The sequence below is a fragment of the Tachyglossus aculeatus genome, unplaced genomic scaffold, assembly GCF_015852505.1.
Source record: "Tachyglossus aculeatus isolate mTacAcu1 unplaced genomic scaffold, mTacAcu1.pri SUPER_6_unloc_5, whole genome shotgun sequence".
In the NCBI taxonomy this organism is placed as follows: Eukaryota; Metazoa; Chordata; class Mammalia; order Monotremata; family Tachyglossidae; genus Tachyglossus; species Tachyglossus aculeatus.
This window is the reverse complement of record NW_024044840.1, coordinates 1,073,229-1,145,317: the sequence shown is the minus strand read 5'-3', so window position 1 is coordinate 1,145,317 and position 72,089 is coordinate 1,073,229. Positions and strand designations below refer to the sequence as shown.

General features: G+C 42.2%; 1 protein-coding gene and 2 pseudogenes across 1 annotated transcript; all 3 read right to left on the bottom strand.

Annotated features, from left to right (window-relative positions):
• The window catches only part of LOC119922133, a 15,997-nt pseudogene extending 9,991 nt beyond the window's left edge, over nt 1–6,006 (bottom strand).
• Nucleotides 6,007–13,613: 7,607 nt separating this feature from the next.
• Nucleotides 13,614–14,429, bottom strand: LOC119922114 (annotated as a pseudogene).
• Nucleotides 14,430–37,725: 23,296 nt separating this feature from the next.
• Nucleotides 37,726–38,664, bottom strand: LOC119922132 (olfactory receptor 143-like). The gene is made up of 2 exons (XM_038742145.1): nt 38,141–38,664; nt 37,726–37,882 (listed from the first exon to the last, which is right to left on the bottom strand). The coding sequence occupies exons 1-2, from the start codon at nt 38,662–38,664 to the stop codon at nt 37,726–37,728; spliced, it is 681 nt and encodes a 226-aa protein (XP_038598073.1).
• Nucleotides 38,665–72,089: the final 33,425 nt, after the last annotated feature.

Genomic DNA, 72,089 nt, shown 5'->3' with positions numbered 1-72,089 from the left:
GTGCTTTGCACATGGTAAGTTCTTAACAAATTCCATTATTATTACAATTATTATTTCTAAAAGACATCATCATTGATTATCATCAGTGATATTTTTTAAGTGCTTACTATGTACAGAGCACTGTACTAAGAGCAGGGAAGAGTACAATACAAAATTTCCCAGAAAACACAGGCATAGAATTAGCTGGGAGACAAAGCTTCTGTTCAAGGGAGCATGTCACTGATTTTGAAAGATCCAGGGCTGAGTTGCAGGGCATCTTAGTGAAGTCTCTCAGGTTCTCAAATACTTCCTCATTTCTTTTTCCAAGTCCCTTCCTACCTCTAAATTCGTTGTTCCTTATTAATCAATAGCATTTATTGATGGCTTTCTGTGGGTACTCTGTGCTTAGGATAGAACAATAGAGTTATTATCTTACAACTTCCACCCTCATGCATCTAGCCTAGATTTTCCCTTCATTCCTCCCCAACTAAATTCACCAGTCTTCTCCACCTCCTGACCTTGGAATCAGACATGATATTTTCCTCTGTACTCTGATCTCTTCCTTTTCCCCTGATCGAAAACCAGGATAGGGTGGGTAGTGTAGCTCCTCAAGAAAAGGAATCACCTCTTTTACTTCTGTATTTTCTCTCTATGGGCAGGGAAGATGTCTGCTAATTCTGTGGTATTTATCCCTCCCAAATGTATAGGACAGTGGGCTGAATATAGTAAATGCTCAGTAAATACCAACGATTGATTTCTCAAGCATCTAATATTGAACATTGCACACAGTAGATGCTCACAAAATGCTGTTGATGCTGATAATGCAAAGAGCCAAGAAAGTACCTGAGCTGAGCAGGGAGGTATAATCAAAGAACTGTCAAGACTATCACAGTAAGGTGAAGAATACCAGAGGCCCTGGAAACAAGAAAGCAAGTCACTGCCATGGGGTAATATGCAAGTGATGAAGTAGACCATAGTGAAGAGAGGTGACTGTGCAACAGAGTTCAGTAGAACACAGAATCCAGACATCCAAAATGACTTTTGGCAGTTTAATAATATGAAATGACAAGTTAACTAACGTCAAGCCTAGTTGGAGTCTAGTTGGAGGGGATTGTTGTGATATCTAAACTTGAACATGACTGTGATGTTTGTATTTTTTAAAATATCATATTTGTTCAGCACTTACTATGTGCCAGACACTGTACTAATGGGGTTAATCAGGTTGGTTACCATCTCTGTCCCACATCAGACTTACAGTCTTAACTCCCATTTTACAGATAAGGTAACTGAGGCCCAGAGACATAAAGTGATTTGCCCGAGATCACACAGCAGACAAGCGGCAGAAACAGGATTAGAAACAAAGTGCTTCTGATTCCCAGTCTGGTGCTCTACCCACTAGGCCAGGCTGCTACTTATTTTCAAGATCTGCATCCAGCTCCTACAGTCAGTATAATCTATGAACCACACACAATATCAAATGGCAGGAAGAAATTACCAACGATGGGAAACTGAAACTCAGTCAGCACAACAGAATGGTGGTGGTCACAGCAACACAGCTCCCTTGGGTAGGAAATCTATGGCAAATAGTTGAAAAATGATGGTTTGGTGACCTGAAAGGGGACAAACACCCAAGCCAGAAGGGCAGAATGAGCCTTGAAAAGACCTGGGGAAGCACAATCTCTACCAATGGGATATAGTAGTGGAATGTTGGAAGACCACTGTAGTAGTGGCCCATCAGTAAGAAGGGTAGGGTTTGCTCTTCTTTGAGCAAAGTCTTCACAAAGATTAAGATATTAAGAGGCAGGCTTGCAGCATGGCCTGGTGGAAAGAGTACCATCTTGGAAGTCAGAGGTTGTGAGTTCTAATCCTGGCTCCTTGTCAGCTGTGTGACTTTGGGCAAATCAATTAAATTCTCTGTGGCTCAGTTACCTGATCTGTAAAAATGGAGATTAAGACTGTGAGCCCCATCTGATATAACTTGATAACACTGTATCTCCCCCAGCAATTAGAACAGTGCATGGCACATAGTAAGCACTTAACAAATACCATCATTATCATTATTATTGTTAAAACAGGCCTGGATAAGACAGTTAACAAAGTATACATCATACTTTCCGCTGCTGGTGAAAGTCTAAACACCATGCCAACCTCGTTCACTTCAAGTTTATCCTTCCCTGCCTTAACTCACCCCTCTCTTCTTCCAGACAAACCTATTTCTCCTCCCTTATTGACACCCATGCCCATCACCCCCGCCAGCTCTTCCGTACATTCAACTCACTTCTCAGGCCCCCGGTTCCTTCCCCTCCTCCTTCCCTCACCCCCAACGATCTGGCCTCCTACTTCATTAATAAAATTAAATCCATCAGGTCCGACCTCCCCAAAGTCTCTTCCCCCACTTCCCCAACCCCCCGGCTCTCACCACTCTCTGCTACTCTCCCATCCTTCCCAGCAGTATCCTCAGAGGAGCTCTCCTCCCTCCTTTCAAGTGCTACTCCGGCCACCTGTGCTTCTGACCCCATTCCCTCTCATCTCATGAAATCTCTCGCTCCATCCCTTCTCCCCTCCTTAACTTCCATCTTCAACCGCTCACTCTCCACTGGTTCCTTCCCCTCTGCCTTCAAACATGGCCATATCTCTCCCATCCTAAAAAAAACCCTCTCTTGACCCCATCTCACCTTCTAGTTATCGCCCCATATCCCTCCTACCATTCCTTTCCAAACTCCTTGAACGAGTTGTCTACACGTGCTGCCTAGAATTCCTCAAAAACAACTCTCTCCTCGACCCCCTCCAGTCTGGCTTCCGTCCCCTACATTCCACAGAAACTGCCCTCTCAAAGGTCACCAATGACCTCCTGCTTGCCAAATCCAACGGCTCATACTCTGTCCTAATCCTCCTCGACCTCTCAGCTGCCTTTGACACTGTGGACCACCGCCTTCTCCTCAACACGCTATCTGACCTTGGCTTCACAGACTCCGTCCTCTCCTGGTTCTCCTCTTATCTCTCCGGTCGTTCTTTCTCAGTCTCTTTTGCAGGCTCCTCCTCCCCCTCCCATTCTCTCACTGTGGGGGCTCCCCAAGGTTCAGTGCTTGGTCCCCTTCTGTTCTCGATCTACACGCACTCCCTTGGTGACCTCATTCGCTCCCACGGCTTCAACTATCATCTCTACGCTGATGACACCCAGATCTACATCTCTGCCCCTGCTCTCTCCCCCTCTATCCAGGCTCGCATCTCCTCCTGCCTTGAGGACATCTCCATCTGGATGTCTGCCCGCCACCTAAACCTCAACATGTCGAAGACCGAACTCCTTGTCTTCCCTCCCAAACCTTGCCCTCTCCCTGACTTTCCCATCTCTGTTGACGGCACTACCATCCTTCCCGTCTCACAAGCCCGCAACCTTGGTGTCATCCTCGACTGTGCTCTCTCATTCACCCCTCACATCCAAGCCATCACCAAAACCTGCCGGTCTCACCTCCACAACATTGCCAATATCCGCCCTTTCCTCTCCATCCATACCGCTACCCTGCTCATTCAAGCTCTCATCCTATCCCGTCTGGATTACTGCATCAGCCTTCTCTCTGACCCCCATCCTCGTGTCTCTCTCCACTTCAATCCATACTTCATGCTGCTGCCCGGATTATCTTTGTCCAGAAATGCTCTGGGCATATTACTCCCCTCCTCAAAAATCTCCAGTGGCTACTAATCAATCTGCGCATCAGGCAGAAACTCCTCACCCTGGGCTTCAAGGCTCTCCATCACCTCGCCCCCTCCTTCCTCCCTTCTCTCCTTCTACAGCCCAGCCCGCACCCTCCACTCCTCCACCGCTAATCTCCTCACCGTACCTCGTTCTCGCCTCTCCCACCATCAACCCCCGGCCCACGTCATCCCCAAGCTGGCTCTCTTCCTCCCTTCAAGGCCCTACTGAGAGCTCACCTCCTCCAGGAGGCCTTCCCAGACTGAGCCCCTTCCTTTCTCTCCCCCTCGTCCCCCTCTCCATCCCCCCATCTTACCTCCTTCCCTTCCCCACAGTACCTGGATATATGTATATATGTTTGTACGTATTTATTACTCTATTTATTTATTTATTTATTTTACTTGTACATATCTATTCTATTTATTTTATTTTGTTAGTATGTTTGGTTTTGCTCTCTGTCTCCCCGTTTTAGACTGTGAGCCCACTGTTGGGTAGGGACCGTCTCTATATGTTGCCAATTTGTACTTCCCAAGGGCTTAGTACAGTGCTCTGCACATAGTAAGCGCTCAATAAATACGATTGATGATGATGATACTTTTCAACTATTCTTGAATGTCAGAAAAGGAAATCATGAGGTACATCTGTTCATATAAATGCACAGGAAATATTTGGATTTTTCCATTTGATTTTTATATTAAATTTCAGAATTTGGTTAACATTTGTAAACATCCTCATTTTAAAGATTAACTAAGTAGACTAAGCTCTAACTAAGTTCCCTTTTCCTTTTCTTCAACTTCCTTCTGAATCGACCTGACCTGCTCCCTTTTTTCATCCTCCCCTTCCAGCCCCACAGCTTTTATGTACATATCTGTAATTTATTCATTTAGATTAATGTCTATCTCCTCCTCTAGACTGTGAACACCTTGTGGACGGGGAATGTGTTTATGATATTGTTATACTGTACTCTCCTAAGTGTTTGTACCATGCTCTGCAAACAACAAGTGTTCAATAACTATGGTTGACTAACTAGAAAGCAAACACTCCATTTCCAATGCTATTATTCTGCTGCATTTAAATTCAGCATGAATAAGCCTTTTTTATACTAGTGATTCCTCTCAGAGCCCTCTTGACCTCCTGGTTCCTCAGGCTGTAGATCATGGGGCTCAGCATGGGGATCACCACTGTATAAAACACCGAAATCACTTTATCCCACCCCAGAGAGTAATCAGATGCTGACCGCATGTAAATAAATGTTGATGTCCCGTAGAAAAGTACCACCGAACACAGGTGGATGGCACAGGTGGAGAAAGCTTTCTGCTTCCCCTCTGCAGATTGGATTCTCAGGATGGCACCTAATATGCATATATAAGAAAGCAAGATTTCTGAGGAGGTTAATACTCCAAGAAAGATGGCAAAGACAAATAGCACAAACTCATTGATGTAGGTAGCCGAACAAAACAGAGATAACAGTGGGGGAACATCACAGACAAAATGATTAATGGCATTGGAGCCACAGAAGGGTAATCTGAAGGTGAGATAGGTCTGCATGGTGGCAGTTATAAAGCCAACCAGATAGGAGCCGGCCACTAAGAGGTAACAGACGCTCTGGGACATAATGCATGAATAAAGCGGGGGGTTACAGATTGCCATGTAACGATCATAAACCATTGCAGCCAGGAGATAACACTCTCTGCTGGCTGGAACAATTAAAAAATACATTTGGGCAGCACATCCGTTAAAGGAAATGGTTTCATTCTGCGCTGAGGTTGTCTAAGATCTTGAGAAGAACGGTGGAGGAATAGCAGACATCTAAGAAAGCCAAACGACTGATAAAATAATACATGGGGGTGTGCAGTTGAGTGTCAGCTTTAATAACTGTGACCAACCCTGGATTTCCAATCAAGGTGACCAAATAAATCATGAAGAATGTCAGGAAGCCAATGAACTTCATATCTGGATTGTCAACCAGACCCACAAGAATAAATTCGGTCACTGTGGTGTTTGCTGCAGCCAGATCTCCGAAATGTGTGTTTTTCCTCTGCTGGGGTGTGACAGAATCTGGTCAAAGAAATGAAAGCAAAAAGTCTGAGGCTCTCTGATAATTTGCCCCCTGAAAATCACTGAAGTGAATAACTGGTGTAGACAATGAGCGGATTCCTTTTTACCTTCCTGGAGGAAGATCTATCCTTCACTCTGTGAGTCTCTCTCAGGCCCTCAAAACTTGATCCATTGGTGTTATCAACTGTGTAAAACATGGCCTATATTTGTCTCCTCTCTTGGAAATATCTCTAGGTTAACTCAATATTAAACCTACCAGCACTGAAGGTTTTCTCCATCAGTATCAGATGAGGAAACATAAAGCCTGTGTCTCCCATAATCCCACAGTAGAAGAAGAATTATGGACTGATTTAGAGCATCAAGAAGCATACTAGTAATGGATAGTTTTTGTTCAGAATTTTAAAAATTTTATTAAGGAAGAGAAAAACACTAAAATCAAAAGGCAATGTTGCCTCTCCTGAGTGTGTAGAGTGATACCAGGGATCCAGTTTCTTTGGTCCAAATCTGGTTTGTAGGGTGCTCACTCAGCCCTTGTGGGCACCGCAACAAATGTGACACTGTGTGCTGTGGACAATCTACTAGACTGCAAACTGTTTGAGGGCAGGAACCAGGTTACCAGCTCTACTGTACTGTACTTCTCCAAGCACCTATTACAGTGCTATGCAAACAGGAAGAGCTCCATAAAAGCATAATTGATTTCTGAGCTGCACTTTGCCTTTTCACCCTACCACTTATCCAAATCCTGACTCAACTTCGGGGTGGAGGGGTTGGGAATGCCAGTTTTCTGAATTTCCAATTTATCTACGTGCCTGACAGGAGAAGGGAATTCTGGCACGTGCCCCTCTGCTCCTAGGCCAGTGTTTAGAGCAAGATTTAGAGGAGATGGTGCCAGTATCCATCTTCCTTAGGCTCCCTGCAGAAAGGAAATTGGAGTTTCTGGAATCTGGTTAGAGGTTCATTCCTGGGGGTCTGCTGGAGTCAGAGTGGTCACATAATCATGCCCTCCCTGCCCCTTCCATATTCTCTGCCTCTATTCTTGAGGCTAAGCTATCCCTCCATTTTTTAAAAAAATGGTATTTCTTTAATTCTTACTATATACTTAGTACTACTCCAAGCACTAGGGTAGATACAAGTTAATCAGGTCAGGCACAGTTCTTGCCCCATATGAATCTCATAGTCAAAGTAAGATGAATAACAGCTATTAAATCTGCATTTGGAGTTGAGAAAACTGAGGCAGAGAGGCCCAAGGTCACACAGCTGACACGTGACATCCCTCCCATCCCCTTGTAGGGGTTCCTCAAGGGTCAGTTCTTGGTCTCCTACTGTTCTCTATCTATCCTCAGTCCCTTGGGGAACTCATTCGTTCCCACGGCCTCAACTATCATCTCTACATTGATGACACCCAAATCTACATCTCCACCCCTGCTCTCTCTCCCTCCCTCCAGGCTCACATCTCCTCCTGCCTTCAGGACATCTCCATCTAGATGTCTGCCCATAATCTAAAACTCAACATGTCTAAGACTGAGCTCCTAATCTTCCCTCCCAAACCCTGTCCTCTCCCTGACTTTCCCATCACTGTAGGTGGCACTACCATCCTTCCCGTCTCACAAGCCCACAACCTTGATGTCATCCTCGATTCCACTCTCTGATTCACCCCATACACCCAATCCAACACCAAAACCTGCCACTCTCACCTCCAAAACATAGCGAAGATCCACCCTTTTCTCTCCATCCAAACCTCCACCTTGCTGGTTCAATCTCTTATCCTATCCTGACTGGATTACTGCATCAGGCTCCTTTCTGACCTCCCATCCTCTGGTCTCTCCCTACTTCAGTCTATACTTCACTCTGCTGCCCGGATTATCTCTGTATAGAAACGTTCTGGGCATGTCACTCCCCTCCTCAAAAATCTCCAGTGGTTGCCTGTCAACCTACAAATCAAGGAAAAACTCCTCACTCACCGCTACAAGACTTTCCATCACCTTGCTCCCTCCTACCTCACCTGCCTTCTGTCCTTCTACAGCACAGCCCGTACCCTGCGCTCTTCTGCTGCTAATCTCTTCACTGTGCCTCATCCTCGCGTTTCCCACCTTCAACCCCTGGCCCACGTCCTTACCCTGGCCTGGAATACCCTCCCTCCATGCATCCATCAAACTAGCTCTCTTCCTCCCTTCAAAGCCCTACTGAGAGCTCATCTCCTCCAGGAGGCCTTCCCAGACTGGGCCCCCTTTTTTCTCTCCTTCTCCCCTCCCCATCACCACCCTCCTTCTGCCCTACCCGATTCTCCTCCCTACAGCTCTTGTATATATTTGTACATATTTATTAATTTATTTTACTTGTACATATTTACTGCTCTATTTATTTTATTAATGATGTGCATAAAGCTATAATTATATTCATTCTGACAGTTTTGACACCTGTCTACTTGTTTAGTTTTGTTGTCTGTCTCCCCTTTCTAGACTGTGAGCCCACTGTTGGGTAGGGACTGTCTCTATATGTTGCCAACTTGTACTTCCCAAGCTCTAAGTACAGTGCTCTGCACACAGTAAGTGCTCAATAAATACGATTGATTGATTGATTGATTGCCGGCTTGTACTTTCCAAGCACTTAGTACCGTGCTCTGAACACAGTAAGCACTCAATAAATACAGTTGAATGAATGAATGAATGAATGAACGGCAGAATCAGGATAAGAACCCCAATCCTCTGTACTTCCCAAGCAGTACAGTGCTCTGAACACAGTAAGTGCTCAATAAATATGAATTTATTGAATGAATATTGAATATTGCATGAACGGCAGGATCAGGATTAGAACCCCAATCCTCTGACTTCCAGGTCTAGTCTCTTTCCACTAGGCCATGCTGCTTCCCACGTCAACATATCCTCATCATGTAAGCCCTGAAGTACTCTCAACCTCCCATAAAATTGATGTGCTTGTCTTACTTACCCCATCGCTTGCTTGGAATGATGCCATTGTGGGCCAACATTTTGAGGACAGAAATGAGTAGATCGTTTTTCTACTCATCTTCCGTTTTCTTCAACTATCTTTTAGTTTAAAGAGAGCAGTTGTGTGATTTACCCACTACACTTCAGTGCTTCCCATGTTGCCCTTGTTTCAGCCCCAGGATCATTTCACTATCTCAGAGGAGAACAGAGAGGTTCTCTGCTGTTCTCCAGAGTTTCTTAAGATCCAGGGAGTCAATGTACATGCCGTTCCCCCAGCTGGAGGAAACTTCACTTCAGGAGCAGTAACAGTAACATCATGAACCCATGGCAGGAAGCATCGTGACAGACAGAGGTGGGACATTCTCAGATGATCTCTGCTACTCCTGTGTCCTGTAGGCTTCCCAAGAAGAAGGCATTCTGGAATATTCTTCTGGATTTATTTATTTTTTTTTTGTGTGTGTGTGTGTGTGTGTGTGTGTGTGTGCGCATGCGTGCACGCATGTGTGTGTGTGTGTAGAGCTAGAGAGGGAGTTGAAAGTTTGTGTGTAGTTATGAAAGTATGTGTTTCTTCTCTTCACCTTTGCTCTCTATTTTCTCTTCCTTTTTTTCTCTGTGTATCTCACTCCTTCCTGCCATGCTGACTGTATCCCTGTCTTTCTCTGCTTTCTCTGTCCTTTTTCCCAAATCTTAATCTACTGTCTCAGCCCTCATAGAAATTCATTCTGCTACCATTGTAGCTAATGTATTAATTATAATTGTTTTCCCTGAATAAACCTTAAGAAAAGTCTCTGCAAAAGCTATGGTTTCTTTTGATTGTTTTACCTCAATTATTTATGTTTTATCAGTACTGATCCCAAATGGCTCAGGGACAACATTCTATAGTCAGTCAATCAGTCAACACTTATTAAGAGTTTGCTGTGTGCAAAGCACTCTACTAAACTCTTGGGAGAGTACAACAATATAACAGAAATATTTCCTACTCACAAGAAACATACCATTTCTGGGTCCTGGGTCTCTCCATGATGGTCTAAAATTCATATTCTTTATTAAATTATCTACAACCTTACGACTATAAATCAAGTTTAGTTCTTTCAAATGACTGAACAAAGATTTATATAATTTACTCTCTGATTATTAGTAACTCCAACTTCCCTCTGGTGGCGGTGTTCATAGTTACTCTGAGGTGCCTTGGGATTCAAATTCTCCTCATAATCCCACAGTTGCCCATGTACAAAGAAGAAACAAGCACTCCCTTTGGGAAAGAATGATAAATTTTGCTCTTCTTAAACCCTTCCCTTCAACAATTGAAATTTTTATGAAATTCCAATTTATTTTCAGTTTGGTTTCTGCACGACTTTCTCTGCTTTTCAAATACTTAGGGAATTTCTATAGTTGAGTAAGACTTCATTTTCCGGAGCAAAAAACATGTGAATGTGTTTTCTGGGATACTAATTAACAACAAAACTGGAATATTCCCTCTATCTCTTTTTTAATGCTATTTCTTAAATGTTTACTCTATGTCAAGCATTATAGTTCCTGTCCCACATGGGGCTCACAGTTTAAATTGGAGAGAGGAGGATTCAATACCCATTGTACAGAGAAGGTAACTGAGGTGCAGAGAAGAACAGCATGGCCAAATGGAAAGAGCATGGGCCTAAGTCAGAGGACCTGGGTTCTTACCTTGGCTCCACCATGTGCCTGGTATGTGACTTGGAGCAAGTCACTTGACTTCTCTTCGCCTGTTACCTCGTCTGTAAAATCAATAATTCAACTTGTATTAATTGAAAGCTTAATGGCTTTCAAACATAGCAAGTGTTTGGGAGAGTTCAATAAAACAGAGGAGGTAGACACATTTCTTGGTCACGAAAAGCTTACAGTCTAGAGGGCATTCAATACCTGTTCTCCCTCCTTCTTAAACTGTGGAGCCCCTTGTTGGATAGGGATTGTGTACAATCTGATTAACTAGTATCTACCCTAGTGCTTATAACAGTGTTTTACACAAACGAAGCACTTCACAAATACCACAATTACCATTGAGTTTCTTGTCCAAGGTCATACAACGGGGAAGTGGCAGAGTCTAGATTAGAATCCAGGTCCTCTGACTCCCAGGCCTGGGCTCTTTCCATTAGACCTCACCACTTCCCACTCGAACACTTCCTCACCATATAAGCCCTGAAGTACTCTCAACCACCCATAGAGTTTCTGTCCCTATCTTGTTTACCCCATCAGTTGGCTGGAATGATACCACTGTGCACCAGCACTATGAGGACAGAGATGAGTGGCTTAACTTTCCACTCATGCACCTTTCCTTCAACTGTCTTTCTACCTTATGGTTTAGAATGAGACATTGCCAACCCGAATGATCTTATTCCTTACCATTAGCTTTAAAGCAATCAATCACCTTGCTCCTATCTTACCTCACCGATTTTCTGTTACAACTTTGCAAACTCACTTCACTCCTTTAGCCTCTTTGCTACTTATTGTACCTCGTTCTCATTTATCTCACTGCCAACACTTCACCCACATCCTGCCTCTGGCCTGGAATTCTCTCCCCCTTCATAATCGATAGATTATTACTTTCCTCACCCTCATAGCCTTATTCAAATCACATCTCCGCCGAGAGGCCTTTCCAGACTAAGCTCTCCTTTCCTCCCTTCTGTGAGGCCACTGCACCTGGATTTGTAAACTTTATTCACCCCATGTCACTAATGTAAATATCTGTAATTTATTTATTTACTTATTTATATAATTGACTCTTTCGCCTCCGCTAGACTATAAGCTCCATGTGTGCAGAGAACATGAGCCCCTTCCTTCCTCTCCCCCTCGTTCCCCTCTCCATCCCCCTCATCTTACCTCCTTCCCTTCCCCACAGCACCTGTATATATGTATATATGTTTGTACATATTTATTACCCTATTTATTTATTTATTTTACTTTTACATATCTGTTCTATTTATTTTATTTTGTTAGTATGTTTGGTTTTGTTCTCTGTCTCCCCCTTTTAGACTGTGAGCCCACTATTGGGTAGGGCCTGTCTCTATATGTTGCCAACTTGTACTTCCCAAGCGCTTAGTACAGTGCTCTGCACACAGTAAGCGCTCAATAAATACGATTGATGATGATGGTGATGTCTACCAACTCTGTTGTACTGTATTTTCCCAAGCACTTAGTACGTTTCTCTACACACAGTAAGTATTCAATAAATACTATTGATTCATTGACTTACTGAATGCTCATTTTGAAACATGCAATTAGATTGTTTTGTTAAATTCATGATTTGTGAGGCTTTGGGAAAATAATTACTCTGAATTAGGAGACTGATAGAGGAAATTGATGACAGTTATATTTAACACAGTGAAGTGCATTTTGGATTCTAAATTCTTCCTTAAGGAACATATTTCTCAATCTTTCTCTACAGATATCATCAGTTCACCTTTGATTTACTAGTAGATGGACTGGTGTCATCAGTATTATTCACTAAGCACCTACTCTGTTTTCTAAGTGCTTGGGAAGATGCAGAAGTAAATGGCACAGCTCTTGCCATGAGGAAATTTCAATCCATGAACCATTCTTCCTCGGAAAGACATGGTTATTCATCCAATCCCCACTTAATCAATCAATGGTATTTATTGAGCACACATCCTGTGCAAAAAAATGTGCCTGCACATGAGAATTTTAAGAAAACTGAACACAAAACATAGATACTCCTATGCTTCTCTGGAAGAGAACAAAAATGATAATATATATTATTCCTTTTAGTAGTGGTAATATCATTTATTGACAGTCCACTGGGTGCCAAACAATTATCTAAGTCCTTGGAAAGTACAAAATAAAGAATTGACATGTTTCCCACCTATAAAGGGATTACAAGCTAGAGCAATAGTTGATACTTAGAACTGTGAGCATCCAGGTCTGAATCTGCTCATGAGACCAAGGAGAGGGGAAATCTGGGATTCCCAAAGATAACATATCCAGCTTCTCAAGCAGTTTCATCCCAAGCACATATAAGTCACTTTTCATATCAAGTAGTTCTACTTCATAACAAATAGCCATCTAAGATTACAAAAGGCATGTTTCTGGAATACAGTCGGTGTTTCAGTGTTGAAGACATATTTACTGAATTACAACTTTCCTGGATAGACTATGAAGAAGAACAATTACCAGGAAGATACCTAAGTGGCTATTTTCTTGGGTGCTTAATATAGGGCAACTGCGAGAAGGGGAGACAGAATAACTGTTTTAAACCATAGTGAAGAACAACCTCAAAGGAGTTACTGTGACACTGGACTGTAGGGAGATGCCAGTGGTAGCCAGCCCAGGATGGTGTGTAAATCCTTAAAAATTTCATCTTTGAACCCAAAGGACCACTAAGTAACATTTCACCAGGTGGCATCTCTCAACAGCACATCCTTCTAAATACATCAGGAGGTAGATAAGTGAAGAGAGAGAAAAAATACTCTATCTAGGTTCCCTCAACCTTTTGCTTTTTAGGTGAACTTCTAAGTAGAACTATATTACCAAGAACTAGCAACATATCCCCCTGTTGATAAATGGTTAGTGAAATAGGTTTCATTAAGGACACTCAGAGATTTAGGTTCTGCTAAAAATAGTTTTAAAATCACACTAGGTATGTCACATACGGACTCAGGCAATAAGAATTCTTTTCTCTTCCCTCAAGAAGGGAGGCATAGTCCCTCAGGAAGAGAAAGAAAGAGATCAAGAGGGAGAGATAGTGAGAGAGAGTGAGAGAGAGACAGAGAGAGAGAGCATAAGAGAGGTATAGAGGGAGGAAGAAACTGATCATACAATTTTAACCATCATGCATTTTGGAGGAGTAAGATATCATTCCCAAGACATAAATTATCTCTGGGTTAATAGAAAAAGTGTCAATACCTATGACACATTCTAAGAGGAAAAGGGATTTATTCTGAGTATCACTTTTAATCATCAAAAAACAGAGAAAGCACCTTTGTCTCCATTACTTTCCTAAAGACACTCTTCAATTCTTTGTTTCTCAAGCTGTTGATCAGAGGATTCAGCATGGGGATAAACACGTTATAAAACACTGAGACTAATCCATTCTGATTCAGAGAAAAGTTTGAATGTGGTTGGAGATACATGATGATCAGGGTCCCATAGAAAATGAAAACAGCAGTCAGGTTGGAAGTACAAGTGGAGAAAAATTTCCATTTCCCCTCTCTAGAGTGGGTCCTCAGGATGGCAGCAAGAATGTAAATATAAGAGATCAGGATAGTACAGAGTGTGCTCAAGATATTAAAGGTAACACAGATAAACATCACTAGGAAATTGATGCTCGTATCTGAAGAGGATTGTAACAGTAGTGAAATTTCACAGAGGAAATGTTTGATCACATTGGATTGGCAGAATGACAATCTAAATGTAAGATATGTATGAATAAGAGAATTTGCAAAGCCACCAAAGTAAGTAATTGATGGCAGGATAACACAGACTCTGGGGGATACAATGACTGTATAAAGCAGAGGGTGGCAGATAGCCACATATCGATCATATGCCATCACTGCCAGAAGGAATATCTCAGTTGTTCCAAATGCACCAAAGAAATAAACTTGGGACACACACCCAATGAAAGAAATGGCTTCGGTTTCTGACAAGAAGGTCATTAGCATCCTGGGAGTGATGCATGATGAGTAACAGAAATCTACAAAAGATCAATTGTTGAGGAAAAAGTACATGGGGCTGTAAAGTTGGGGCTCAATCTTGATCAGCATCATCATCCCAAAGTTGCCTACCAGAGTGACAAAATAGGCCATGAGAACAAACAGAAAGAGGGCCACCTGAAGATCCACTCAGTCGGTCAGTCCTGAAAGGATAAACTCATTCCACATGGTGAGATTTCCTTCTGCCATGGAGATGGAAGGAACAATGCAATATTAGTTGGATACTTGCTAAGTGAGTGTGCTTGAGAAGAGCAGAGTCTTGATACAATAGATTCTTAATCCAGTTGTTCTCCAAGGATTCACATCTTATGGCACATTTAAACTCCAAACAAAAATTGAGAATGAGTGGATTTCTCTCCCATTTTCATGCTTATTTTTAAGGAAGTACTTTTCTCCCACTGTTCTCCGTGCCTAATTCCCAGGTGTGTACTCTGTGCCAGAGCTTAATACAGTATTTTAAAAAGAGTAAGCACTTAATAAATGCTATTACTGCTCTCATTACTACTACTATTACTACTACCACTACTACTTCTACAACTAGTAGTACAAGTAAAGTCTTAATGTATGGGGGAGAGAAATATTTAAAAAGTGTTATAATGTCTTCTAATTCTTCTTTTGTACTCTGTCATCCTCCTCTGCCCATAGGAAGTTCTCAATACTGCTACTTAATGAAGTAATAAATTTCACTTCTGAGATGCTGATGGCCTTGGTCAGGGAGCTGAATTTGGACACCATGTCCTTACTCTCCTTGGGGCAAAAACCTTCTGCCTATGTCCAGGCCAGACTGAACCTGCTCTTCAAAATCTGTAGGAAAATTGAGCCCTATATTTAGGATTTAATGTTAGATTTAGACCCTAGCCATAACCCTAAACGTGGTTCAGTACTCCAGATGCTAAGTAATCACTGTTTAAATAAGGACAGAATTATTTCCTGAATACAACCATGGTGAGATGAAAAGAGTTACACGCAATCCCCTACTGGTCTAGAATGAGGTAATATTTCCCTCTAAGCCCGTGATTGAAAAACTAAGGCCAGTCAGGGACATTACATTGGAGGTTTCTTATTCCTGGTGCTGGGGATAAAATAAAAGGTAATACCTATTATTAGCAAGGCTGTTTGTTAAACCGGAGGAGGTGGAATTAACAGACTGAGAGGAAACAGGAAAAGGAACTGGGATACTCCTTGCTCAGGAAACTACATTTTCCAGGAAGCAAAAAAGTCCTGCCATCCCAGAAATCTTGGGGTGGAGACCTTTAAATGTTAAGAGGAGAAGCCATTTGCTCTTTTTACTCCTGCCACTGGACCTGGGACCTGGCTACTTCCACTGGGTCTTGGGGAAGACTATGAGCTGGGAGTAAACATCTTCAGAAACCTGTTGATTGGAATTCTCTTGTTTGTTTGCCAAAGGAATTTATAAAAACAAGAGGCACTTGAGTATTTGGACCATTATACCTGGAATTTGGTTTTGGTTTAGCTTTAGCCCCATTATTCCCTTCTTTCACTTCAAAATCAATAATAATAATAATAATAGCCATAATAGTAATAATAATACAACAATAATAATAATAGTTTTTGTTAAGCTCTGATTAGGTGCCAAGTACTGCACTAACTGTTGGGGTAGAAACAAGGTATTTATATCAAACACAACCCCAGCCCAAATCAGGGTTTATAGTCTAAGTATGAGGGAGAACAGATACCGAATTCCAATTTTACAGATGAGGAAACTGAATGCCCCCCTGGGCTGCTTTCATTCTCACTATTTTGGCAGTTAAACACATTTCTCACGGGATTTCTTCCCAATAAAGGTGGTAGGTCACTTAATCCTTTGACTTCTCCCTGTGGATAGTGACCATATTTGACCCCGTGACCCATGGCATCCTTTTAATATTATTTGTAAAGCCTTGATAAGTCATACCTTTTCACATTCACGGATAAACAGGACTTCTTGGTCAGATGCCGATACTTAAACCAGTAAAAGAAAGGATAATAATCCAAGAAAATCTTAAATCAAAACCTCTTTCATCTAATTGTGGCAACTCCTGACATTTTACACCCACCATAGCATATGATATATGTGAATCTATATTTATATCAGTGAATCTACATCTGCTTAAGCATATTCAGTCCTTTTTAGTATACTAAAGGGACTAAGCATATTTAGTCCCTTCAATGAATACATTCAGTTCCCTAGTTGGCCAGTCTCATCACTCTCTGGGGATTTGTTCATTCATCTGAGGGAAGTAAAAACCTCCTATAGCAAGATTTGTACACTGATTTCTCTAGAGAGGGGAAAAGCAATTTGGTAAACTTTGCTCATGTGAAGCCTGAGACTTCCTTCATGTTTTCCATTTTTCCAGCATACATGACTGAAGAAAAATAGATCAGAGATGTAAATTCTGTATTTTTGAAGTCAACTGTCCCATTGTTGGGTAGCGACCATCTCTATATGTTGTCAACTTGTACTTCCCAAGCGCTTAGTACAGTGCTTTGCACACAGTAAGCGCTCAATAAATATGATTGAATGAATGAATGAATGAACTGTCCTTTTTCCTTACTCACTGTTTTTCACGTTGTTTTGATTTAACAGGAAAGAACAACAACTTGATGCCTTTAATCCTCTCTCTTGCCACTCATCCCTTACATACAACATCCATCTGGCCTAGAAACCCCTCTTCTGGCACAACAGTGAGACTACCCCTGTCAGAATCTCCAAAGTCCTCTTGCAATCATATATCGTCCAAGAATGTAGTAATAATAATAATAATAATGGTATTTGTTGAGCGTTTACTGTGGGCCAGGCACTGTAGTAAGTGCTGGGGTGGATACAAGCAAACTGGGTTGGACACAGTCCCTTTCCCACTGAGGGCTCACAGTCTCAATCCCCATTTCACAGATGAGTTTACTGAAGCACCGAGAAATAAGTGACTTGCCCAAAGTCACACAGCAGACAAGTGGCAGAGCTGGGATTAGAACTCATGACCTTCTGACTCCCATTCCCTTGCTCTAACCACTACACCATGCTGCTTCTAAACTCCTCTAGACTGTAATCTCCTTTGGGCAGAGAACATATATATCAACTCTCCCCAGCACTTATTATAGTACTCTGCAAATGGTAAGTGCTCAAATAATACAACTGATTGATTGATTGATTTAATCTTCCCTGACTAGTCTCTCATTTCCCCGCCATATTCACCTCTCTTCTGCATCATCTATGCACTTGGGTCTGTACCCTTTAGGCACTTCTGATACTCACCTCATCGCCATCTTAATAGCACTTAGAAGCAGCGTGGCTCAGTTAAAAGAGCAAGGGCTTTGAAGTCAGTGGTCAGGGGTTCAAATCCCAGCTCTGCCAACTGTCAGCTGTGTGACTTCGGGCAAGTCACTTAACTTCTCTGGGCCTCAGTTACCTTATCTGTAAAATGGGGATTAAGACTGTGAGCCCCCCGTGGGACAACCTGATCACCTTGTAACCTCCCCAGCGCTTAGAACAGTGCTTTGCACATAGTAAGTGCTTAATAAATGCCATTATTATTATTATTACTATTATTATATCCTTGTTCCCTGATGTTTTCCCCATCTGTAATTGATTTAATGTCTACCGCTCCTATTAGATTGTAAGAGCCTTGTGGGCAGGTTTCATTCTACCAATTCCAATTGTATTATACTATCCCAAGTGCTTAGTACACTGCACTGCACACAGAAAGCAAAGGACAAATTCAGTTGATTGACTGACTGATTGAGTTAGTTATGTTGTGTAAAGAATGGGTCTGTACCCCTTAGGCACTCCTGATACTCACCTCATCACCATCTTCACAGCACTTATGTGCATATCCTTATACCCTGATGCTTTTCCCATCTGTAATTGATTTTAATTACAGGGGGGACATGAATCTAGATACCCCACAGTGGGGTATCACTCCCCAAATAATACAAGGGTTCCTGTTTTGAAGGCCCCTTCATAGTTCTTATTTCCCCAGTTTCAGGAACTTCTCTGGGCACAGTCCATGGGGCAATTATCCCCGACTTTGATTTCTGGGGGTTTCCAATGAGAGTTAAGAAGTGTGTAGAAGCAGCATGGCCTAGTGGCAAAAGCATGGGTTTGGGAGTCAGAGGACATGGGTTCTAATCCCAGCTCTGCCACTTGTCTGCTGTGTGACCTTGGGCAAATTGCTTAACTTCTCTGTGTCTCAGTTATCTCATTGGTAAAAAGGGGATTAAGACTGTGAGTTCCATGTGGGACAGGGACTGTGTCCATCTTGATTACCTTATATCTACCTCAGTGTTTAGAACAGTGCTTGGACATAGCAAGTGCTTACCAAATACCATAGTTACTGTTATTATTAAAGGTAATTTTACAAGTCAAGTATGAGTAGGTCTCTTTAGTTGCATTTGGGTAGACTGATGAAAGGCTCTAATAAACCTTTCTTGATTAATTCCCTAGCTCCTTATGCCATATAAACTATGATCTTAATTACACCAATTTTAGGACCCTACATTATACATTCAATTACTTTGATTACTCTTGTACATATGTTTATGTTTTTCACCCCTATCAGACTGCATTTTCCTTGTGGGAAGAGAATATGCCACTTTTAAACTTTGAACTTTCCAATCACTTAGCACTGCACCAAATGGGCACTCGATAAACATTAATGTTACCTCTACTGTAAAATGAGAATCCAATATTTGTTCCCCTTTCCTCTTAGGCTGTGAGACCCGTGTGGGACAAGGGCTGTGTCTGACTCGATTACATTGTACCTTCCCCAGTGCTTGGCACAATATTTGGAACGTAGTACTCAACAAACATTAATTATTATTATTATTATTATTAGTAGTAGTAGTACTAGTACTTAGCTCTCACAAGACTGTAAACTCCATCAGAGCAGGAATTGTATTGACCCACTGTATTGTTCTCTTCCAAGCACTTAGTAATAGTAATGATAATATTTTGCCATGAGTTTTCTACGTGCCAAGCACTGCACTAAGCACTGGGATATATACATGAAAATCAGGTTGGACACAGTACTTGTCTCTCAATGACCTACATGCAATAAGTGCTCAGTAAATACAATTGATTGATTTCTAACTACTCTTTTTCCATGGATTTCTCTGAATATAGGATGGTCCCTATTTTTTGTTTTTATTTTATCCCTAGTTCAGGGTTAAAGAGTTCAGTTCAGTTCATCTAGACTGTAAACTCGTTATGGGCAGCGAACATGTCTGGTAATTCTGTTGTTCTGTAGTTCAGTTTTCTGCACATGGCAAGTGCTCAGTAAATTCCATTGCTGGATGAATTGATTGAGTTAAACAATACCAATCTCCAAAAGCCTAAAATTCAAGTCTAATAATCTCGTATCCGTGGGTGAGTGAGCTTGCAATAAACCAGGAGAAAAGGTATAGGAACTGGAGAGTTTAAATAAATCTCTGGGGATTCTGTTTAATAACATGGAAAAAGATCTATCAGAATCTTCTTCATTTGCAAAATTATCACTAAACTGTACCAGCCCTGGTGATAATGAGGTGCTAAGTGTTACGACTTGGAAAGAAGACTCAAATTCAAAAGGACAGGTTACCTATAGTAGATTCAGGGGAGAATAATGAGGGAAGCATTTCCGCTTAACTCTGCCCTAAGGGGACAGCAATGTTCGAGCATGACCTCTTGCAAGAAAAACTACTCCTTGCTCAGTGAAAAGAGCTTGGGAGTCAGAGGTCATGGATTCTTACCCCGACTCTGCCACATGTCTGCTGTGTGACCTTGGGCAAGTCACAACTTCTCTGCACCTCAGTTACCTCATCTGTAAAATGGGGATTAAGACTGTGAGCCCCACGTGGGACAACCTGATTTCCTTGTAATCCCCCAACCCTTAGAACAGTGTTTCACACATAGTAAGCACTTAACAAATGCCATTATTATTACCATTATTATTATTATTATTATTATTATTACAATCTTTAAATGCATATAAGGTGGAAGGGATCACTATTATTATTACTGTTATTGTTTGCTAATAATAATAAAACTGTAATATAATTGTTAGGAATTTACTCTGTGCCAATACTGTGCTAAATCCTGTGGTGGTTATATGATAGGATAGGATAATCACAGATTTTCCATCATATTTCTCTTACCAGACACACTAGGGTACTTGGTCAAAAAAATAATTGAAGTCAGTAAAATCATCCTTTATTCCAAAAGAGTGTGTGTGTGTGTGCGTGTGTGTGTGTGTGTGCGTGCACGCGTGCGTGCGCATGTGTGTATGCGTATGTGTTTGGGAGTGTGTGTTTTTGCTCTCAGTAGAGTGTTTTGCAGATAGTAAGCACTCAATAAATACCATGATTGATTGATTGTGTTCACGTGCATGTATATACATATACCAACCTGTCATGATTCAGGTCTCTTCCCTTTGATTTCCATGCTAGGAAAACATGGAGCAATTTTCTTGAAAGCTGAGGGATTTCTCATTCCCAGACCTAGCTCTAATTGTTCATAATCAGGAACATGCTTAGTGTAAAATCAAAACTTGACAAATCACTAGAGATTCAAACCCCAGTTGTCCCTAAACCATGTATAAATGCAGAGCCAAAATAATAATAATGGTATTTGTTAAATGCTATTATTTGTTAAATAATAATGTGCTAAATTCAAGCTCTCATCCTATCCCGTCTGGATTACTGTATCAGCCTCCTCTCCGATCTCCCATCCTCTTGTCTCTCCCCTCTTCAATCTATACTTCATGCCGCTGCCCGGATTGTCTTTGTCCAGAAACGCCCTGGGCATGTTACTCTCCTCCTCAAAAATCTCCAGTGACTACGAATCAACCTACGCATCAGGCAGAAACTCCTCACCCTCGGCTTCAAGGCTCTCCATCACCTCGCCCCCTCCTACCTCACCACCCTTCTCTCCTTCTACAGCCCAGCCCACACCCTCCGCTCTTTTTCCGCCAATCTCCTCACCGTACCTCGTTCTCACTTGTCCCGCCGTCGACCCCCGGCCCATGTCATCCCCCTGGCCTGGAATGCCCTCCCTCTGCCCATCCGCCAAGCTAGCTCTCTTCCTCCCTTAAAGGCCCTTCTGAGAGCTCACCTCATCCAGTAGGCCTTCCCAGACTGAGCCACCTCCTTTCTCCCCCCTCCTCCCCGTCTCCACCCCCCAACCTTACCTCCTTCCCTTCCCCACAACACCTGTATATATGTATATGTTTGAATTTATTACTCTATTTATTTATTTAACTTATACATATCAATTCTATTTATTTTATTTTTTTAATATGTTTTGTTTTGTTCTCTGTCTCCCCCTTCTAGATTGTGAGCCCATTGTTGGGTAGGGACCGTCTCTATATGTTGCCAACTTGTACTTCCCAAGTGCTTAGTACAGTGCTCTGAACACAGTAAGTGCTCAATAAATATGATTGATTGTTCTAAATGCTGGGGTAGTTACAAAGTAATCAGGTTGGCCCACTTGGAGCTCACAGTCTTAATCCCCATTTCACAAATGAGGTAACTGAGGTACAGAGAAGTGAAGTGACTTGCCCAAAGTCACACAGCTCACAAGTGGAGAACCCAGGATTAGAACCCACGACCTCTGACTCCCAAGCCCAAACTATTTCCACTAATCCACGCTGCTTCTCTATACATAAGGAAGCAAGAAGGAAATCTTAGTCAGTATCAGGCACTGTTCATTTGAGGCACATAAAACCTCAAACGAAGTTCATCTGGGTCTGAACTGCAGAAATATATCAAATTTATTTCACAATCCCTTGCAGGTGATCTTTCTAGCAGAATTAGGTAGGATCAGGTAGGAAAAAGTGCATTTCTTTGAAACTAAATTACAAGATAAAGCAAATGCTTATTCTCCAAAGAGATGCTTATCGTTATTGCTGAGTTAATAGCTTATAAAAGTTAATGAACCAAGTGAGTGGATTGTTGACATTAATAACGGTGTTTTAGTGCAGCAAGAATAGAGCTCTGTCAAATGTGAGTCTGATTTTATGTGAGGTCCAGTGATTACGGCTTAGTAGGAGACTTTTAGTAGAAATGGGAGTGGTGAAATAAAAAAAGAGACAGCCCTTTCTTGGCTTAGAAAATGCCTCGGTACATCTGAAAGGAGAACTTCTAGCAAACATATGGAGAACTATTTAAAAAAAGTTAGGAGATTGCCAGGGTTTCAAACATATGCATTATTATATCTAAAGTGAATGTTCTGAAATCTGGGACACTGGGGTGAAGGAACTTTGTTATTAATGTTATGGGAAGGAAATAATATTTAAATGTTAGCCAATTTGATTCAATTAACATAAAAATAAAGTTTCCTGAGCTTTCCTGAATCCTCAGTCCTCACAAAACGTTGTCCATCTAGCTATAAAAGGAATAAAACTTATTTCCTTCTCTGAACAGTTAGCTTGGGAAATCAAATCACTGCCCACATTTCTTCTCTGAGGATGTCCTGGAAATATTTTCCCTCAATCCAAGGACCTGGGTGTACTTTTCTTTTTCTGATTGCCCATTCCACTCTGACTTCCCTTTCTTCACTCTGACACCCTTTATCCACATCTGTCATTGTCAAACATGTATGGAGGGTTGGAGGAAGAGGAAGAAAAATGTCCTAGTCAATTAATTTGCCTCATTAAGAGAGAAGGGGTGTTGATAATAATAATAATAATAATAATAATAATAATAATAATGATAATGGTATTAGGTGCTTACTATGTGCAAAGCACTGTTCTAAGCGCTGGAGAGGTTACAAGGTGATCAGGTTGTCCCACGGGGGACTTACACTTTTAATCCCCATTTTACAGATGAGGTAATTTAGGCACAGAGAAGTTAAGTGACTTGCCCAAAGTCCCACAGCTGACAGTTGGCAGAGCCGGAATTTGAACCCATGACCTCTGACTCCAAAGCCCGTGCTCTTTCCACTGAACAACGCTGCTTCTCTAATTGATATTTAAATCTTCTCTGTTGATATTTAATTTAATCCATCAACTGTATTTACTGAGTGGTTACTGTTTGCAAAACATTGTACTAAACACTAGGGAGAGTAGGGTATGTCACATTTGGTATATATGTTCCCTGCTACAATAAGTTTACAGTCTAGATGGGGAGACAGACATTCATATAAGTAAATAAATTACTGATGATAATAATAATAATAAAATAATAATAATAATAATAATAATAATAATAATGGTATTTGTTAAGTGCTTACTATGTGCCAGGCACTGTACTAAGTGCCGGGATAGTTACAAGCAAATAGACAATCCCTGTCCCACGTGGGTCTCACAGTCTCAATACCCATTTTTCAGATGATGTAACTGAGGCACAAAGAAGTGAAGTGACTTGCCCAAGATCACACAGCAGGCAAGTTGCAGAGCCACGATTAGAATCCATTACCTTCTGACTCCCAGTCCTGTGTCTAGCCACTATGCCATATTACTTCTCATATGTACAAAAGTGCTGTGGTGCTAACAGATGGGTGGATAATGTGTGCAAATACAAATGCAAGAGCTATAAGGAAGGTAGTGGGATAAATTGAAATGAGGGCTCAGTCGGGAAAGACCTCTTGGAGGAGATGTGCTTTGAAGGTGGGTAAACATTTGAAAAGTGTTCCAATTATAGAGATGCAGTCAAACTTCAGACTTGCCCTGGATTTTCTCCCTTTTCTCCTCCTACCAGATTTCCCATTCTTATTATGCATTTAATCTGTGTCCCTCTCCACCCTTTCTGAAAAGAAAGAAAAACAACATTTTTTTAACATGGCAAAAATGCACAAATGTGCATTTAATTTTCACTGTGAGAAAAATAGGATAATCTCCTTTCAGCAAGTTACCTAATCAGATGAGGGGGTCAAGAAAAGTTCCCTTTTCATTTTGGCATTTAGGGGGACTCTGTTTCTCTGGAGGACAGGTGGAGCAGTGGGGAAGCAAATACAGAAACCACACCTAGTCATTCGAGAAAACTATCTTTATCCGACTGAGATCAACAGTTAAAATCTCGAAGCATCTCTGGAGCTTCCTATCTTTTTAAGAATGCCTCTTCTTCATCTCTGGAACAGAAGACTTCACTTGCTAGGGTGACAGTCACCATCTCGGCTCCACTTCTTTACCCCTGCCATCTTCAAGAGGTTGAGCAGGATAACCATGGCTAGCTACTCTAGACCAATAGCCATGGTGATGTGTGTTTCCAATTCCTCTATGAAGCTGCTGGTCTTGATCAGGGGATTCCAGGATCTGAGCATTCTGAGGCAAGTGCATTTGCCTATTAACATGACTGGTTTTTTTTAAAATCAATCAATCAGTGGTACTTTGAATGCTTACAGTGTGCAGAGCATAAGACCGAGCACTTGGGAGAATACCTTAGAGTTGGTATGTCTGCAATAATAGTAATGATATTTGTTAAGCACTTACTATGTACCAAGTACTATTCTAAGCACTGGTAGATACAAGGTAATAAGGTTGTCCCACTTGGGGCTTACAGTCTTAATCCCCATTTTACATATGAGCTAACTGAGGCACAGAAAAGTTAAATGACACCCAAGCTCACACAGCAGACAAGTGGCAGAGCCAGGATTAGAACCCATGTCCTCTGACTCCCAAGGCCGTACTCTTGCCACTGGGACATACTGCATATTTGGTAAGTTCTTACTATGTCTCAGGCAATCTTCTAAGTGCTGGGGTAGATGTAACATAAACAGGTGAGATTTAATATTTAATCCGTGGTCCCCTAACTGATGATTGATCTGATCTCTTTTCTTATTCTGTCAGGTATCACTTGGAGAAGTCTCATAAATGGCTAAAGGGAATGATATTGTGATAAGACAATTTATTCTCTTAGGGCTGACAGATAACCCTGGCTTGCGAATGACCTTTTTTGTGCTGTTTCCTTTTATTTATTTGATAACTGTGGTATGAAATCTCTGGATGATCGCGTTAATTGGGGTGAGTTCCCAGCTTCATTCCCCTCCAGTATTTTTTCCTCGATCACCTGGCTTTCTTAGATTTCTGTTCTTCATCATTTTTGCCTCCCAAGATGCTGGTGAACTTCATATCTGAGAGGAGAATCATCTCTGATGCAGGGTGTATCCTCCAATATTCCTGTTTCAACATGTTGATAGCCACAGAGTGTCACCTGCTGGCTATGGTGGCTTACAACCGATATTTAGCTATTTGCTACCTACTTAACTACACAGGCATTATGACCCTAAAGGCCTTTATATATCCGGTGACTGGATTCTACTTAATGGGCTTTTTGAACTCACTTACGCGTACGAGTGATTTGCTGAGTTTGTCTTTCTATGGACCTAATGTCATTAATCATTATTTCTGTGACATACCATTATTGTTCAAACCCTCCTGTTCCAACGCCTACAACAATAAGGTCTTGCTCTTGACTTTCTCTGGGGCCATCACAATAATCACCTTTCTGAGAGTAATCAGCTCCTATGTGTATATTTTCTCGACCATCCTAAAGCAAAAAGCCTTCTGCACCTGTGTCTCCCACCTGACCGTGATCACCATTTTCAACGGAACAATGCTATTTGCATATTTTCATCCAACTTTCACCTATCCGTTGGCTCAGGCCAAATTACTGTCTGTGTTTTTTACTCTCTTGTTCTTGCCTTGTCTTTTGCCGTTGAATCATTTCTGACACATAGTGGCACAACAGACACATCTCTTCCAGAATGCCTTGCTCTCCATCTGAAATCGTTCTGGTAGTGTATCCATAGAGTTTTCTTGGTAAAAATATGGAAGTGGTTTAACATTGCCTCCTTCTGCAAAGTAAACTTAAGTTGCTGACATCGACTCTCTCCCATGCCGCTCCTGCCCAGCATGGGTGAGTTTTGACTTGTAGCAGGTTGCCTACCTCTCACTAGTCACTGGCCAAGCCCGGAATGGAATGGGTATGCCACTGCTTGATTCTCCCTCCCATAGCTGATGCTGGTAGAGTACGAGAAATGCTCCAGGTGTGACCCTGGGAGGGGGACTCACTTGTTAACCATCCTGAATCTCTTGATTTACAGCCTAGGGAACAAGAAGGTCCAGGAGGGTTTGAGAAGGATATTGCAGAGGAAAATATATTTTCAATGAATGGGAAGGTGCAAAGTTAGTGATTCTAGTGGAGGAGGGGGGCCTCTCGACTCCCCTGCTCCCAGAAGGCTCCTATACTCCGGACTCCACCATAGGGGCCCGGGATCCCTGATCCTGAGGCCCGTCCACCATTACAGAGTGGGGCCCCTGCTCCCGGAAGGACCTCTCACCTCCGGACGCTGCCACGAGGGGTGGGGACTCTCCCTACCTCCACGAACAGCCTCTTATCGGGCTCCCATGATTCGTGGCCGGGCTCCTGGCCGTCCTCCTCTCGAACATCTGCATCCCCACCCCCAATCAGTCCAGGACACCGAGGCCCCTGGACTGGGCTTCCCTCCAAAAAAACAATCATCGCTAGACTCACCCCTCGAAGGGAACTCCACTCTGTCCAAGTAGCCAACTGGGATCGTGAGACATTGTGTCCCCCTACTTCCATCCCCCTGTCCCCCCAATAAGCGACTTTCTTTGAGGAGCCCCCACTCCCTCCTTCCCGGACCAGCCAGGACTGATTACCCCTGCCCCCATCCCAGAAGAAAAAGGCCCTTGTTCCCACCGAGTTACTTCAATAATAACCCCATTCACACCTACTCAGCGCACCTATGCTATTTGTCTGTTTACTCCTCTTCCCAGGCGTTTCTTCTCTCATGAACACCCATAACAGTTACGCCCAACTCCAGGGCTGCCATCCATAGGACTCCATACTCCACCATATCAGACATTTCTGCCAAGAGCCCCTGGACTCTCCTTGTCATTAGCCTTTTTGATTTGATTTGACTGACCCATGAACAATTCATCCTTCTGCTTTGGGCATCATCTGGCTATTTTATGGATGCTTTGGCATGTTAATTGTTAACTGCTCACTATGATATCATCTGCTTATTTTATCATTGCTATCACATGTTAATTGTTATAATTGTTACTTGCACTCTGTAATGTCAATATCTGCTTATTTTATTGTTGCCATCACATGTTAATTGTTAACTGCTCTCTGTGATGTCATCATCTACTTATTTTATTATTGTTACTGCATGTTAATTGTTAATTGCTCTCTTTGCTGTCATTTACCTATCTGACCTCACCAAGAACTATCACTTCCCCTGGAACCTTCTGCCCTCCCCAGGCCTCACCTTCCCCTTCCCCTCTCCCACCCAGATCTTTCCCTCCCTTTCCCCCATCCCCACTCTTCCCCTCACCCCCTCTCCAAAGTCCCTTTGTACCAGCGCCAACCCTCAAACCCTCTCTTCCAACCCAATCACTTCCACACCCTTCCCTCCACTCCTACCGGCCCCCGCCCCATCCCAGTTATCCCTGCCCATCACCACCCCTCTCCCCCCTCTCCCTGCCCAGGACCCCTCCAACTTATTCCAATACAAACCCTCCCCTCACACCCTTCTTCCTCCCTCTTCTCCCTCCACAGCTGCTGCCAAGTGTGGCCTATGGGACACCCGCTCTATAATAGGCAAGCTCCCTTTCATCCTTGACCTGTTCCTTTCCAGCTCTCTCCTCCTCCTCGCCCTAGCCACAACAGGGCTCACCCCGGATGACACGGTCACTTCTGCTGTTCTCTCCAGCAGAGGCCTCTTCTTCTCCCACTCCCCCAGACTCACTGGCAAAGGAGGAGGTGTCGACTTCCTTCTCGCACCCCAATGTTGCTTTCGTACTATCTCTCCTCCCCCTTCACTTTCCTTCCCCTCCTTTGAAGCCCATATATTAATCGCCACTACCACCCCCTCCAGATCCTTGTAGCAGTCATCTACCGCCTCCCTGGCCCCACCTCCAGCTTTTAAAACCAATTTTGACCCCTTTCTCACTTTCCTTCTCTCCTTTTCCATGCTCACTCTGATCCTCGGAGACTCCAGCATCTACATGGATGTCCCTGGTAACTCCTCTGCTGCCTGCCTTCGATCTCTCCTTGATGCTGCCAACCTCCTGCTCCACCCGACCTCACCCACTCACCAACCTAGTCACACCCTCGACCTCATCATCTCCTACCGCTGCACTATCTCCACCCTCACCAACTCTGAAATCCCTCTCTCTGATCATAACCTTCTCATGTGCTTCCTCACTCACACTCCTCCCCCTGTAAATCTCTATTACTACCCTACAGAGACCTCCACTCTCTCGACCTCATCCATCTTTCTCAGAACACCAAACCCCACTTCACCTCCCTATCCTCTCTACCCAATCTTGATGACCAGATTACTGCTCTCAACTCTAATCTCTCTATTCAACTCAACTCACTCACTCCCCTCTCCCTTCGCCACTCTTGTACCACTGTCCCACAGCTTTGGATCACTGCCACTGTCTGCCTCCTTTGCTCTTATGCTCTAGCTGCTGAACACTGCTGGCAAAAGTCTAAAAACCAAGCCAAACTTGCTCACTTAATCTTTATCCTTTCCTGCCTTAACTCTGCCCTCTCCTCTGCCATGCCTGATGTGCATCTAGCTTTATTTCTATTTATTTATTGTGATGACGACATCTGTCCACATGTTTTGTTTTGTTGTCTGTTTCCCCCTTCTAGACTGTGAGCCCATTGTTGGGTAGGGACCGTCTCTAAATGTTGCCAACTTGTACTTCCCAAGAGCTTAGTACAGTGCTCTGCACACAGTATGTGCTCAATAAATACAATTGAATGAATGAATGAAAGGTAACGTTCAGCACTAGCAGCTAGGGAGAAAAAGAAAAACACGTTCTGCAAACGATACCACCTTTTTGGCCAGAAGTTCGTTGACCATCATTTTAGGAGCAATGATAGAAGAGTTACTGATAGCCAAGAAAGACAGATTGCTGAGGAAAAATGTATGGGGTTGTCAAGTTGGAGGTCTTCTTGATCAACAAGAAGATGGTCAGATTCTCCACCACAGTGATGAGAAAGATGGCCCAAAACAGCAGAAAGATGACAATTTGTAAGTCTGAGTGGTCTGTAAATCCCAAAAGAATGAACTCAATCACCCTGGTACAGTTATTCTCTTCCATTTATTCCACTGTGCCCCTTGGAACTAGGTAGAAGCAGTTTATCATTAGAATGGAACCAAATTCGGCCAGAGAGTTTACCCTAATGGAACTCTCTGTGACTCATTGTTGTTAATACAATGTCCTTGCTGAGGTTATGTGTCTTCTCTGAAAATCATTTCAGCAACTGCATGTTCTATGAAAGGAGAAATGTGTTTGATTCATAGGATTGAATCACGTTCACGTTGGTAACTTCCTGCTCTCTTCATATTCTACCTATAACGGCTCTCCTCAACAGTTACTGTCTTTGGACCTTTCTTTGCCTTAAAGGAAAACTACACTTAGAACCAATACTGAGCTTGCATTGCAAAACCTCTGGAGAATAATTGAGACGTTAGTGTACTCCCAGATACTCTTGTAAGGCATCTTATGAGAAATAGTGGGAAACTGGAATCTGATCCACAGCAAGTGACAGAGAGCAAGAGGAGGAAAATAAAAGCCACAAGTGTCTGCTACTGTCAATACAAATCCAGCCATCAGAATTGGGGAAGCACATTCAGGAGTGGCAGGGGAAGACTTGGCTATTGTGAGCAGCAACTGCACTAATAATAATAATAATAATTCTGGTATTTGTTAAGTGCTTACTATGTGCCAGGCACTGTACTAAGCACTGGGGTGTATACAAGCAAATTGGGTTGGACACAGTCCCTGTCCCATGTGAGGCTCGCAGTCTCATTGCCATTTTACAGATGGGGTAATTGAGGTACAGATAAGTTAAGTGACTAGTCCAAGGTCACACAGCAGACTAATGGTGGAGCCGGGATTAGAACCCATGACCTTATGGCTGTTAGGCCCATGTTCTATCCACTACCCCATGCTGCAGTATCAGTAGCATGAGGCAGGAGGGAAGGAGGCAGGGAAGTACAGTGTTCTGCATACAGTAAGCACTCAATAAATATGATTTATTGAATGAATGAATGAAAAGAAGGAAGCTCTGAGTGTGCAACTCAAAACCCTGATCTCCAAATACTAGTAATCCCCAAAGTGGGATTGGAGAGATCTGCTCGGTGAGAGAAAGACCCTGGCTACAAAGCTTGAAGACACACTTACAAACACACACACATACACAAACACAGAAACACAAACACACACAGATAAAAAATTAAACCCATTCCTTTCATAATGAAAGGAGATTGCTTTCTTGCAAACTCTGGGTTAAAGAAAACTCATATTGTACTGTTCATTGTGTTAGGCGCTGGGTGGGGCACATTTTCTTCCAGCACCATGGTATGCTATATTCAACAGACTCGCATTATTGGAAGAACATTCTCTAATTTCATAACAGTGTTCTAGCCAAAACACACAGTGAAAACATGTGTTGTAGCAGAAACGAGTGCACAGAGAAACACCCAGGTGCACAAAGAAAAAGTGAAAAAAAAACACCCATGAACAAACACCCAGAGACAGAAAAACATGTGGACACACTAGAATGAACAAATACCCAATCACAGATGCACAGAGATACAGACAGGAGAACAAACATGGACACAAAAACAAAGGGAGAAACACGCTTAAAATGCACAGGGAGAGGCTCACACATTGAACAATCTATGGAGAGATGCTGAAGAATGTCCAAGGACATGCATGAACATGCACAGGTAAACATACCTGAACACAAACAGAGATACATGCATTCGTAAATGTGGGAAAATGTATATATTTCCATCCCACTCCACCACTCCCAGGAAAACACATAAGGACACACAGAAACACGAATAGGGATGGCAACCCACTGACTGAAAAACATATAAAAATGCATAACCTTAATTACTGCAGGGAAATTAAGTGTAGATTATCAGGGAGCCAAAGGAAATCCCCAGTTCCAACACCTTCCTTCTTCAATATTTTCTTTCCTCTTGCAATTAAACATAAATTAAATGCTAGAAGGAAGGGAGGAGGTTCAGGGGGAGAATATCATGGAATATATATAAATACTCATCTCCTGAGAACTCTGACCTCCTATTTAACAAATATTTATAAGGCATTAACTCTTAAGGAAGTCTCTTCACCCTAAGAGGGATTTTTTGTCCAAAGGAACAAATCCAACAAATCAAAATCCAAACATCCAACATAATCCAACATACATGAAATCTATATACAAATATTTTACACTGGACACCTTCTATTTATCAACATTAAAAAAATTGTTGTATCTTTATCTTCACATGATCCGAATACAGGAGGTATCTTGGTCCGAATAGATGTTGTATCTTTATCCTCACATGATAATCCAGGAGGTATCTTGGCCTAATAGATTGGAGATCCAAGCAGGCTCCAATTGCAAAGGAGAAAATGTTGTAACCAAAGGGATGAAAAAACCAATGAAGGTCACATTCACAGATGGAAGGATGGTCATTTCACTTTTGTTGGACATACGATGATTTCTTCAAAACTCAACAGAAGATGCTTACAGCTTTATGCTCTGATTGGTGGAATTTTGCTGGTGGGGTGAACAGGAGGGAATAAGTCCCTAAGGCAGCCCTGTACTCCAGATCTCATTCCAGGAACTATTCGGAGTACTAGTTGTCTTTTGGGAGGATGGGAAAATCATTTACATCTGGTTTTCCATCTCATGGGAGTATGTATGTGTGTGGAAATGGGTTTTCTGAAGATCCTCCCTTTCCTTCTTTCAGATAAATCAGCACAGCCAGAAAGCCAAAAGTATCTGAAGGCCTTACAGGAAACATGGCACTTTCAAGAAGATATAATTAAATGTAATATCGAGTAATAATTATATAATATCAATATAATATATAATAATTATATAAACGATATAATTCTGATTAATTAAGAATCACCATCCTAGAGATGATGGAGAAACAGAAAGAGAAGGCAATTGTTTTGATGGTTTAAAAGCAAAATGTACACACAACTTTCCCCTAAACCAATCATCAGCATTTGTCAGGGTCAGGGTAGGCTTGGGGCCACATAGGTCTTCAAACACCACTAGACTTTCCCCTTCACATGTCAGGGGTTCATGATCAAGGTGCAGGATATATATGCAAATTCCACTCTGAAATCTTAAGCAAAAGTTTTTGGCCCGAGAAGCAGGGTTGTGGCAAATCTCCAAAGGAAGAAGTCTCTATATTCAGTAATTTGGATAATCTGGGCTCCCAAAAGACCACTTTTGTCAGCAAATCTATAGCATGCAAGCAAAACTGGATCTTTTTTCTTGATTATTTCAGTTCCTTGCAACTCTTTTCCCTATGAAACCTTCATATTGGAGTAAGATAAACGGGACTCAAGGTTCACTTTAGAGGTTCATTTGTGTGCTGAATGAATGAGGGCAAGTCATTTAACTTCTCTGTGCCTCAGTTTCCATGACTTTAAAATAGGGATGAAGTACCTGTTCTCCTTCCCTCTTAGATCAATTATACTTGCTGTTTTCTTACTTTTAGGAAGTAAGTGTTCAATAAATATGATTGATTTATTGACTTACGGAAAGTCTTTTGGAGGAGATGTGATTTTAATAAGGCTTTGTAGATGACAAGAGTGTTGGTTTCTGAGTAACTAAAGGGGAGGGAGTTCCAGGCCAGAGGTATGATGTGGGCAAGGAGCCAGCAACAAGCCAGATAGGATCAAGGTACAGTGAGTAGATTGGTGTTAAAGCGGCAAAGTGAGAGGGCTGGGTTATAGTAAGAAGTCAGTGAAGTAAGATAGAAGGGGGCAAGGGGGTTGAGTGTTTTAAAGCCGATGGTAAGGATTTTCTGTTTGATGCAGAGGTGGATGGGCAACGACTAGAGCTTCTTCAGGAGTGGGTGAACATGGTCTGAGCTATTTTTAAAGTAATGAACCAGGAAAGCAGAGTGCACTATGGACTGAAATGGTGAGAGAGAGGGGACAGGGAGGTTAGCAAGGAGGTTGATGCAATAGTCAAGGTGGAATAGGATAAGGGCTTGGATCAACATAGTAGCAATTTGGATGAGACTATGAACCCCCTGTGGCTCAGGGACTATGGCTGATCTGATTAGTTTCTATCCAACCCAGTGCTTAGTATGATGTTTGGCACATAGTATTTTACAAATTTTAATTATTATTATGGTTATTGTGATGATTAGCACTGGGCCTGAAGACTTTGGAAAGTTCCCAGTGTTTGGGAGACTCACTAGGTATTCAGAGTGGCTCTCATCTAACGAAGGCTCCAGGGACATCTACCTGGATTAGAGGGTGTGGGGAGACACGTCATTAAGAAATTGAAAATACATGATTAACCACTATTATTATTACATTATTATTATCATCATCATTATTGTTATTACTACTAATCATCCTAGTGGTGTTTATTAAGCATTTACTATGTCCCAAGTACTGTACTAAATGCCGGGGTAAATGCAAAATAATCTGGTTATATACAGTCCCTAACACACCTCAGGCTCACAGTCTGTGAGCCTGAGTCTCACAGTTAGACTGTCTCTATCACAGATCCTCTGGTACCAGCCATTAGACTTAAACTGAGTGAATGAGAACAGCCAGCATTTATCCTAGGGATTGTGCCTGGAAAATATACTCAACTAGGAAAGGCCTAGGAAATTGAAAGGTGAGAAGAAGTTAATGGCTAAGGGTTACTTCATAGGTTTTTAGATCCCCACAAGTGATTTCACAGATTGTAGCTCCTTGAAAGAGTTTTGTTTAGTCCTAGATTCCTTTGAGGTTCTAGACTTCTGGACTCTCCAGTTCTCTTCCACACAAGCACAAAACAATGCACTCCACTTCCTAAGGGTGACAATTCTCCCTCTGCCTCTGTCCCCATATCATTCTTAGGACCACCTGTAATTGTTCCAGGGATCTTCTACCCTAAATCCACCCTAACAAAGCAGTGTGGCTTTCTGGATATAGCACAGGCTGAGAGTCAGAAGGACTTGGTTTCTAATGCCAGTACCATCACTGTCTGCTGTGTGAACTTGGGCAAGTCATTTAACATCCCTGGACCTTAGTTGCTCCATCTGCAAAATGGGCATTAAGACTGTGAGCCCCATGTGGGGCTCTTCACTCCTCTCACTCTCCTCACTCTTGGCTTCAAGGCTCTCCAGCACCTCACTCACTCTTACCTCACCTCCCTTCTATCCTTCTACAGCCCAGCCCGCACACTCCACTCCTCTGCTGCTAACCTCCTCACTGTGCCTCCTTCTCACCTATCCCACCGTCGACCCCTGGCCTACGTCCTTCCTCTGGCCTGGTATGCCCTCCCTCTGCACACCTGCCAAACTAGCTCTCTTTCTCCCTTCAAAGCCTTAATGAGAGCCCACCTCCTCTAGGAGGCCTTCCGAGACTGAGTCCTCCCTTTTTCCTCCCCTCCTCCTTCTCTCCTCCCCATCACCTCCCCCCTGACATCTGTCTTACCTCCTTCCCCTCCTCATAGCACTTGTATATATTTCTACATATTTATTATTCTAAGTTGTACATATTCACTATATTTTATTAATGATGTGTACATAGCTATAATTATATTTATTCTGAAAATATTGACTCCTGTCTACTTGTTTTGTTTTGTTGTCTGTCTCCCCCTTCTATACTGTGAGCCCGTTGTTGGGTAGGGACTGTCTCTATATGTTGTTGATTTGTACTTCCCAAGTTCTTAGTACAGTGCTCTGCACACAGTAAGTGCTCAATAAATATGATTGAATGAATGAATGAATGAATAAATGAATGAATGTGGGGCAGGGACTGTATCCAACCCTAATTATTTTGTATCTACCCCAGTGTTAGTATAGTACCTGGCACATTCATTCATTCATTCAATTGCATTTATTGAGTGCTTACTGTGTGCAGAGCACTGTACTAAGCACTTGGGAAGTACAAGTTGGCAACATATAGAGATGGTCCCTACCCAACAGTGGGCTCACAGAGCTTAACAAATATCATAAAAAGTAATCCTTGAAATAGGCCTGGGAGTCACATAGGGGAGCCTGCATCCCTGTTAACATTGATTGGGTCACAAAGCTTTCCAGATCTCCCCTTTCTGGGAAGGAGAAGATTTCCCTGCCTCTACCTTTGTCTCTCAACCTACAATCCCTCAGAATATCAAGGTTATCATTTGAACTCTGGCCAGGCATGACCCCCTCTGGGAGAGGCTAGAGGGAGCTTGGAGAAGAATGGGCTCAAACCCCCTCCCTCAGCTTCCCAGTTAAACGTGTCTCCTGAACACCCGGAATTGATTACAGACACATTGATTACAGATCTGAATAGGACTTAAATAGATGATTTGCAAGTATTACCGATGCATTAATTGGGTTGCAATTTGAATATAATGCTAATCCAAATGTTTTTCTCTTCCTTTAAAAAGTTTGTGCCTTTCCCTGGGTCCCTTTCTATTTTCCTGTAGATGTTCTGGTGTACACATTCTTCCTTTTCCTTTCTCTTCTCGGGGCAGTCTTACCCTCTCCAACCTCTTAATGCCCTTTTATTTCAGCTCTTAGTCCTCTGGTCACTCTCCCTCTCAGGAATAGAAGACCATCTCTTCTGATCTCCTCTCCTAAGGACCTCATATTTTTGGGTAACTTAACCTTTTAGGGCCACATCTCAGATCCCTCTTCTATTCCCTTTGTTCTTCCAAGGTCACAAGTCAAACCTCCTATGTGTCCTGACCTACCAGATCACATCTCAGGAAAACTTTCAGCACCCTGTGTCATTCTACGAGGGTCCCGGCCCCAACTTTCTTCCCAAAATAGTTGAGGAGCTCCTTCCCCAAAAACATGGCTCCCACTTTGTCCCTTCCTAATTATTCTGTGTAATTGGTTGGTCATAAAAATAATAGTAGTGTTTGTTAAGTGCTTACTTGAGAAGCAACATGGCTTGGTGGAAACAGCATGGGCCTGAGAGTCAGAAGGACATGGGATCCAATCTTGGCTCTACAGCATGTCTGCTGTGTAACTTTGGGAAAGTCGCTTCACTTCTCCGTGCCTCAGTTACCCCATCTGTAAAATGGGGATTAAGAGCATAAACCCCATGTGGGACAGGGAATGTGCCTAACCTGATTAATTTGTATGAACCACAGCTCTTAGAACAGTGCTTGGCATATAGTAAGTATTTAACAACTACCATAATCATAAGTATTGCTATGTGCCAAACACTGTAGTAAGCTCTGGGGTAGAAGCAAGTTAAGGGATTCCTATCCCAAATGCTTCATGATGTACGGGAGAGGGAAAGCAAGTATTTAATACATATTTATAGATGAGGAAACAGGTACAGAGAAGTTGAAGGATTTACTCAAGGTCACACAGCAGGCATGTGGCTTCCTACTATAATATATTCCCTTGCCTCTCTTACTACCATCAGGACCGAAAATTATATGATTTCTCATGGGCTGCATCCTTCTCTTTTGCTTTCAGGTATTATTATTTTCTCTGAACAAGGACCAGGGGCAAAGATCAGAGAGGCAACTTTATCGAAAGGTGAAAGGGAGAAAAGACGGAACTAGGGATGGGAAAACAAGATGAACAAAACATCATGGGAAAGTCAGAGGCTGAAATGGGGAACAAAATGAGCCTTTATATTTAGTTTCATTTCTGGGCCTGTCCTAGAAACCATTGAGCAGGTCTTTCTGATTTCTCCTCTCCTCATGTCAGTTTCTTGTAGTTGTCCAGGGTCTCAGAAATCTCCCTGAATGCTCAGAATGGAATGATTCCCATTCAGCCAAGAATTCTCATGTGCTCTAAGAACTGACCACATGATTTGAAAATCTAAAGGAAAACATCATATTGCATCGACTCCCTAGCACAGTGCTAGGGACAGTAAATGGTAATTATTCTACAAAATAATAATACTAATAGTATGAGCAAAGCACTGCCTGAAAGCTGGGTAGATAGAAGGTAATAAGGTTGTACACAGTCCCTGTGCCACATAGGGTTCACAGTCTTAATCCCCATTTTACAAATGAGGAAACTGAGGCACAGAGAAGTTAAGTGACTTGCCCAAGGTCATACAACAGACAAGTGGTGGAGCCAGAATTAGAGCCCATGTCTTCTGACTCCCAAGCCCACGCTTTTCCAATAGGCTAAACTGCTTCCCTAGGCCATACTGCTTCCTCAAGCGCTAAGCAATTCTTTGGAGAGTACCATAGCAGAAAAGGCAAGCTTTCTGTATTAAAGGGCTAAATCGTATATTTGTGTTCAATCAACATGGATATCAATCAGTGATACTAATTGAGTATGTGCTGTGTGTAGAGCATTGTACTACACACTAGGTACACTACAATACAGGAGGGTAAAACGGAGAAGAAAACCTACAGTTATCTTTATGAAAAGGAAGATTACTGATTACATTCACTGACTGAAGAGTTTCCAGATTTTTGTCTTCTTCAAGGCCCCTTTGACTTCTTTGTTCCTCAGAGTGTAGATCAGAGGGTTGTACATGAGGATCACCAGGGTATAAAACACAGCCACCATCTTGCCCTGATCCATGGATTTGGTGGAGGTGGGCCTGGTGTATATGAAGAACAGGGTCCCATACAATATGGAGACCACAGTGATATGGGATGCACAGGTGAGAAGACTTTGCATCTCCCTTCAGCAGAACGGATCCTCAGGATGGCAACCACAATGTAGATATAGGAAAAGAGAATGGCCACGATGGTGATTATTAAAACCAATGTAGCAAAGACAAATTGGACCAAATTGACAATGTAGGTGTCAGAGCAGGAGATTGCATGGAGGGGAGGAATGTCACGGAAAAACTGACTGGTTGATGATATTAGAGCTTCCAAACAACAATCTGAATAAAGAGCTAGTGTGCACAACTGCACTCACACAGGAAAGGAGGTTTGAACTGGCTACTAAAAGAATACAGACTTCCTTAGGCATAATCACCGTGTAAAGCAATGGGTGACAGATGGCAATGAACCAATCATATGTCATTGTGGCTAAAAATAATTCCATACTTGCATAGAAAGAAAGAAAGAAAAACTGAACCACACACTCACCAAATGAAATGACCTTGGTTTCCAATAAGTAGTTGATCAGAACTTTGGAGACAATGCCAGAGGAATAGACCACAACTAAGAGAGACAGGTTCCTGAGGAAAAAGTACATGGAGCTGTGAAGCTGGGGACTGATCTCAATCAAGGTTACCATAGTGAGATTCCCCACGAGGATGGTCACATGGATTGTGAGAAACATAAGGAACACTACGAGCTTTACTTCTGGCTGGTCTGTTAATCCCAAGAGAATCAACTGGGCAGCTGTGGTGCAATTTCTCTCCTCCATTGTTGAGACTTTTATTTCCTGGAAAAAATAACTTACAGATAATAGTCAAAATAAGAGTAATAATAATAATGAACTGTGGTATTTCTTAAGGACTTCCTGTGTTCCAAGAACTGTGCAAAGCACTGGGGTAGATACAACTTAATTAGGTCAGACACAGTCCCTTCTCTCATAGAGCTCACAATCTAAGATCTAAGAAGGAGGGAAAACAGGTATTTAATCTCTATTTGCCAGTTTGAGGAATTGAAGCCCTGAGAAGTTGTGACTTTCCCAAGGTCACGCGGCAGGCGAGTAACAGAGATGGGATTTGTTATGAACTCATCCTAGATGACTCCATTTTATGAACTCCTTGCCTAGATGACTCCATTTTGCTCAAGAACTTAGCCTAAGTGACTCCATTTTGAACAAGGACTATAACTTCCCAGTACTGAGCAAGGAGTTCCTGTAAACAAGACATCTTATCAGTAGTTCTTGCTCAAGCAAACCGAGTAAACAAGTATTAAGGAAGTTGTTTTTGAACTGTTACATTCCCTGTGAGTCTGATTGTTTGAAGCTCTAATAAAGGCTGCAGTAGGAGGTGGGATCAGAGATGTTCATCACTACCAGGGTCTTGCGACTCCCTTGCTCACAACTCTGTCCTCTATCCCCCGACTAGTCACTCGTACCCCACTGGGGTGAACAGACTAGTTGGGACCTCACATTTGCAACAGATTAGATCCCAGGTCCCCTGGCTTCCTAGTCCATGTTCTTTCCACTAGAAACTGTCCACTGATGCAGTCACCATTCAATCAATCAATCAATACTATTTATTGAGCACTTACTATGTGCAGAGCACTGTAATAAGCACTTGGGAGAATACAATACATTAGCAGCACGTTTCCTGTCAGTCTTTTATTTCAACATTGAGAGCAATATCCCTAGCTAGATCTGCAGGAATGAGCTCCTAGAAATGAGAACAAATGAGTATCTAAGAATGCAGCCTGTAATCAATCAATCAATCAATCAATCAGTTGCATTTATTGAGCACCTATTCTGTGCAGAGCACTGTACTAAATACCTGGTAGAGTACAATACAATAAAGTTAAGGGATGTGGTACTGGCCCTTAAGGAGTTACAAGTTTGTAAAGTCCTTGCTGTGCATTAGGGTTGTTCCAAGGAAATGAATCTTCATTTTTTAATCAAATATAGGTCTGCAGTAAAATGGAATGCATTCTGACTCTTCCTGTTAGGTTGCTGGAAATGAAATACAGTCTAAAGATGAATGGGATTGAGAATAACAAGTTATTCCATTCTCATTATCTGATAATGTAGGGTAGTAGAGGAAGTCAGTTATGTATGAAAGAGATAGAAAAGCAAAAAAGGAAATTCAATGACTGCATGAAAACAGAATATTGATCTAAATAATAATAATAATCACAGAGCATTTCAGTGGGAAAATCTAAAAGGCTAAATAATCTGTCATTCAGGGAGTGGGGACCTGGTAGCTTCAAGCCCCTGAGCTTAGTGCTTGATCCCATGTAATATCCCAGATAAGCTTACCACACTTTATCCAATTAATCAATCAAGAGACAGTATTTATTGAGCACTTACTCTGTGCAGAGTACTGTACTAAACACTTGAAAAAGTACAATGGAGTGGGTGTATCCAGTTCTTGCCCTCAGAAACAATGATAAGTGTGGTATTTGTTGAATGTGCCAAGAAGAGTACTAAGTGCTGAGGTAGACAAACACAAGATAGTCTGGTCAAGCATAGTTCGTGTCCTACATAGAGCTCACAACCTAGGTAAGAAGGAGAACAGGTATTAAATGCCTAGTTGGCAGATGAGGAAACTGAAGCACAGAGAAGTTAAGTGATTTGCCCAGTGTCAGAAAGCAGGCAAGTGGCAAAGCCAGGATTAGAACTTGAACTTCCCAAGAGCTTAGTACAGTGCTCTGCACACAGTAAGTGCTTAATAAATACGATTGAATGAATGATTAGAACCCAGGTCCTCTGACTCCAAGACCCCTGCTCTTTCCACTAGGCCATGCTACTTGCTCAAGGTGTTCATAATCTAGCATCCACTAGGCACTTTCATTCACATTCACATTCCACTCAGATCCTGTTACTGTCATGTAAATGTTTTTTTTTTCTGATTTAAAATGTCTTATGGAATTTTTAAGTGCTTACTATGTAGCAAACACTGTTCTAAGCCCTAGGATTGATACAAATTAATTAGGTCAGATTCAGTCCTTGTCCCACAAGGGGCTCACAGTCAAGAGGGAGGGAGACCAGGTATTAAATCCCAATTTTACAGTTGAAGGATCTGAAGCACAGATTATTTAAGTGACTTGTCCAAGGTAATAAGGCAGGAAAGTGGCAGAACAAGGATTAGAACCCAGGTCCCCTGGCTCTCAGGTCTGTGATTTATCCACTAGGCCATGCTGCTTCCCAATTTGGGATGGGGTTGAGATTTTACAGTACCAAGAACTCTGATAGACCGTAAGATTACTGTGGACAAGGAATGTGTCTACTGTTATACTGTACTCTCCCAAGTGCTTAGTTCAGTGGTCTGCAAAGAGTAAGTGCTCAAAAAATACATTTGAATGAATGAATGAATGAATAAATGAATGAATTTTACCAGATAAAACCCAGGGTTTAGTGGCTGAGCCCCAACTATCAAGAGAGTAATTCTAACAAGAGCCTATTACAGATAGTTTGATTAGTCTTTATCCTTGTACCTACAATTGATTGCCTAGTTGCACATGAAGATCTTCACCCATTTCCTAAATTTCCTCTAGCTTTGCCCTTTCCTAGACGGCAAAGACTGTGACATCTGACTACAGGGAAGCACACTGTAGAAAACCACATCCTTCACCATCCTCCTTTCACTTCACAATCTCTCTGCTTCTCTTGCTAATTTCACCACTTCCAAGAATGAAGTAGTGTTACTCAACGATTCCAGTTCTGGCATTTTAAAGTCCAAAGGGAAAATTTACCCTTATTAACTGAAGTGAGAGGTTAAACTTTCTGCTCTGCCAGTTTTGTTTCAGAGCTTTCAATTTTTTTTTTATTGCAAATTGTCTTTGGAGGTGGAGGAATGGACTAGAATACCTCACCAGCTCTCTTAAAGTTCTAAAATACCACAGGTGCTGCGTTTTTATCCACCACTCAGTGACTTCTAACCATCTTTTACTATTCCATTAGTACTTATTCTGAAAAGTGAAAACATTTCAAATCCAATAAATTGGGGAAAATAACATTTCCAAGGTAAAATGGAACAAAAGGGAAAAAGCATGAAGTTGTCCAGCTGCACATACCCAATTCCCCTGTCTGATCCTTATCTCCTGGTACAGTTGATATTTAAGTGGAATATAGGCTGTGACTGTGCTTAAAATCATTGAATACCACGTGGAGACAAAATCTCTAATGCATCTCCATCTAATCCAGGCCAACATGGATCATTAAAATGAACCCTTTGAGAATTTAAATAATTGCATAGAGGCTGTTTTCTCATACTGTGGAAATATCTGGGTGTCATTTCAACTGCTTTCAATTACTCTTAAAATAACAGCCTTGTTATTCAACTAAACAGAAGAGCAGATGATGTTTATCAATTGTGTTCCTGGGGGCTGAGGTAAACTAGGACATTTGTTGGAAAGCAGTTTTTAAATATAGTTCTAAAGGAATGGTAGCCTGTGGAAAATCAGCTTTCTGTCCCTTCCACCCAAGGCAATCTTGTGTTGAGGAGATCTTTTTCCAATAGAAAAGAGCATTTTGTTCTCTGCTCTATACAAACAAAGTTACTGTTTGGCCTCTGTGGTTGTGCCAATTAGACTGAGGCACTTTTGGAATTTGTACTTCCCAAGCGCTTAGTACAGTGCTCTGCACACAGTAAGGGCTCAATAAATCCGATTGATGATGAGGAATAAGGAGCCACTAGTCCTGCCTCTAGGATTCCGACTTCTACAAATCACCTCGGTTATCATTGGGTCTGCTCCTTCCTATTCTTCCCTTGGAACCTGGTCTTTCCACCCTCTGACACCTTCAGATCCTCAAGGCAGATTTGCCACTGGTAAAGTCAAAGGGGCAGTTTCAATTATTCATTCATTAAATCGTACTTGTTGAGAACTTACTGTTGCAGAGCACTGTACAATTATTTAGGAGTTATGTCCTGGAAGTATGTTCACTACCAGGTGGAAATGTAACAGGAAGTGAATCTAAGTGCTTTTCAGAAGGTAACATTTTGGTATTGACTTAAATGGCCATTCTCTATCTGAGACACACTTATAGCCTTAAGGACAGTGTCAGATATCCCATACCTTTTGGGCTCTTTTCTCCTCTTTAGGCCAACACTTAAGCTCACTCTCCAGACCATAAGGACATTATGGGCAAGAAATACGCCTGCTAATTCTGCTGTATTGTACTTTCCCAAGCACTTAGAACAGTGTTCTAGTAACAGTTCAATAAATATCATTGATTGATTGATTAATGGACCTTAACTCTGCCCCAGACTTGCCTCAGTATTCCTCCTTTCAGAATTAATAGTAGTAGTAATGGTATTTATTAAGTGCTTACTGTGTGCAGACTACTGTATCAATTAATAACATTTATTGAGCACTTACTGTGTACAGAACACTGTACTAAGTACTTGAGAGAGTACAATACTGCAGAATTGATAGGCATGATAGACATAGAGAAGCAGTGTGGCTCAGTGGAAACAGCACGGGCTTTGGTGTCTGAAGTCAGGGGTTCAAATCCTGGCTCTGCCAATTGCCAGCTGTGTTACTTTGGGCAAGCCGCTTCACTTCTCTGGGCCTCAGTTCTCTCATCTGTAAAATGGGGGTGAAGACTATGAGCCTCCCTTGGGATAACCTGATCACCTTGTAACCTCCCCAGCGCTTTGAGCAGTGCTTTGCACACAGTAAGTCCCTAATAAATGCTACCATCATCATCATTATTATTATTATAGCGGATAGAGCACAGGCCTGAGAGTCATAAGGATGTGGGTTCTAATCCTGGCTCTGCCACTTGTCTGTTGTGTGACCTTGGGCAACTCATTTTACTTCTCTGTGTCTCAGTTACATCATCTGTAAACTAGGGATTGAGTCTGTGAGCCCCACGTGGGATAGGGACTGTATCCCACCTGATTTTCTTATATCCACCCCAGGGTTTACTACAGTGCCTGGCACATAGTAAGTGCTTAACAAATACCATTATTATTATTATGTTCCCTCTGCCCACAATGAGCTTACAGTCTATCCCATACATTGTACTAAGTGCTGGGAGTATACAAGCAAATCGAGTTGGACACAGTCTCTGTCCCACATTGGGCTCATAGTCTTAATCCCCATTTTATAAATGCAGTAACTGAGGCCCAGAAAAGTGAAGTGACTTGTCCAAAGTCACACAGCAGGCAAGTGGCAGAGCCGGGATTAGAACCCATGTCCTTCTGACTCCCGTGGCTTTATCTATCTAGGGTGGGGATCAGAGAGATTATTAAATCTTCTGGGACAGGGTCTAAATCCAATCTCAAGACCTAGTATGCACCCTAGCAGTCATGACTTAGTAAGAACTTAATAAATACATCATTCTTATAAAATGTCAATGAGAGAGAGCCTGACTTTAGAGGGGATCTATTCCACTCAAACAGATATATTGAAATAGAGATAGCCAAGTAAGGAGCTAGGAAAGGAATAAATGAGCTGGGTATAATCAGTCTTCCCCTTCAGATGGGTTAGAAGGAGGCTGGCAATGGGATGAGGACGGAACACACAGTGCTTGGCACATAGTAAGCACTTAACAAATACCATCATTATTAGAGAAGAGAATTTCTGGGCTAATTAGGAGGCACTCATACTTTGCAATATCTTAGCAAATGCTTCCTCCCTCCCCTTACACAACTTAATGTTTCACCCTCCCTCCCTGTTTACTTATTACATGTTACAGTAACAGCTTTACTATCTTGTATACTTGGAAAATAAGAGGTTCAAGTTAGTCAAAAATGCCATTTATTTAAGAGTCAGCATTGCCCAGAAGTGGATTTTGCACAACCATTTTACATTACACTCACTCCCTTGGCTTCAAACACTTCTCACCAGATGACATCTAAATCTACTTCACTAGTTTTGACGTCTCTCCTTCTATGCAATCTTATATTTCCTCCTGCTTCCACCACAGCTCTACCTGGATGTTCCAGCACATTTCCAGATCAATATGCCCCAACAGAACTCCTCATCTTCCCTCTCAAATCCTCTCCTTCTCCTAGCTTTACCATCAAAGTTAACAGTAACACTATCCTCCCCCATCTCAAGCCTGAAACCTTGGCATTACCCTTCACCTCTGCTTCTCTTTCAAACCCCACATTCAGTTTTGAAAATTCATTCATTCATTCAATTGCATTTATTTCTGCACTCACTGTGTGCAGAACACTGTACTAAGCATTTGGGAAGTACAAGTCGGCAACATATAGAGACGGTACCTACCCAACAACGGGCTCACAGTCTAGAAGGGGGAGACAAACAACAAAACAAAACATGTAGATAGGTGTGAAAATCGTCAGAATAAATAGAATTATAGCAATATGCACATAATTAACAAAATAAATAGAGTAATAAATATGTACAAGTAAAATGAATAGAGTAATAAATCTATACAAATATATACAAGTGCTGTGGGGAGGGGAAGGAGGTAGGGCAGGGGGGTGGGAAGGAGGAGAGGAAAAAGGGAGCTCAGTCTGGGAAGGTCTTCTGGAGGTGATGAGCTCTCAGAAGGGCTTTGAAGAGAGGAAGAGAGCTAGTTTGGCGGAAGTGTGGAGGGAGGGCATTCCAGTCCAGGGGAAATACGTGGGACAGGGGTCGATGGTGGGACAGGCAAGAATGGGGCACAGTGAGTAGGTTAGCAGCAGAGGAGCGGAGGGAGTGGGTTGGGCTGTAGAGGGAGAGAAGGGAGATGATGTAGAAGGAGGCGAGGTGATGGAGAACCTTGAAGCCAATAATCCTGCCGGTTCTTCCACCAGAACATTTCCATAATCCGCCCCTTCCTCTCCATCTAAACTGCACTATGCTCATCTTGGTACTTTTCCCAACTCTACTACTGTGTCAACACCCTTGCCTACCTCCCTGCCTCCCGTCTCTTCCCTCTCAAATCTGTAATATTCTCTGCTGCCTAGATCATTTTTCTAAAATGTCACCGTGCACATGTGTACCCGCTCCTAAATCAAACAATCAATCAATCAACGTACAAGTTGGCAACATATAGAGACAGTTCCTACCCAACAAGGGGCTCACAGTTTAGAAGGGGAGACAGAGAACAAAACCAAACATATTAACAAAATAAAATAAATAGAATAGATATGTACAAGTAAAATAAATAAATAAATAAATAAATAAATAAATAAATAAATAAATAAATAGAGTAATAAATATGCACAAACATATATGCATATATACAGGTGCTGTGGGGAAGGGAAGGAGGTAAGACTGGGGGCATGGAGAGGGGGATGAGGAGGAGAGGAAGGAAGGGGCTCACTCTGGGAAGGCCTCTTGGAGGAGGTGAGCTCTCAGTAGGGCCTTGAAAGGAGGAAAAGAGCTAACTTGGTGGATGGGCAGAGGGAGGGCATTCCAGGCCCGGGGGATGACATGGGCCCGGGGTCGATGCCGAGACAGGCGAGAATGAGGCATGGTGAGGAGATTAGTGGCAGAGGAGCGGAGGGTGTGGGCTGGGCTGTAGAAGGAGAGAAGGGAGGTGAGGTAGGAGGGGGCGAGGTGATGGAGAGCTTTGAAGCCGAGGGTGAGGAGTTTCTGCCTGATGCGCAGATTGATTGGAAGCCACTGGAGATCTTTGAGGAGGGGAGTAACATGCCTAGAGCGTTTCTGGACAAAGACAATCCGGGCAGCGCCATGAAGTGTGGATTGAAGTGGGGAGAGACACTAGGATGGGAAATCAGAGAGAAGACTGATGCAGTAGTCCAGACGGGATAGGATGAGAGCTTGAACAAGCAGGGTAGTCGTTTAGATGGAGAGGAAAGGGTGGATCTTGGCAATGTTGCAGAGCTGAGACCAGCAGGTTTGGGTGACGCCTTGGATGTGAGGGGTGAATGAGAGAGCGGAGTTGAGGATGACACCAAGGTTGTGGGCAGGGTTTGGGAGGGAAGACAAGGAGTTCAGTCTTGGACATGTTGACTTTTAGGTGGCGGGCAGACATCCAGATGGAGATGTCCTGAAGGCATGAGGAGATGCGAGCCTGGAAGGTGGTGGGGGAGAGAGCATGGGCAGAGATGTAGATCTGGGTGTAATCAGCGTAGAGATGTTAGTTGACAAGTCACTTAGCTTCTCTGGGCCTCAGTTAACTCATTAGAACAATGCTTGGCACATAGTAAGGAATTAACTAATACCATAATTATTATTATTATCATTATTATTAAATCCTTACCATCCAAAATCCTTACCATTCTTACAGTAGGGCTTGGGATTCTATGTTATGCTTAATTGAATAATTATGCCAGTATTGCAGTGATTTGTTTTAGGTTAGGAAAGTTTGGATGAATGTTTTTCAAAATTTTACTGAAAATAAAGTTAGGTATCATCAAAATGAAAATGAAGTTAAGTATCATAGATCGCTGAAATGCTTAGAACAAGGTCCTGTTTGTAATTCAGGAAAATATTTGAAATGAAATACATTTTTAAAACGTAGCTTTGAAATACAAATTCATTTTTTCCTTGAATTTTCCATCCTATTCTAACTTACCTTCATCTCATTTTTCTCTATTTGCTCCATCTTTGATAAACTGATGAAGGAGTCTCTGATAGAGCACCCTATCAGAAAAATAGATGAATCTCAGTCTTGAGACAACAGATTAATTGTTGGTGATCTGCCGTTAATAGCATTTAATATGCAAGAAGCCGTAGGAGAAGCAGTAGGAGAAGCATTGGTGCACCATTTCTGAAAGATATAACTCAAAGGTAGAGCATGAACACTACTGATAAAGTAATGCTCACATATTTATATGCTACCAGAGCTCATAAGTATATATCAATACGCATCCCATTAATTCATGAAGAAAATATTATTTTCCATGTCCAAAGTTGAAATCTATAACAGAAATCCTGATATATATCTTGAACATTTCATATCCTAGGGGTTCTTGCTAAAGTAACCCTAGAATCTCTCCTATGTGATTAGGTGGTGAGCCTCCAATTATTGTCAGTGACCTTGGTCAGTATTAGATGGAAACCAGTTGAATTTTTCAGAAGAAAAGCACCAAATTTCATTTAGAGCAACCACACACACCTCTAAAAGTCTTAAGCCAAAAGCTACTGAATTTTTCACCCCACTAATACCAGTCAAAGGTATCTTATCCATTCCTATGATCGCCATGAAAGAAGAGGTCTGAGATGGTCAATGGGAAAGGGAAAACTTACCCAATTATGGATACCGATACTGATAAAATCCTTGAGAATTAAAGAGGTGTATTTATACCTTACTAGGTGATATTTGGGATACTGAATAATTGGAGCATTCTGTTTTAACCTGGAAAGCATAGAGAATCATTAAAGTGTCATTATTTTGGGGTTGTGTCATAAGAAAAATAAATTCCTGTGTTGTAGAATAGAAAAATGAATAAATTAATCAATCATATTTATTAAGTGCTTACTATGTGCAGAGCACTGTAATTAGACCTTGGAAGAATACAGTACAACAGATTTAGCAGACATGTTCCCTGCCCATAATGATCTTACAGTCTAAAGGGGGAGGCAGACTTTAATATGAATTAATAGGTAATTTTTAATACATAATATTTCATTTAAAAATATGTACATGAATGTTTTGGGGTTTGGGGTGGAGTGAATATCAAATGCCTGAAGACCACCAATTGAAGTGCATAGATGATGCAGAATGGAGAATGAGGTGGGGAAAGAGGCTTACTCCTTTAGTAAAAAGTACTTCATTTTCTTGAAAAGTACCCTGAGTTCTCTCATGATTTTTGCAGTAAACTTCAGATCTTGAATTTTCCTGAGTTCACCTATCAGAGGTTCACTTTGTGGATTATCATCTTTCTCTTAGATCTTTTTAATTGTTACTGGAGAAGGAATTCTCTGTCCTTTCATTCTGTGGGTATTCATTTACCCTCCTGAATTCTTCTGTCTTACTCTTTCTCTTGGGTCTTTCTCTAATTTGGATCTTAGTCACAAGGGTCTTCTATCAGTCAATCAATCAACTGTATTTATTGAGTATTAACTGTGTGTCAAGCACTGAAAGTAAAGTGCTTGGGAAAGTATGGTACAAGAGTAGATAAATACGACACCTGCTCTCTCTTCTCTCTTTGCCCATTCTATAATGTTCGATCTGTTTTCCAATGGAGAATTTATTAAAACCTCCTGAAAGATTGTCAGAATACTTGCTTAAATGAATAAAATTCTAGCCACTTACAATTTGAACCCAATTTTCTCTATATTTTATGCAGTCCTACAGAGCAGACATCACACATCCTTCAAAAATAGGGGTGGGAGGACAAGAGGCTCGAAATTGTTATAACCAACCAATGGCATTTATTGAGCACCTAGGAGGTGCAAAGTGCTGTACTAAGCATTTGGGAGAATAAAAAAGAAGAGTACAATATTCACTATAAATAAGTGTGTATAGTTATGTAAAAACCTTGAGACCTGGGTATCACATTAAATGAAGCAATCACATAATCTAACTGAATTTTTGTGGTTAAGATGGCCTAAATGTGGTGATGGTGATGACGATGATGATGATGACGATGATGGTATTTGTTAAGCGCTTACTATGTGCCAAGCACTCTTCTAAACGCTGGGGTAGATACAAGGTAATCAGGTTGTCCCACGTGAGTCTCAGACTTAATCCCCATTTTACAGATGAGCTAATTGAGGCACAGAGAAGGTAAATCACTTGGTCAAGGTCACACATGTCCTCTCACTCCCAAGCCCGTGCTCTTTCCACTAAGCCACATTGCTTCTCTGGTGGAATTGTCTAGAGAAGAGCCAAATAATCAAGAGGCAGCAGTTGGTAGAGCACCAGGAAGAGAAGAAGCTCTTTTTTTCCTCTGGGAAACTGGCTGTTGATAAAAGTACTAGGCCATTTAGCTCTGCTGCAGCTCCTCCTGGACTGTAAAAGCTCCCCCCCTAGTTTACAGGGAACATGTCTACCAACTATTGTATTCTCTCAAGTGTTTGGTACAGTGCTTTGCACAGTGTAAGTGCTCAATAAATACCATTGATTGATGCATTATCAATAAATCACTAAATCATTACTGTAGAAAAATGATCCAGGCAGCAGAGTGAAGTATGGACTGGAGCGCTGAGAGAGATGAGGCAGGGAGGTCAGTGATGTAGGCTGATGTAGTAATCATGGTGGGATAGGCTAAATACTTGGATTAACCTAGTAGCAATTTGGATAGAGGTGATAGGGTGGAAGAATGCATGTCTGTGGAGCAGCATGGACTAGTGGCTAGAACACAGACATGGTAGTCAGGACTTGGGAGTCAGAAGGACCTGGGTTCTAATCCAGATTCTGCCACTTGTCTGCTTTGTGATCTTGGAAAAGTCACTTAACTTCTCTGAGATTCAATTATCTCACCTGTAAAATGGGGATTAAGACTGTGAGACTCATGAAGTACATCGACTATGTCCATCCTAATTAACAAATACCATAAAAAAGAAAAGGGATATCCAGGGTGGAGGCAAGATCTTGCCAATCTAGACTTCACTGAAATATTTGGCATTTTGTTGAGTAGAGGGAAAAATATCTTCAATATTCAAAACATATGCTATGCAAGTAATCACTATTTAAGCATCATGTGATGACAAATATTATTTAATACTATTAAATGCCATTTTAAAAACATGTAACAATAGATTAAAATTTCATATTAATAAAAATAAGATGTTTCAGAGTTTGTTACAGTGCAAGTAAAATGGTGTCAATTTGGGGGAAATCATTAAATAGAAAATATAGTATTATTAGATATTTTAATTATAATATCATCCAGATTACATAGCTAGTGTCTCATTACAATATAAGCACATTGGAAAGTTGTGCAAGCCTCACATTTGACACTGGTTTGGGGCTGGGATTGTGTCTACCTACTCTCACCTCCGCGTCTAGAACAGTGCTGGTGTAGTGGATAGAACACGGGTCTGTGAGTCAGATGGTAATGAGTTCTAATCCTGGCTCCATCATTTGTCTGCTTTGTGACCTTGGGCAAGTCATTTCAGTTTTCTGGGCCCCAGTTACCTCATATGTAAAATGGGGATGAAGACTTCGAGCCCCAGTTAGGACAGGGACTGTGTCCAATCTGATTTGCTTGTATCCACCCCAGCATTTAATACAGTGCCTGACACACAGTAAATGCTTAACAAATGCCACAATTATTACTATTATTATTAATAAATACCACTGACTGATTGGACAAAGACATTAGAATCATCTTTCCCTCATAAAAGCCTCTCTCCTTCTAGATTCTTATGGAATGTACACTACATGTAGGCTATCAGTGACCCAATCTTGGCACTAAAAAGTGCATGACAAATATTATTAAAGATATGCTGTTCCAACAGGACAATACACTAGCAGAATTTAGCAATTTATGAAAAAAGCACAGAATAGAGCACAGGGAACAAGCCACAGGTAAAAAAATGTTGGCCACGGGTTCACTTATACCTACTCAAGTCATCTAAATGAATCAGTTTAATGACTGGACTAAATTTGTGGCTCTTGGTCTGGGATGTGGGCTTCTATAGCTAATCATTCCCATCACCCCAGATGCAGTCGTGAGGTCTGTTCATTCGGGTTTGGTGGAGTTTGGAGAAGGAGAGGTACTGAATTTAATCTTTCAGTGTCAGTTAAGACCTCTATATAATAATAACGATGGCATTCATTAAGTGCTTACTATATGCAAAGCACTGTTCTAAGTGCTGGGGAACTTACAAGGTGATCAGGTTGTCCCACATGGGGCTCACAGTCTTCATCCCCATTTTACAGATGAGGGAACTGAGGCCCAGAGAAGTGAAGTGACTTGTCCAAAGTCACACAGCTAACAATTGGTGGAGCTGGGATTTGAACCCATGACCTCTGACTCCAAAGCCCATGCTCTTTCCACTAAGCTACGCTGCTTCTCCATATAATAATTGTGATATTTGTTAAGTCCTTACTATGTGCCAAGCACTGTACTAAGTGCTGAGGTAGAGACAAGATAATCAGTCCCCACATGGGGCTCACAGCAGACAACTGGAAGAACCAGATATTGAACACATTCGCTCAATTCAATTGTATTTATTGAGCACTTAGTCTGTGCAGATCACTGTACTAAGAGCTTGGAAACTATAATTCAGCAATAGAGATAATCCCTGTCCACAAAAGGCTTACAGTCTAAGGTTTACAGTCTAGTAGGGGGGAGACAGACATCAAAACAAGAAACAGGCATCAATATTAATAAATAGAATTATATATATATAATATAATTCTATAATATAATATATATACATCAAAACAAGTAAACAGGCAACAATATGAATAAATAGAATTATAGATATATATGTATATATGTAAGTGCTATGGAGTGCAGAGGTGTGGAAGAGCAAAAGAAGCAGGTCGAGATGACATGGAAGGGAGGGGGAGCTGAAGGAAAGGGGGGCTTACTCTGGGAAGGCCTTTTGGAGGAGGTGAGCCTTCAGTAGGGCTTTGAAGGGAGGAAGAGTAATTGGCGGATTTGAGGAGGTAGGGTGTTCTAGGCCAGAGATCGACAGTAAGACAAGTGAGATTAAGACACCAGAGGAGAAGAGTATGTGGACTGGGCTGTTGAAGGAGAGAAGGGAGGTGAGGTATGAAGGGGCAAGGTGACGGAGAACTTTGAAGCCAATAGTGAAGAGTTTCTGTTTGATACGTAGATTGATGGGCAATTACTGGAGATTTTTGAGGAGAGGGGTGCTATGTTCAGAACGTTTCTGTAGAAAGATAACCTGGACAGCAGAGTGAAGTATGGACTGAAGTAGTGAGAGGCAGGAGGATGGAAGGTTGGAAAGGAGGCTGATGCACTAATCCAGTCAGGATATGATGAATGACTGTACTTACATGGTACTAACTCATGACCTTCTGATTCCCAGGGCCAGTCACTATCCACCATGCAATGCGTCTTCCTCTGCCCTTATCCCTGGCTGGCTTGCTGTTTGGTGAAAGCAGCAGCAGTAATAATCCCAGACCAGGCCCAGTATTAAGAGAGATACTGAAAGGGTTAGAGGGAAGGTCTTATACCCTCATCAGCTGGAAAGAATCATTTATACCCAAATGCCTAAAATACAAAGGGAAGATTTTACCCCAATACCGATTTCAAATCTTTAGGGTACCACAGCTAGCTTCAGTTTCCTGAACAGTGTGAGCATCAAAAAAAGCTTCCTGTTCATTGGATCAATCAACCAGGACATCTTTTAAGAACCAAATATTCTTCTGAGTTTCCTTCACATCGTTGTTCCTCAGGCTGTAAATCAGGGTGTTCAGCATGGGGATCGCCACCATGTAGAACACATACACCACTTTCTTCTGACCCTCGAGTACATGGAGTTTGGCTGCGTAAAAATAAATGACAGAGTCCCATAGAACAGCGAGACAGCAGTCAGATGAGGGGTGCAGGTGGAGAAAGCCTTGTGTTTCTGCTCAATGGAGTGGATTCTCAGAATTGCAGAGAGGATACACAGATAGGAGATGGCTACAATGAGAATCGTGACTAAAACGATGAGAATCGATGTGATAGAATTCAAGATTTGAGCTGCTTGGGGTTCGGAACAGGCAAGACCCAGCAAAGGCGGCAAATCACAAGAGAAGTGATTGATTTCATTAGGCCCACAGAAGGACAAACTAAACACTGAACATTTGAAAATCACAGCATTGACACAGCTGACTACATAGGAAACCATGACCAGCTGAAAATGCACCTTGTTGGACATGATGAGCAGGTAGAGCAGAGGCCTGCAGATAGTAGAGTAATGATCAAATGTCATCACTGCTAGTAAGAAGCACTCGATGGTCCCAAAGGTTGCAGCCACAGCAAACTGAACAGCACAACCCCCAAAAGAAATGGTTCTCTTCCCCTGCAGGAGGTTCTTCAGCATCTTTGGAGTGACCGACAATGAAAAGCACATGTCAGAGAGAGACAAGTGGCTGTGGAAATAGTACACAGAGGTGTGCAATTGGGTGCTGGCCTGAATTAACATAATTCTGCCAAGGTTGCCTATCAAAGTAATCATATAGATCACTAGAAAGAGTCCAATAAGGATGGCTTGTAATTTTTGGTCATTAGTGAATCCAAAAAGAATGAATTCTGATACCAAAGTGTCATTTCCAGCCACCATTAGTGTCTTGCCTTTCATTTGCTGCAAGTGGAAAGTGGAGTTGCTGTCCTACCGGACTGGGAGCATGGCAGTGACTATTTAAAAGTGGGGAGAGAAACCAGGGTCAAAATACTTAAAAGTTCCCCACTACCGTAACAATATAGATGATCAGATTTTCAATGTTGCTGGTCAGAATTAGATGGAAAGGGGTTGAATAAATTTCATAGTTTTCAGAAGAAAGAAAGGCCCCAAATTTTATTTAGATCAAACACACATCACACCTGGGAGTGCCTAAACCGCAAGCCACTGAATCTTTCACTCCCCTAATCCTAGCCTCAGGCACCCTACCCATTCCCATGACCACCATAAATAATAATAATAATGTTGACATTTGTTAAGCGCTTACTATGTGCAAAGCACTGTTCTAAGCGCTTGAGGGGATACAAAGTGACCAAACAGGTTGTCCCACGTGGGGCTCACAGTCTTAATCCCCATTTTACAGATGAGGTAACTGAGGCTCAGAGAAGTTAAGTGACTTGCCCAAGGTCACACAGCAGATATGTGGCAGAGCGATATGTGGCAGATATGTGGCAGATATGTGGCAGATATGTGGCAGATTCGAACCCATGACCTCTGACTCCAAAGCCCATGCTCTTTCCACTGAGCCACGCTGCTTATCTAAAGCATGAAAGAAGAAGTCTGACATGACCAAATGGAAAGGAAAACCTTTCCCAATCTTGAAACTATTGTTTTTATGGATTCTAAGAAAATCCTTGAGAATTAAATACTAGGTGGTATTTGGGAACTGAATCCCTAGATCACTTGATAGTTCTTTTTTTTTTTTTAACCTGGAACCACAGAGTATCATTAAAGTGTTATTATGGAATAAAAGTAATAAAATATAATAAAATTCTTATCTTGGTACTACGTTTAATAAGAAAAACAAGAGGTAGGTAGGGGGTAGCTATTGCTATGCTGTGAAGCTGAAAAATGAATCAGAGCAGGTGTTTATCATGCTTTAGTTAGGAGTACTTCGTTTTCTCACAAAGTCCCCTGAGTTCATTCATGACTTTTGCAATAAACCTCAGGTACATTGGTCAGAGAGGCAGACCTTGAATTACTCTGAGTTTACCTATTAGAGTTTTACTCAGTGCACATTCATCTTTATCTTAGCTTTCTTGTCCTGTATGGTCCTGAGGGGTCTGGAGAGGTGCTCAGTGCAGATTTTTCTATTCGTTCTTTCTGGTTAATTCACTTACCCCCGTCCATTCTTCCATCTTACTTTTAATCTTGGGTCTTCCTCTAATCCTGATCCTACTCACAGTGGTCTTCTATAAGTCAGTCAATCAATCCATCAGTTGTATGTCTTGAACATTTACTGTGTACTGAGCACTGTATAACAGCTTGGCTTAAGTACAGTACAACAGAGTAAGTAGATGCATCCCCTGCCATCTCTTCTCGCTTCACCCATTCTATAATGCTCAATCTCAATTTCTCTGGTTAATTAATTAGAATACTTGTCTAACTGAATAAGATACCAACTAATTTCCATCTGAACCCAATTTTCTCTACATTTTAAGCCATCCTACAGAGCAGACATCACATGCTTCAAATACGGAGTGAGAGGAGAAGGGTCTTGAGATTGTTATAATAAATCAGTAGTATTTCTTGAGCTCCTACATAGGTCAAAGTGCTGTACTAAGCACTAAGTATAAAAGAATAGTACAATATTAACTATAAACGGGTGTGTGTAGTTGTTTAAGAACAATGAGAAGAAGCATGGTGTAGTGGATAGAGCCTGGGCCTGAGAATCAGACTTTCAAAGGTTCTCATTCTGGCTCCACCATTGTCTGCTGTGTGAACTTGGAAAAGTCACTTGACTTCTCTGTGTTTCAGTTACCTCACCTGAAACACACCTAAAATGGGGATTGAGACTTTGAACCCCACGTGAGGTATGGACTGTGTCCAACCTGATTTGCTTGTATCCAACCCAGAGCTTAGAACAGTGCCTGGCACATAGTATTATTATTATCAAGTGCCATCTAGTCATTTCTGATTCATGGCAACTCTATGGATATATTTTCTCCAGAACGTCTTGACTTCTGTCATAATCTGTAAACTTTCTAACGGGTCTTCCATTATCTCTGTATGGTCTCGATCCATCTAGCTGCTTGTCTGCCTCTTCCATATTTTCCCTGGACTTTTTCCAGCATTAGTTTCTTCTCCAGAGAATTAGCCTTCCCGATTATGTGTACAAAATATGCTAATCTAAGTCGAACCATTTGGCCTTCCAAAGACCACTTAGGCTTAATTTGCTCCAAAGTTCATTTGTTCATTTTTCAGACAGTGCATGGTATTCACAAAAGTCTTCTCCAACGCCCTTTTCAGAAGAATTGGTGCTCTCTCTATCATGTTTTTTCACTGTCCAGCTTTTGGAGCCTTACAATGTTATTGGAAACACCATAGAATTAACAATTTGTATTTTTGTAGCATTTGTTACACCAGCACATTTCATGACTTTTTCCGGGCTCTTCATAGCAAGTCTTTATTACAGGTTATCGATCCCAGGTGAGAAAAATTGTCAACTATTTCAATCTTCTCTCCATCCACTACAAATGTGTTAAAAATTCCAGTTGTCATGATCTTTGTTTTTTTTTTTTGAAATTCAAATATAGGCCCATCTTTTCCCTCTGTTCCTCAGCTTTTAATAATAAGCCCTTCAAATCTTCTTCACTTTCTGCTAGTAGGGTGGTGTCGTCATCATAACGAAGGTTGCTTATAATAATAATAATGATGGCATTTATTAAGCGCTTACTATGTGCAGAGCACTGTTCTAAGCGCTGGGGGATACAAGGTGATCAAGTTGTCCCACGTGGGGCTCACAGTCTTAATCCCCATTTTACAGATGAGGTAACTCAGGTGCAGAGAAGTTAAGTGACTTGCCCGAGGTCACACAGCAGACATGTGGTGGAGTCGGGATTCGAACCCATGACCTCTGACTCCAAAGCCCGGGCTCTTTCCACTGAGCCACGCTGCTTATATTCCTTCCTCCAATCTTTACTCCATGTTCATCTTCATACAATCCAGTTTCTCTCAGTATGTATTTGGTATTTAGGATGAACAGATAAGGCAATGACACATCTTTGTCTTATACCCTTTCTAATGGGAAATCAATCTATTTCTCATATTCTGTTGTTATTTTAGTCTGCTGTTCAGTATTCAGGTTCTGTAGTAATGGAATTAAATGATCTGGCATGCCCATTTTCCTTAATGTGCTCCAGAGTTTCTAGTGTTCCACAGAGCCAAATGGCCTTATAATAAATACAGTGATTATTATTAATTAGGTACCAGGTGTGATTAAACAATCACATAATCTGATTGAATTTTGACAAAGTGGTCCAAGTGAAGTGAAACTGTCCAGAGCAGATCTAAGCAACCAAGAGACAGTAGATAGTACAGCACTTATTAAAGCCTCCATGGCCAGAAGAGGCTATTTTTTTCCACTGGGGGTTTGGCTGTTGAGGAAAGCACTAGTCCATTAAGCTCTTCTACAGCTCAACATGAAGGCTGGATGATTCCTGGATTATAAAAGCTCCTCCCATAATATGTAAGCTCCTAGTGGGCAGGGAATATGTCTACCAACCCTTGTTATATTCTTTTCTCTCAAGGGCTTAGTACAGTGCTCTGCTTCAGTCCATCAATCAATCATATTTATTGAGCACTTACTGTGTGCAGAACAGTGTACTAAGCGCTGGGGTGAGTACAGCTAAACAATATAAAAGACATATTCCCTGCCCACGGTGAGCATACAGTCTAGAGGGGGAGACAGACATTCATTTAAATTAATACATATGTGCTGTGGGGCTGGGTGGGAATGGATAAAAGGAGCAAATCAGGGCAATGCAGAAGGGAGGGGGAGAATAGGAAATGAAGGTTTAACTTAGGAAGCTTTTTTTGAAGAGATGTGACTTCAATATTGCTTGACATTATGGAGATTAACTGTCTTTTGTATATGAAGAGGGTGGGCGTTCTAGGCCAGAGCCAGGAGGTGGGTGAGAGGTCAGTGGTGAAATGGGGGAGATTGAGGTACAGTAAATAGGTTAGCATTAGAGAAGTAAAGTGAGAGGAGAGTAGCCAAGTGAGGTACGCGGGTGTATGGTGATTAAGTGGTTTAAAGCCTATGTTAAAGAGCTTCTGTTTGATGCAGAGGTGGATGGGCAACCACTGGAGGTTCTTGGCTGGTGTGAAACATGGACTGAGCATTTTTGTAAAAAAATGATCTGGGCAGCAGAATGAAGTATGGACTGGAATGGGGAGAGACTGTTGCCGAGGAGTTCAGTGAGGAGGCTGATGTAGTAATCAAGATGGGATAGGAAAAGTGCTTATATTAATATGGTAACAGCTTGAATGGAGAGGAAAGGGCAGACTTTAGCGATGTTGTGAAGTATTGATTAATTGGACTGCATGGATGTGGAGCAGCCTATCCTAGTGTAAAATGGGGTTAAGACTATGAGCTCCATGTAGGACATGGGTTCTGTCCATCCTGATTAACTTGTATCAACCCCAGGACATAGCAGAGTCCCTGGTACATAGCAAATACCATAAAAAAGTGATAGCCATGGTGGAGACAAGGTTTTGATAATCTAGACTTCAGTGAGGATTTTTTCATTTTGTTGGGTAGAGATAAAAATATTTTTAGTCATTCAAAAGATGCAATGCACAAGTAATCACCATCTAAGTAGCCCTTAATAACAAATACCATTTAACACTATTAAATGCTATTTGAAAAAAGAAATAATAGTTGAAAATTTTCCATTAATAAAAAATGAGATGGTTCACAGTTATTACAGTTAAATGTATATCTGGGTGGAAATCACAGAAATGAAACTATAGTAGAGTTAGAAGTTTTAGTTATATTAAAACAGTATATCATACAGATTGTATAGCTAGCATCTCACCACACATTGGAAGGGTGAGCAAGCCCCACAATCGGAGCTGGTTTTGGGCAGGAATCTTGTCTGCCAACTTTATTGTCTTTTACTCATTCAAGCGTTTAGTACATTATTCTGCACACAGTCAGTACCCTATAAATACCAATGACTGATTGTTAGATAAAGTAATCAGAGTCATCTTTCCCTCTTAAATGCCTCTCTCCTTCTAGATTCTTACGGACCTTACTCCATATGTAGATTAGCAATGACCCAAACCTGTCACAAGAAAGTGCTTTACAAATATTATTGAAAGTATACCATTCAAGTGAGACAATACATTATCAGAATACTGTAATTTCAGAAGAAGACAGAGAGTAGAGCACAGGGCACGAACTACAGGGAACAAAATTCTGGCCAAAGGTTCACTTAGAAATACTCTAGTCTTCTAAATGAGTAAAATTAACTCCATCAGGTCGGAGCTCCCCGAAGTCACTCCTCCCCCTTTTCCAACCCCACTGCTCTCAACCCTCTCCGCTACTCTCCCATCCTACCCAGCAGTATCTTCAGATGAGCTCTCCTCCCTCTTCTCAAGTGCTACTCCATCCACCTGTGCTTCAGATCCCACTCCCTCTCATCTTATCAAATCTCTCGCCCCTTCCCTCCTCCCCTCTTTAACTTCTGTCTTCAACCACTCACTGTCCACTGGTTCCTTCCCCTCTGCCTTCAAACATGCCCACGTCTCCCCCATCCTAAAAATACCCTCTCTGTACCCCACTGTCCCTTCTAGTTATCACCATTTCTCTCTCCTACCCTTCCTTTCCAAACCCCTAGAACAAGTCGCCTACACTCGCTGCCTCGAAATCCTCAACACCAACTCTCTCCTTACTCCCCTCCAATCTGGCTTCTGTCCCCTACACTCCACCGAAACTGTCCTCTCAAAGGTCACCAATTACCTCCTGCTTGCCAAATAAAACGGCTCCTACTCTACCTTAATCCTCCTCGACCTCCCAGCTGCCTTCGACACTGTGGACCACCCCCTTCTCCTCAACACGCTATTCAACCTTGGCTTCACAGATTCTGTCCTCTCCTGGTTCTCCTCTTATCTCTCCGGGCATTCATTCTCAGTCTCCTTTACAGGCTCCTCTTCCCCATCCCATCCCCTTCCTATAGGGCTTCCTCAAGGGTCAGTTCTTAGTTCCCTTCTGTTCTCTGTCTACACTCACTCCCTTGGTGAACTCATTTGCTCTCACGTCTTCAACTATCATCTCTACGATGATGACATACAACTCTCCATCTCCGCTCCTGCTCTTTCTTCCTCCCTCCAGCCGCCTATCTCCTCCTGCCTTCAGGACATCTCCATCTGGATGTCTGCACGCCATCTAAAACTCAATATGTCCGAGACTGAACTCCTTATCTTCCCTCCCAAACCCTTCCCTCTCCCTGACTTTCCCATCAATGTAGATGGCACTACCATCCTTCCCATCTCACAAGCCCGCAACCTTGGTGTCATCCTCGACTCTGCTCTCTCGTTCATCCCGCACATCTAATCTGTCACCAAAACCTACCGGTCTCACCTCCACAACATCACCAAGATCTGTCCTTTCATCTCCATCCAAACCGCTACCTTGCTGGTTCAATCTCTCACCCTGTCCCGACTGGATTACTGCATCAGCCTCCTCTCTGATCTCCCATCCTCCTGTCTCTCCCCACTTCAGTCTCTACTTCACTATGGTTCCCGGACCATCGTTGTGCAGAATCGCCCTGGGCAGGTTACTACCCTGATCAAAAATCTCCAGTGGCTGCCTATCAACCTACGAATCAAGCAAAAACTCCTCACTCTCAGCTTCAAGGTTTTCCATCACCTCGCACTCTCCCACCTCACCCCTCTTCTCATTCATTCTTTCATTCATTCAATCTTATGTATTGAGTGCTTACTGTGTGCAGAGTACTGTACTAAGCGCTTGGAAAGTACAAGTTGGCAACATATAGAGACGGTCCCTACCCAACAGCGGGCTCACAATCTAGAACCCTTCTCTCCTTCTACAGCCCAGGCTGCACCCTCCACTCCTCTGCTACTAACCTCCTCACTGTACCTCATTCTCGCCTGTGCCGCTGTCGACCCCCGACCCACATCCTTCTCCTGGCATGGAATACCCTCCCTCCACACATCTGCCAAGCTAGCTCTCTTCCTTCCTTCAAAACCCTACTGGGAGCTCACTTCCTCCATGAGGCCTTCCCGGACTAAGCCCCATTTTTCCTCTCCTCCTCCCTATCCCCCCTACCCTACCTCCTTTCCCTCCCCACAGCATCTATACATATGTTTGTACAGATTTATTTTACTTGCACATATTTACTATTCTATTTAATTTGTTAATGATGTGCATGTAGCTTTAATTCTATTTATTATGACGACTTGACACCTGTCCACATGTTTTGTTTTGTTGTCTGTCTCCCCCTTCTAGACTGTGAGCCTGGTGTTGGGTACGGAACGTCTCTATATGTTGCTGACTTGTACTTCCCATGCGCTTAGTACAGTGCTCTTCACACAGTAAGTGCTCAATGAATACGATTGAATGGATGTATGAATGGACTGGGTTGTATATGGAGAGCAGTGAGGCTTATTGCATTTGTTAGGCTCTGTCTTTTTCTCTCTGGTAATAGAACCTGCTCTCAACTTAGAGGCAACAAGGCCCAGGTTTTGTAGTTGACATAATGTCAATTGGCCTCCTCTTACTGGACAACAGGCAAACTCTGATAAATAGATCCCTGCATAGGGACCATACTTGTACTTGATGTAACGTTTCTAGTGCCTCCCAAATCTCCTCTTCTTGACAATAATCCTGTCTCATTATTGACTTTCCTAGTTTAGCTATCCTAAGATTTTTATTGCTCACTTTTCACACAACTGGGGTCTGCTTAGTCCCATCCTAAGATTTTCACATATGAGGAGATAAATGCAAAGCTAAGGTTATGGACTTTGTGAAGTTTGGAATAAGTCTTTCTAACATCTTTCCACTTTAACTGAAATAAAATTAGGTGATCCCTATCAACAATATTTATACAGCCTAATGGGAAATTCCTTAGAGGAATTTTATAAGAAATGCTGTAAAGGCACCTCAAAAGAAATGTCATCTATCACTCGACTGCTTGTAAAGAGGACGTGATACCAGGAGACAATATTTATGAATCCAGATTTTATCCAATGCCATTAGCAATGTTGCAGTACGTGCCAATGAAGTTTTGGAAGGGTAACTGGGAGTCTCTTTATATTGCATAAGATCATTAATGCAGCAGGGAAATTGTGGGGAAATCACCTCTGAATTCAGATGTGGGTGATTTAAAGGAAATAAAAGTCTGGAGTTGGCTTCTAGACAACAGAGTTTTTTTCAGTGCATGTAGGTCAACTTGGGAAAAGGTTCAGAAGAACCACTGATATTGGGAAATTAAAAATCTAAACTAAACCAAATACAGAGATTAAACAGGAAGCATATTTTATGCACTGCATATTTGTCTTTATTCCTTATGCTGTTTTAATATTTTACTGTTTCATTGCTTTCTTTATGTCCATATCCAGTCTTCTCCCCACCATCTCTCCCTGCCTCCCCCAGCCCCACACGCTTATATTGATAGGTTGTGAGCCCCTCAAGGTAAAGTGTCTGTGTCTAATTCATTCATTCATTCATTCATTCATATTTATTGAGCGCTTACGGTGTGCAGAGCACTGTACTAAGCGCTTGGGTAGTACAAGTTGGCCACGTGCATTCTCTTTTCCAGCACTTAGTGCAGTGGTGTGCACCCAGTAAGTGCTTAAAAATAATGTTACTGCTACTACTTATAGAAAGAAGGTTAAGGTACAGCAAAAACGAAAGGAAGACAAAGGGAAGGAAAGAATTTGAAATTCGGAGTGACTGGGAGATTTTGCGGAATGCATGAATTGGTTTGTGAAAGGTAGAATAGGTAGCAGGAAACTTGGAAGAAAAATGCAGTGGAAAAAGTAAGGGCAGTTGGCAGAGAGGAGGTGAGTTGGTCCAAAGATGGGAGACTTCTTGGGGTAAAGGGGGAGAAATTCAAGGGTGAATAGTAAACAGTTCATCAGTAAAGAAGAAAGTATAGTTGAGAAAGAGGGTAAGTAGCTATGCAGAAAAGAAAGTCTAAAAACTTTGAGAATTACTTAAAAAATTATCCAGGGCTTTAACTTGTATCCAGTCTGCTGAAGTTCAAATTTGGCATATCCGGAATTGACATTTAATAGTGCTCGCAATGCTATTGTCATTGAAAAATAATGACAATAATGCAAAATCTTTACAGATTAAAAATGAAAATTATTGTCATTAATAATAATAGTATTTGTTAAGTGCTTACTATTTACCTAGCACTATTCTAAGAACTGGGATAGATATAAGGTAATCAGGATGCCCCATTTGGGGCTCCCAGTTTAATCCCCATTTTACAGAAGAGGTAACTGAGTCAGAGAATCGTTAAGTGTTTTGCTCAAAGTCACATAGCTGATAAGTGGCAGAGCTGGGATTAGAATCCAAGACCTCTAACTCCCAAGCCCGTGCTCTTTCCACTAAGCCATGCTGCAGAAATTCCAAGCATGTCTTAATTCTCAAGATCAAACTGTATTTGGTAGACTTTTGATTTGGAACAGCCTCTCTCTGGATGCCCTACTGAGAAATGCCTCCAAGAAGAATGAGCTACTAAGAAGGTCTGTTCCATAACATGGCTTATGGATAATTTATCAACTGGGTCACAAGAATTGGCCCCACCCTTCTAAGATGCTTGCCTTAAGCTGCCACATTGTCTCTGACTCATAGCAACTCTATGGATATCTCTCTCCCAGGTTGCCCCACCTCCATCTACATTCTGGTAGGGTGTCTATAGTGTTTTCTTGGTAGAAATATGGAAATAGTTTACCATTGCCTTCTGGGCAGTAAACCTGAGTCTCTGCCCTCAAGTTTCTCCCATGCCACTGTTGCCCAGCACAGGTCAGGTGAGTTTTGACTTCTAGCAGATTGCCTTCCACTCACTAGCCACTGCCCAAGCTAGGAATGGAATGGGTAGGCCTCTGTTTGACTCTCCCTCCCATAGCCAAGACTGGTGGAGTACTGAAAACTCTGCAGGTGCAATTGTGAGATGGGTTCTGAGATGCTAACAAGAAAAATATAGCAATAGTTTAGTTCAGAGATACCTAAGGTTTGGATTTGGGAACAGGCAGGAGAATCGACTAAGGCAATTGGTTGAATGGTCGTGGAGAAGCTTAGAGAAGCACTAAAGATTACTTCATGGACTTCGGAGCAATTGATTTATTGGCTATTGCCACTAGTGATGAGGAATGACAAGGGAAATGAGATTACACATTCACTAGACTTCCACGAGATATGCCCTGAAGACAAAATGAGATTCAGAGCTGGATAAAAGATTTCAGTACCCATAATTCAAAACAATTTAATAGGATAAAATTCAAATCGATCACTCCATAAAATGTATTTATCCAGAATTTATTCAAGTCTTGACACTATAGTAAATGCTTGGGAGAGTTCAGCAGAGGCAAAGCACACATTATCTACCACCAAGGAGTTTCCTATATTATAGGGAAGACAGACAGACAAAAATTGTTCACAAACAATGAAAGTGGGAAAAATAGAATGATATGATTAGTAGATGAATGAATATGTCAGGATGAAACAGCTGAATGCATAATAAAGTATGTGACTAAATAATCAGGAACATTTAATTCTACTATTGTCCAAGTTTTCTTTTATATCCCGTGGCTTGAATGTTACAAGGCCAGTAAAAAAATGATTAGGCCTTTTTAAGAACAGCTTGATGGAATATCAGAAGAATCAGGCTGTGAGCATACCTGCAGAATGAGCAAAGCATTTTCAATAGCATGGGTTCTCAACACAGGATACAACTCTCAGAATCCAAAGAGAACCTGTTGTTGACATCTGGGCTGAAGATGCATGGAAAATGCAAAATTCCTGTTTATTGTAATGAATGGAACAGTGTGACTGATTCACACTCTAATGTATAATTATTGATGTTAAAAAGGCCATTTTTAGATCAGTCACCTTCCACAGTGAAAAAAACAGGCTTTGAGCCTACCTGCAGAATGAGTCAGTTAATCAATCGTTTTTATTTCGTGCTTACTGTGTGCAGAGCACTCTACTTAGAGCCTGTGGGTGTACAATATAACTGACACATTCCCTGCCCACTATGAGCTACCATTTTAGCACAGCGCATGCCACAGCCTGAGATCTCCTCAACAAAGGGTTCTGCAAGAACACAACCCTCGCATTAGAAGGGGATACATGTAAAATGCAAAAATCCTGTTTATGGTTATGAATTTACCACTGTAAATAATTCAGTCTACTGTGTGATTCTTGGAATTTAAAATCAATCGATTAATGGTATATATTAAGCACTTACTATGAGCAGAGCATTGTACTAAGCACTTCAGAGAGTACAATATGGAAAAAATTAACCAATACATTCCTTGCCCATGACCTTACACAGGGCATCTTTCACCTCTTTGTTTCTCAGACTATAGATCACTGGGATTAGCATTGGCATCAATATCATATAGCATACGGACACCATTTGTTCTGATCCACTGAGAAGCTGGAACTGGGTAGCAGATAAATAAACAGTGTGGTTCCATAGAATAAAGTGACCATCATTAGGTGAGAGACACATGTGAAAAAGGCTTTTATGCCTTTCTCCAGAGGACTGTATTTTAAGAATAGCCAGCAGGATGTACACATGATATCAGTGTGATCAGAATTATAACCAGAATAACAATAGCTGTGGAAGTAGCAGGAAGCATTTGGGCAAGCCTGGGGTCCTAACAGGACAACTTCAACAATGGGGGAAACATCACAGTAGAAGTGATTGATTTCAGGAGGTCCACAGGTCAAACTAAATGCATTAGTTGTACAGACCACAGTATTCAGGCAGCTGGCCATGTAGGAAGCAGTAACCAGTAAAGAACACAGTCTCTGAGGTATGAAGAGTACATATAGAAAGGGTTTACATTATTCAATCATATTCATTGAGTGCTTACTGTCTGCAGAACACTGTACTAAGCGCTTGGGAAGTACAAGTCGGCAACACATAGAGACAGTCTCTACTGAACAACAGGATCACAGTCTAGAAGGGGAAGACAGACAACAAAACAAAGCATGTTGACAGGTTTCAAAATCGTCAGAACAAATAGAATTATAGCTATATGCCCATCATTAACAAAATAAATTGGATAGTAAATATGTACAAGTAAAATAATTAGAGTAATGAATCTGTACAAATATACAATACACACACACACATATATATATATATATACATACACACACACAAATATATATAAATATATATATATATATATATTTAAAAGTGCTGTGGGGCAGGGAAGGAGGTAGGGTGGGGGGGTGGGGAGGAGGAGAGAAAAAAGGGGGTTCAGTCTGGGAAGGGCTCCTGGAGGAGGTGAGCTCTCCATAGGGCTTTGAAGGGAGGAAGAGAGCTAGCTTGACAGGTGTGTGGAGGGAGGGCATTCCAGGCCAGGGGAAGGACGTGGGTCGGGGGTCAATGGTGGGACAGGAGAGAACGAGGCACAGTGAGGAGGTTAGTGGCAGAGGAGTGTAGGGTGTGAGCTGGGCTGTAGAAGGAAAGAAGGGTGGTGAGGTAGAGGGGTCGAAGTGCCTTGAAGCCGAGAGTGAGGAGTTTTTGCTTGATTTGTAAGTTGACAGACAGCCACTGGAGTTTTTTTAGGAGGGGAGTGACATGCCCAGAGCGTTTCTGTACAATGATAATCCGGGCATCAGAGGGAAGTATAAATTGATGTGGGGAGAGACAAGAGTATGGGAGATTAGAGAGGAGGGTGATGCAGTAATCCACCGGGATAAGATGAGAAATTGAATTAGCAAGGAGCAGTTTGGATGGAGAGGAAAGGGCGGATCTAGGAAATATTGTGGAGGTGAGACCGGCAGGATTTGGTGACGGATTGGATGTGTGGGGTGAACGAGAGAGCAGAGTCAAGTTTGACACCAAGGTTCCGGGCTTGTGAGATGGGAAGGATGGTAGTGCCATCTACAGTGATGGGAAAGTTAGGGAGAGGCCAGCATTTGGGAGCGAAGATAAGGAGTTCAGTCTTGGACAAATTGAGTTTTAGATGGTGGGCAGACATCCAGATGGAAATGTCCTGAAGGCAGGAGGAGATACGAGCCTGGAGGGAGGCAGAGAGAGCAGGGCCAGAGATGTATATTTGGGTGTCATCAGCGTAGAGATGATAGTTGAAGCCATGGGAGCAAATGAATTCACCAAGGGAGTGAGTGTAGAAAGAGAACAGAAGGGGACCAAGACCTGACCATTGAGGAACCCTTACAGTAAGTGGATGTGAGGGGGAGGAGGAGCCTGCAAAGGAGTCTGAGAAGGAATGGTTGGAGATATAAGAGGAGAACCAGGAGAGGATGGAGTCTGTGAAATCAAGGTTGGATAGCATTATGAGGAGCAGGGGGTGGTCCACAGTGTCGAAGGCAGCTGAGAGGTCGAGGAGCATTAGGATAGAGTAGGAGCTATTGGATTTGGCAAGAAGGAGGTCATTGGTGACCTTTGAGAGGGCAGTTTCAATGGAGTGTAGGGGACGGAAGCCAGACTGGATGGGGTCAAGGAGAGATTTGGTGTTGAGGAATTCGAGGCAGAAAGTGTAGATGATTCATTCTAGGTGTTTGGAAATGAAGGGTATGAAGGAGATAGGGTGGTACCTAGAAGGGGAGGTGGGCTCAAGAGAGGGTTTTTTATGATGGAGAGATGTGGGCACGTTTGAAGGCTGAGGGGAAGGAACCAGTGGAGAGTGAGCAGTTGAAGATGGAAGTTAAGGTGGGGAGGAGGGAAGGTGCAAGAGATTCCATAAGATGAGCGGGAATGGGGTCTGAAGCACAGGTGGATGGAGTAGCACTTGAGAGGAGGGAGGAGATCTCATCTGCTGGGAAGGATGGGAGAGTAGCAGAGAGGGTTGAGAGTGCAGGGATGGAGAAAGGGGAGGAGTGACTTTCGGGAGCTCAGACCTGATGGTTTGAATTTTACTAATGAAGTAGTTGGCCAGTTCGTTGCAGTTGAGGAATGGAGGAAGGGGACGAACAGGGAGCCTGAGAAGGGAGTTAAATGTACGGAAGAACTGACGAGGATGATGGGCATGGGTGTCAATAAGGGAGGAGAAGTAGTTTTGCCTGGCAGAGGAGAGGGCAGAGTTGAGGCAGGAAAGGATAAACTTGAAGTGAACAAGGTTGGCTTGGTGTTTAGACTTTCATCAGCAGGTCGAACTTAAGAGCAAAGGAGGTGGACCGTGGCAGTGATCCAAGGCTGTGGGTTAGTGGTCCGTGACCGGTGGAGGGAAAGGGGAGTGAGCGAGTAGAGTTGAGTATTCATTCATTCATTCATTCATTCATTCATTCATTCATTCAATCAATCGCATTTATTGAGTGCTTACTGTGTGCAGAGCACTGTACTAAGCGCTTGGGAAGTGCAAATTGGCAACATATAGAGACGGTTCCTACCCAACAGTGGGCTCACAGTCTAGAAGGGGGAGACAGACAACAAAACAAAACATATTAACAAAATAAAATAAATAGAATAGTAAATATATACAAGTACAATAAATAGAGTAATAAATCTGTACAAACATATATACAGGTGCTGTGGGGAAGGGAAGGAGGTAGGGCTGGGAGGAGGGGGAGGGGTGGGAGGGGAAGGAAGGGGCTCAATCTGGGAAGGCCTCCTGGAGGAAGTGAGCTCTCAGTAGGGCTTTGAAGGGAGGAAGAGAGCTAGCTTGGCGGATGTGCGGGGGGAGGGCATTCCAGGCAAGGGGGAGGACGTGGGTCAGGGGTCGACGGTGGGACAGGTGAGAATGAGGCACAATAAGGAGGTTAGTGGCAGAGGAGAGGAGGGTGCGGGCTGGGCTGTAGAAGGAAAGAAGGGAGGTGAAGTAGGAGGGGGCGAGGTGATGGAGAGCCTTGAAGCTGAGAGTGAGGAGTTTTTGCCAGATGCATAGGTTGATTGGTAGACACTGGAGATTTTTGAGGAGGGGAGTAACATGACCAGAGCATTTCTGTACAAAAATGATATGGGCAGCAGTGTGAAGTATAGATTGAAGTGGGGAGAGACAGGAGGATGGGAGATCAGAGAGGAGGCTGATGCAGTAATCCATTCGGGATAGGATAAGAGATTGAACCAGTAGGGTAGCAGTTTGGATGGAGAGGAAAGGGCAGATTTTGGCGATGTTGCGGAGGTGAGACCGGTAGGTTTTTGTGAGTAGAGTGTAGAGAAGGTGGAGTTGAGAACAGTAATCTGGTCATCAAGATTGGGTAGAGAGGATAGGGAAGTGAGGTGGGCTGTGATGCGCTGAGAAAGATGGATGGGGCGGAGACAGTGGAGGTATCTGTGGGGTAGTAATATAGATTTACATGGGGCAGGAGTGTGAGTGAGGAGGCAGGTGCGAAGGTTATGATCAGAGAGAGGGATTTCAGAGTTGGTGAGGGTGGAGATAGTGCAGCGGTAGGAGATGATGAGGTCAAGGATGTGACCAAGTTGGTGTGTGGGCGAGGTGAGGTGGAGCAGGAAGTTGTCACTGTCAAAGAGAGATAGTAGGCAGACGGCAGAGGAGTCACCCAGGACACCCATGTGGATGTTGAAGTCTCTGAGGATAAGAGTGGGCATGGAAGAGGAGAGAAGGAAGGTGAGAAAGGGGTTAAAATCGTTAAAAGATGTTGGAGGTGGGGCCAGGGGTGCGGTAGATGATGGCTACAAGAATCTGGAGGGGGTGGTAGAGGCAAATAATATTGGCTTCAAAGGAGCCGAAGGAAAGGGAAGGTGGGGGAGGGATTTGCGTGATGGAAGTTGGCATCTCCTCCTTTTCCGGTGAGTCTGGGGGAGTGGGAGAAGAAGAGGCCTTCAGTGGAGAGAGTAGCCGAAGAGACCATGTCATCCGGAGTGTGCCATGTTTTGGTTAATGCAAGAAGGGGAAGAGAGCTGGAAAGGAACAGGTCAAGGATGAAAGGGAGATTACCTATAATGGAGCGGGGGTTCCAAAGGCCACATTTGGAAGCACCTGTGGAGGGAGGGGAGGGAGGGGGAAGTATGCGAGGGGTGGGGAAGTTTTGGGTTGGAGTGAGTTGGTGGGGTCCTGGGCAGAGAGAGGGGGAAGAGGGTCAGCGATGAGATAGGAAAACTGTGATGGGGTGGGGGCGGGGAGTAGGGGAGGGAGGGGGTTGGAAAGGAGGGGTTGAGGGTTGACGTTGGTACAGAGGGATTCTGAGGAGGGGGTGAAAGGGAGGGAAAGAGCTGGGTGGGAGAGGGGAGGGGGAAGGTGAGGACTGGGAAGGGCAGATGGGAGCAGGGGAATTGATAGTTAATAGTGAGGTCAATAAGGTAAATGACAGCACATCGAGTAGTTAACAATTAACATGCAGTAGCAATAATAAAATAAGTAGATGATGACATCAGAGAGCAGTTAACAATTAACATGCGATGGCAGTGATAAAATAAGCAGATGATGACATCACACAGAGCAGTTAACAATTAACATGTGATAGCAATAATAAAATAAGCAGATGATGTCATCACAGAGAGCAGTTAACAATTAACGTGTAGAAGCCACCATAAAATAGGCAGATGATGCCCAGAGCAGAAGGATGAATTGTCCATGGTTCAGTCAAAGAAAATCAAAAAGGCTAATGGCAAGGAGAGTCCAAGGGCTCTTGGCAAAAATGTCTCTGAGGTAGTGGAGGATGGAGTGCTATGGATGGCAATTCTGGAGTAGGGTGGAACTGTTAAGGCAACCAATCACTTGCCAGAGTATGACAAGGGTAAAAGACAGCATCTCTGTAATTAAGGATTTTTTTCTACAAGGAGGAAATGATTCAGATGTATTTATCATTATGAGAAAAGGAGAATGGAAACATAGATAAGTGGGTAAAATGGAAAATTAGGCATAATGTTAAATACTTAAGTGGCAAAGAGTAAACAAGAGAGTACAGAGAAGCAACGTGACTTAGGGGCAAGAGCCCGGGCTTGGGAGTCAGAGGTTGTAAATTCTAATCCCAGCTCTGCCACTTGTCTGCTGTATGACCTTGGGAAAGTCACTTAACTTCTCTGTGCCTCTGTTCCCTCATCTTTAAAATGGGGATTAAGACTGTGAGTCCCACTTGGGAAAACCTGATTACCGTGTATCTACCCCAGCACTTAAGTAAGTAAGCACTTAACAAATATTATTATTGTTATTATTATTATTATTATTACTATAAGTGCTGAGGCAATTTGGGGGAGGATGTGATCTGGGGAGAAGAAAAGGAATTGGGGAAAGCTTCCTGGAAGAGGTGGAGTTTCAGATGTGCATTAAAGATAAGGGAGACTAGAGGACAAGCAGCTTTAAAGGGGGAGGCTTTGATACTACCAGTAAATAAAGACAAAATAAAGATAAATAAAGTAAATTAAGATAAAAATAAAGCGTTTGCTCCATAATTGTGGGTTCCCTGAGAAGTTGATCAATATTTAGAGGCTACTGTACAGTGGTCTGGCTGATCATGGTAGAACTGGTATTGCCTTGTTTATCCTGTTCCCATTAGAGATGAGGTAAAGCAGGAGTGCATCGTGGGTATATCCCTGTTTTACTTATGATAATTAAGAGGATGACAAGGAATTGCTGTGAAACTCTTTTCATTCAGTAGGCTCTGGATATCACCAAAAGTCCTAGAGGGAGTTGTTTAACAGATGCTACATGCAGATACCTTCAGCACATGAGCTATATTTGATTCTTCCTGAAATCATACATAAATCTCCAGACTCACCTTAGTAGGAAATGTAAATCAAATTTTATTAAATATGCCTCACATGTAATTCAGAATAGCATGGCTGTTATTTCTAAAAACGTTTAAACGTGACCATGTAATACAATCTAGCCCTATGTATACAGGAATATAAATCCACCATCACACTGAGTCTATTAGTACTTAAGAGGAGCTACAGAGATCAGTGAAAAATGATAAATGAAAGAAAAGTATGGGCATGATCCAATAAAGAAGGAGGTTTAAATTTCAGGCTCTTTGGGGATTGTTTGAAAAAGTAGACCTTTTACCAATGGTGACTATATGCTGAACCTAGTCTAAGAGCTATTAAACAA

What these genes read in the sequence shown, in the direction of transcription:
- LOC119922132 (XM_038742145.1), bottom strand. Translation starts at nt 38,664, where the DNA reads ATGGAGGAGAGAAATTGCACCACAGCTGCCCAGTTGATTCTCTTGGGA. An exon ending in AGCTCTAATATCATCAACCA is followed by an intron (nt 37,883 to 38,140) that starts GTCAGTTTTTCC and finishes CATATACACCAG; the next exon opens with GCCCACCTCCACCAAATCCA.